This window comes from Telopea speciosissima, chromosome 1 (assembly GCF_018873765.1).
Source record: "Telopea speciosissima isolate NSW1024214 ecotype Mountain lineage chromosome 1, Tspe_v1, whole genome shotgun sequence".
NCBI classification, from domain to species: domain Eukaryota; kingdom Viridiplantae; phylum Streptophyta; class Magnoliopsida; order Proteales; family Proteaceae; genus Telopea; species Telopea speciosissima.
Window position 1 is genome coordinate 37,050,568 of NC_057916.1, and position 59,859 is coordinate 37,110,426.

Below are 59,859 nucleotides of genomic sequence, written 5' to 3' on the forward strand. Positions count from 1 at the left end.
AACTTATTTTTGCCAGGAATTTGTCTAAGTATTTTAACTCGGCGCCCTCAGCATTCTTTTCCTTGTGTATTCTGTTTTGTTTGTGGCCAAGTTGCCGAGTCGTTTCACTAGCCGAGCTTAGGAACTCGTCTCTTTTTCATCGATACCTCATGTGGTCGGCGGTTTTGGCCATGCCACGCCCGAGGTCAACGTGATCCTCGCTTTGGTTGGTTAATTTGCCTCTTCCTTCGGTCCGATTGGAGAGGCTATCATATAAGCGGACGCGTGGCCGAATATCCTTCCTGGCCGAGCCTAATGCCTTAGCTTAGTTTTGTACTTTATTAGGCTCGGCCCAATAGGGATGTCGGCCCTTGAGAGGTCGGCCAGGTCTATGAGGACAGGTCTTACGACTTGGCTGCCGACCTACGAGGGTCGGTCTTTGATGTCGGCCTGGTCTATGAGGACCGGTCTTACGACTTGGCTGCCGACCTATGAGGATCGGTCTTTGATGTCGGCCTGGTCTATGAGGACCGGTCTTACGACTTGGTTGCCGACCTATGAGGATCGGTCTTTGATGTCGACTGGTCTATGAGGACCGGTCTTACGACTTAGTGCCGACCTCGAGGATCGGTCTTTGATGTCGACCTGGTCTATGAGGACCGGTCTTACGACTTGGTTGCCGACCTACCGAGGGTCAGTCTTTGAGGTCGGCCAGGTCTATGAGGACCGGTCTTACGACTTGGCTGCCGACCTACGAGGGTCGGTCTTTGATGTCGGCTTGGTCTATGAGGACCGGTCTTACGACTTGGCTGCCGACCTATGAGGATCGGTCTTTGATGTCGGCCTGGTCTATGAGGACCGGTCTTACGACTTGGCTGCCGACCTATGAGGATCGGTCTTTGATGTCGGCCTGGTCTATGAGGACCGGTCTTACGACTTGGCTGCCGACCTACGAGGGTCGGTCTTTGATGTCGGCCTGGTCTATGATGACCGGTCTTACGACTTCGACTTGGGAGCTTGCCAATACGTTAAGTGGTGGAGAAAAGACTTTATTGAATCGAATGTCGGAACTGAAGCCGAATACAAGCATGCTCAATTATTGAAAAAACTTCTTCAAATTTTCCGAGTTCCAAGGTCTCGGTACCTTCTTGCCCCCCGGAGTCTGCAAGCGATATGTGCCAGGGCGAATTTGCTTGGAGACTATGTACAGGCCTTCCCAATTTGGTGCTAATTTTCCTTGTTGCCTCGGCTAGGATGCGCTGAGTTTTCTGAGAACAAGGTCCCCTTGACGAAAATGCCGCTCTTTGACTCTTGAATCATAGTAGCTCGCCGTCTTCTGTTGGTACGCCGCGTTCCGGAGTAGGGCATTTTCTCAGACTTCATCGAGGAAGTCAAGATTGGCTCTCAGCCCATCTTCATAGGTTTTCTCATCGAAGTTGAGCACTCGGTACGATGAGGCCATAACTTCAATCGGTGCGAGGGCTTCGGTCCCATAAGCGAGGCGAAATGGACTCTCCCCGGTTGGAGTTCTTACAGTCGTCCGATATGCCCATAGGACGCTTGGGAGTTCTTCCACCCATCTCCCCTTGGCCTCATCCAACCTTCTCTTAATGCCGGCGAGTAATGTTCAGTTGGACACTTCTACTTGTCCATTTACTTGTGGATGAGCTACCGAGATGGGTCGGAAGTCAATGTGGAAGTGCTCGCAGAACTCTCGGAAGGCCGGGTTGTTGAACTACGCGCCATTATCAGTGATGAGAACTTTTGGTAGCCCGAACCGGTAGATGACCTTATCTCGGAAAAATTTCTCCATGTTCTTCTCAGTGATGGTGGCAAGGGGCTCGGCCTCGACCCACTTGGTGAAGTAATCGATCGCTACTACTATGTATTTTCTGTTTCCCGATGCCGGGGTGAAATCTCCGAGAATGTCCATTCCCCACATAGCGAATGGGATTGGGCTCAGCATTGAGGTTAACCGTTTGCTGGTTGGCTTGGGATTGGCGCGAACAGTCGACACTTCTCACACGTCTTCACGTATCTCATGGCCTCTTCTTGCATTCTTGGCCAATAGAATCCTTGCCGAAGTATCTTGTATGCAAGAGCTCGGCCGCCCATGTGACTCCCGCATATTCCCTCATGCACCTCGGCTAATGCATACTCGGCCCCCTTCGGTCCCAGACATCGGAGGAGAGGGGCCGAGATTGCTCTTTTGTAGAGTACTCCGTCGATCATCGAGTACTTGGAGGCTCGGATCTTGACCTTCCTTGCTTCATCTCGGTTCCCCGGGAGCAGGTCATTCTCCAAGTAGTTGACAATGGGGTACAACTAGGTCGGCCCGTCCTCTTCAATGTGCTTTACGCTTTCTTCTTGTAAGGAGGGCTTCTCCAATATTTCTATGTATACTGACCGGCTCAGGTATTGGAGGTCGGCCTCGGCCAACCTGGATAAGGAGTCAGCCGCGGCATTCTCTTTTCTCGGTATTCTAGTCATCTCAAAGTGCTCGAGCTCGGAGATCAGATCTCGGGCTCGGCCCAGGTATGCTATCATCCTTTCTTCTTTCGCCTCGTAGTCTCCGTTGACCTGGTTGACCACTAGTTGGGAGTCTCCTCGCACCTTCAACCGCTTTATGCCCATAGCTTTGCTGACTCGAAGTCCAGCTAGAAGGGCTTCATACTCAGCCTCGTTGTTCGAGGCGGGAAACTTGAACCTTAGGGCATATTGGACCAGAAACCCTTCGGGGCTTACAAGTATTAGGCCGGCCCCGCTTCCTCCGGAGTTGCTTGAGCCGTCGACATTCATGGTCCAAATTGGGTCGGCAGTAGCCCCGACCTCTTCGACTGTCTTTTCTTCTCCGACCTCATGTTCGGGCCCCGTGCATTCGGCAATGAAGTCGGCAAGGGCTTGTCCTTTTATCGCCGTCCTCGGTCGATAGCTTATATCGTATTCACTCAGCTCAACCGCCCAGGAAATCAGCCGTCCCGAAACGTCGGGTTTGTGCAATATCTTCTTGAGTGGCTGGTCGGTCAGTACCGCGATCGGATGAGCTTGGAAGTATGGCCTTAGTTTCCTTGCAGCTGTGACTAGAGCGAATGCTACTTTCTCGAACCCAAAGTACCTGGTCTCGGCATCAACAAGAACGTGGCTGATATAGTATATCGGCCTTTGAGTTCGACTCTCTTCCCTGATCAACACCGCACTGACCGCTACGGGAGTGGCGGCTAAGTAGACTTGAAGCTCCTCTTTTGGTTTAGGTTGGCTGAGAAGAGGCGGGTTCTCCAAATATTTCTTCAGCTCTTCAAAAGCTTCCTGGCATTCGGACGACCAGATAAAGTCTTTTGGGTTCCGGATATTCTTTAGGGCCTTAAAAAATGGTAGGCACTTGTCACCCGATCTCGACATGAATCGCGCCAACGCCGCCACACGTCCGTTTAGCCTCTGTACTTCTCGGATCGTCCTTGGAGGACTCATCTCTTGGATGGCTCTGATTTTTGCCGGATTGGCTTCGATGCCTCTGATAGAGACCATGAAGCCGAGGAACTTTCCCGAGGTTACGCCGAATGCACACTTGGCGGGATTCAGCTTCATCTGGTTCTTCCTCAATACGCCGAAGGCTTCTTCCAGGTCGGCCAAGTGGTGCTCGGCCTTCAAACTTTTCACCAACATGTCGTCCACGTAGACTTCCACGTTCTTTCCGATCTGCCCGCGGAATATATAGTTCACGAGGCGCTGGTATGTCGCTCCGGCGTTCTTCAATCCGAACGGCATGACCTTGTAGCAGAAATTCTCTTGGTCAGTTCGGAAGGCCGTGTACGACTCGTCCTCCTCATGCATCATGATTTGGTTGTAGCCGGAGTACGCGTCCATGAAGCTCAGCATCTCGTGACCTGCCGTGGCGTCGATCAAGAGGTCGATCCGAGGTAGTGGGTATTCATCTTTTGGGCAAGCCTTGTTGAGATCGGTGTAGTCGACACACATTCTCCACTTCCCGTTCGGTTTAGGGACCATGACGACGTTAGCCAACCAGGTCGGAAATTTCTCTTCTCGGATGAATCCTGATCGGCGAAGCTTCTCCACCTCTTCTTTGATTGCGGTTTGTCGATCAAGTGCGTAGTTCCTTCTCTTCTGCCGGATTGGCTTTCGACCCGGATCCACATGGAGTCGGTGCTCAGCTATATGTCTGGGTATGCCCGACATGTCAGCGGCCGACCAGGCGAAGACATCGGCGTTCGCTTTTAAGAAAACTTCGAGCCGCCTTCTTTGATCTTCATTTAGTAGTGATCCAAGCTGGACCACCTTGGTTGGGTCATCTTCGCTGAGATGAAGTGGGGTGAGGTCTTCCACGGGTCGTCCTCTTCTCTCGATCAGCTCATCCCGCTGATCTTCGGGGAGATGCTCAGCGCACATGGCCATTCCTCGAACATTACCCTTGTTTTGCTTGATGAAAGTCGCGTAGCACTCTCGTGCCTTCTTCTGATCACCTCGGACCTCGCCGACACCGTTCTCGGTGGGGAACTTCATTTTCAAGTGAGTCGGGGAGATGATGGCTTGGAGGGCGGTCAATGAAGGACGGCCGAGTATGGCATTGAAAGCCACTACCGACCGTACCACCATGAATTTGACTTGGATCGTCGCCTGGCATGGAGCTTGCCCAATTGTGACTAGTAGATCGATCGAGCCCTTGATGGTCGCGGCCGCTCACGAGAACCCGTGAAGCGAGGTGCCTTCGGGCTTGAGCGCATCGTCGCCGAAGCCAAATTGCCGGTACGCTTCTAGTGACATAAGGTCCACGGATGCGCCGGTATCGACCAATACACGGTGGACGGGCCTGTTCGCAATTTCTACCTGCACCACTAAAGCATCGTCATGAGGTAAACTTATACCTTCGAGGTCGGCTTCGGTGAAGGAGATCGTCACCGCCGGCTTGAGTTTCTTGGCGGGCATCTCGGCTACTCCGATGAAGCGAGCGTTTGCCTTAGCCTTTCGAGTACTCTCTTGCCCGGGCCCTCCAAGGATAGTGTATATGGGGGCTCCCTTGTCATTGCTCGGCCCGGATCCGTCCTCCTTCTTCTTGGCTCGGACCTTATCATCGTCTCTTTCAACTCGCCTATTTTCGGCCTTAGGCTCGGCTCTTCTTTGATCTCGGTCATCAGGCCGCCGACCTCCACGATCTTCTCGGCCTCCTTTGACATATCGCTTCAAGTGGCCCGCTTTTATCAGCTCTTCGATTTCTCTTTTCAGCTGATAACAATCTTCGGTGTCGTGACCGGTGTCCTTGTGGAATTGGCAATATTTGTTGGGATTTCGAGATGACCCCGCTTGCATCGGTCGGGGTCGGCGGATGTACCCCCCATCTTGTATTTGCATCAGGATCTCCTTGCGAGACGCATTCAGTGGCGTGTAGTCGGGGCTCCGTGCTCGATCCGACCTGTCAGCTCGGCGATCCGTCCTTGGCCTTTTGTCTTCCCTTCTATCGTCTGTTGTCGGCCTTTTCTTGTCGATACGACCTTCGTTGCCCTTCCGGGCTTGGAGGACCTCGGCTATATTTGCGAACTCGTTGCACCTCTCCAAGAGCTCGGCCAGGTTTTTTGTCGGCTTCCGGGCCAAGTCCTTGATAAGGTCCATGTCGGCCAATCCGTTGCTCATAGCCGTATGGGCCGTGGCCTCATCCAAATCCTTGATGTCCAAGGATTCCTTGTTGAAGCGGGAGACGAATGCTTGGATCGACTCGTCGGGCCTTTGCTTCACGCTGAGGAGGTTGACCGTGGTCTTCTTATGTTTCATACTACTCTGGAAGCGAGTGACAAAGGCTCGGCAGAGTTGAGCAAAGCTTTTTATGGAATTCGACGGCAACCAGGAGAACCATGAGGTCGCCGCGCCCTTGAGGGATGCAGGGAAGGCTCGGCAAGAGACGATCTCGGTTCCCCCGTACATGGTCATCATCGCATTAAAGTAGTTGATGTGATGCGCGGGTCGGTCGTCCCGTCGTATCGGTTGAACGGGGGAGGTTTGAAACCGTTGGGTAGCGGCGCGGTCATGATCTCGGGAGGATACGGGTGACGCCCGACCAAAGAGTAGGCATTCGGGGTCCCTTGTTTCTTCAACCCCTCCACTTTCTCGGCCAAATCTCGTAGCCGCTTCTCCAGCTCGGTTTCAGGTGCTCGGCCAACCGGCTCCTCGGCCCGGGGTCGATAGGGTCGGTCGTCCCGTTGTAGTCGGCCATTCTGGTCAGCTCGGTCCTCACCATCCTTCCTTGTTCTTTTTTCTTCTTGGAAGTTGGACCCTCGGGGGCTCCCCTGTTGTTCTTCTCGGGGAGGTGAGCTCTGACGCCGGGGAGTATGACGCGATCCTTCTCCGTGTCTCGGTGCGCGCCTTTCAACCGGGTCTTTCCTTTGTTCTCGAATCTCCTCGGCGGTTCGTCCTCTCCGATCCGTCCGAAAATACCGACCTCCTTGCTCTGAGCCGGCTGGTTCAATTTCCTGCCTGTTCGCGGGCTTTGGCGATGTTCTTGTTCACCCCGCCGAGCGCCTCTACTGGGGCGCGAAGGTGGAGTCTTCTGACGAGACGGGTGTGAGGACGCAGCCCGACTCGGCTCGGCCCTACGCCGACCACCATTTTGCTGCAAGTTTCTTTCAGCGCGGACCGGAGCTGGAGGGAGCGCGGCCGGCGGCTGGCCCATCAGCCCGCCTCGGGCCATCTGGTTCATGAAGGCTCGCCGCATCTCGTTGGTGTGGAGCATCTGCAGCTGCAAATCCATAACCTGTCGATTATTTGTCGGGGCTTCTGGGTCCAAACTCTCCGGCAAGGGTGGCGGTACTGGTAGGCCATTCCCGTCCAAACTTGGCTCGGCCTGTACCCGGCTAGCCGCGGCCGTGGTTAGCGCACCTCCCCCATTCCCGCTCTCTGGAGGGGGAATGGTGCCCGTGATAGGCTGCGCACCACCTGCCCTAGGGGGTCTTCTGTTTATCCCCTGCCGAGAGGCTTCGGGGGGCGGTGATCGCCTCGTCTGCACAACGGGTTGCGGCTCCTCCGTACGGGAAGTAGAGCCATGCTGTCCTGACCTCGTGTGCACCATTATTATTGCTCTGGGAATTGGCAGAAATGACGATGCTTGCTGATGTCGTTCCCACAGACGGCGCCAAATCTGTTGCGTGTGAAAACCTCCGGTGCTTGGTTCGCCCGTGGATGAACCTGCAAAAACCAAGCAATGAGCGCAAGAGGGCCGGTGTGGCTCCGGCCTAGGACTCTCCGATGCTCAAGTCAGGTCTCCGACGCGACAACGTAACTGTGTAGTAGAAAGCAAGATGAGGAATAGTGCTCCATACCTGGGTATTTATAGAGTAAGGAGGAGATGAGACGGTTGGAAGAGTCCTAGTATGGTAGGAGTCCTTCTTTCGGAAGGTTCTCTCGCGTAGAGCGGAGTGGAGAGTTATTTTCGGGGTCGGGCTCTTATTAAGGTAAGAGTCCATGTAGAGTGCGATTCCGTGATGCGCTAGGATCGTGGCTCGGTCCTTATCCCGTGATTCTCGGGATGTGCTGACGTGGCCCGGAGATCCCCGGTGGGGTGCTATGGGAGCTTCAATGGAGGAGGGCTCGGCCTACGAGGTCGGCCCATGGGGTCGACAATGGAGGTCGGCCCGGGAGGTTGGTCTCGGCCATGAGCTCGGCTAGGAGTCTATGGCTGACCCGTACAATCTCGGCCTCAGCCACCGGCTAGCTCGCTCCACTCAGGCTTTGTCAGGTGACTTATCGGAGATGGGGTCGGCCCAATTTCCTGCTCGGCCCAACTCTGTTCTCGGACTGAGGTCGGGTCGGCCACGTGGCAGCCTCCGATAGGTGGGATGTTTTATGCCTCATCAGTAGGCACATAACACATTGTAATTAATTAAGATCATGTTTTTTCTATGCGGGGAGAGTTGATCGAGTTAGTTGGTTTGGTTATGCATGCCTCCTACATGTACTGGTCAAGAGTGTTCAAGCTGCCTTCTGTCATTCCGCATCAGTTGAAATCACCTGATGAATGCTTTCGATCTTGTGGAGATCGAGGATATGATATATAGGAACAAATCATGATCGCTATATTCCTAAAGACTTGATTTGACTATCGACTGTGTTGCTTGTCCTAACAACAAAATCAAAACTCATAAAAAAACCATCTATGTGAATCATTTATTAATTGATCTCGCTTTGAGATGTTAAAACCGTTTAGTAAACAGTTTGATTTCAATTTCTACCCGTCATATCTTGACTTACTAGATAGGGGGGAAGCGCACACGCAAACGAGACCCAACGTACCGATTAACACCCTTAGTTTTAGGGAAGGATTGGGTGTCGCATGTTGAGGGCTCATGCTACATTGTTCTCCAATCTCCATGGCTTTGGTGGTGGTTGGGTTTTCTAAAAGGAGATAGAAATTGGTAAAATCAAATAATTCTTTTTGGGAGAAAGAATGCTAACTGGTACTATGTTTGAACGTGTATATGCGCTTAAACACGGTGCAACACTAAAAGACCGACACTACTCCTGATCCTTTTCCTCTGAGCGTGTACCTACGCCCAAACGCAACACGTTCCTTTTCCCATTCTTTTTTATATTATTAAATAATTTTCCTCTTTCATGACTTGATAAACTAAGGCCATTTTAATAACTACTTAAAAGAGATGCGATTATATCATAGTATCCTAGTACTAATAATTTAATAAGCACTGTGAGTGTTGCTAAGGTTGAATCTGACAAAGAGTTGTATCATTTGATAAACATAAATAAAAAATGGATCGTCAGAAACAAAATAAATAAATTGTGGACCATCAGATTTGATTTCTTACCCAATGAATGGAAAAAGTGTGGGAAATAATCCGTAGTCTTAATAATAGGTATCATCGACATGGGGCCCATAAACTTAAAGTAGGAGAGAAAATAATGAACAAAAAAACCCATGAGATGGAAATTGCATTCCAATGTCATGAGAAAGTTTTCCTTATATCTATCTATCCAATGGTCAAAATTGTCACATCATCTCATCTAAATGTATCAATTTGATATTAGAACGAAAAACAGTTATGCTAGAACTTGGAACCAACCTGTATCATTACAAAATGGGTTGGCCTTCAGAGCTGGTTTTAGGATCGATTACTAATATATGGAATGGGATAGTTCGAGGATGGGTTTCTCAATGGGTGTAGAACCCAAAACCCAATAAAGAACTTGTTAAAACCTGAACTACTAGAACCCCTTTAACATGCCTAAATTACTTGTTTATTATTAATTACTATTTAAATAGTTATAATTTATAGAAAAAATTTTGTTGTAAACATGATTGGTTGCAATAAGATCATAACATTACTTTTTCACCCCTTCTCTTATTGATAGAAATTATTTTAGTGAAGATAAGTTGAAAGTGACTTATTGTTATGTGATTTTTAAAAGCTCCATTGTCCATGTGAAGTGACGAGATTTTTATGTATTAAATAACTTTTAAGAATAAAACACTGGGTAAAAACACAAAAGTAAGGGTACAACTTCTTAGAATCTTAGTTCACCTATTTGTTGGCAAGGAGATGCACCCTAACTTAAATAAGAATTGTGTTATAATTACAAAGAAAAATTAAGAGTTATCAATTCCTTTTTTCTTTGTTATTACTAAATACTAATGAGGATTGATTCGTTAAGTTATTTTTAAGATTTCAAGTTCAACTCACTCTCAATTAGGGTTTCATACTTCCATATCATTATCATTTTGAAGCTCAAACTTTGAACTGAAGAAGATCGAAGAGCGAGAGACTAAACTACAAACACATTCATCTCAATTTTCGGCTTAGTTAGGTGTTTGTATGTTTAAGAATTGATGTTTTGAATATTTTATGCTTTAGAAAATATATTTAATTTTTTATATGTTGACTATTTGAGACTTTGACTGTCTAGAATCATTAAGGAACCAGAACCAAATGATATTATTAAATGTGATCGGATCCTAATTTGGAATCGTTTAGTAAATATTAGCCCCTTTGGGTCAGAACCAATAAGAAACTCTGCATGGAATCGGTAAGAAACTGGCCATTTGACACCCTTAATCTAATCCCATGACAAAAGAATTTTTTTTTCCGGTAACACCATGAAAAAGAATTAGTGATCACCCCTAATATCTTTATCTTGTTTTGATTAACTTTTGATTAAAAAAATGGGAAAAAAGATCTCTACTTGGTGGTGTTTTCTATGCCCTCTCACAAGACACCGTGAGAATGACACCTCTTCCCCCTAGGTAGATACCCAGACGTACTCACCCATTGGCTAAATGCTTATGTAGAGACCATACCACCAAATAAAGATCACTTGCCTAAAAACAAAACAATTTTAAAAGAGAGAGAATGACATGATATAACACGTGAGTCATGAGTAATGAGGTGTCAACGTGTGACTTGCTAGTATAATAAATAATAAATTATAAAGATAAATTAAATGACCTTTTCAACTATTCCATGTCGAATCAGATCCTGTCTTCCTCACTTTGATGTTGGCACCTCATTTATCTTTTCATTAAAGTATGGAGAAAGTTTTTGTACACGGTCGTATAAACCGTGTATGTGAGAGGGTAGGAGTTTCAAGGCAGTAATTAATGGGTGGATATTTATGCCTTTTTCAATTTTTTGTGAGAGACTCTCTCTTACACAACCGTGTACAAAACCTTTCCCCTTAAAATATTAATAAAAGAAAAAATGGTCGTGTTTAGTGGGGGAGTTTGACCCCTATGCATATAGAGTCAATGAGAGTGCTTTTTGAGATCATGGGGTGACGCAGTCATTTCACCCCCTTTGGGTCTGATCATGATAAATACCGTCCCTAACAGAGAATCTTTCTTCAAAAAAATAGAAAAGAAAAAAGAAACGGTACTAAAAGATTGGGTTCCCAGCTGGGACCCAAGTGTTGGAATTTATTTGTAAGAAGAAAAAAAGTTCTCATTAGTGGTGTATCATGCACACTTAAATCCGGAGGGAGGTAAAATGACTGTCCCACCCCCATGAAAAGTGAAAACCCCATGTCCAGGGACCACACCCTCAGAGAGAACTTTTTTTTTTTTTTTTATAAACCCCAAAGAGAACATCAGCCTTTGTTGTAATTATTTAGTCTTTAGGAAGGAAGGAATGAGAGAGAGAGAGAGAGAGAGAGAGAGAGCAACATTCCATTCCTTATTTTCCATCCAAGATTCCAGAACAAGTGAAACTTCCGTGAAGCCTACCTATAGTTACTCACCAGTTTCCCATATACTTCCATTCACAATCTCTCTTTCTCTCCTGGAGTTCGGTCTCTTGATATATATATATATATCTTCGTTCACATTCTCTCTGTTTCTCTGCTTTTTTTCCTGCTACTGCTACTCCTCCTCTTCTTGTTGGGCGAGATGGGTAACAACTTGCAATGTGGGAATGGGGGAAAGAACAAGAAGAAGATCAAAGGATCTGTTGTGTTGATGAAGAAGAATGTCTTGGATTTTAACGACTTGCACTCCTCAGTACTCGACCGAGTTCATGAGTTCTTGGGAAAAGGAGTTTCATTGCAACTCATCAGTGCTGTTCATGGCGACCCAGGTCAGTCACTTCTTCCTTTCTATTCCCCATTCCCTTTTCTTCTCTTCATTTCCAAATTTCTTTCTTCGTTAATTACCATAAGTGAGTGAACTGAAATCCCATAACTCTGGTTTTCTTCCTTTTCCTTTTCTTTCCCTTTCGATTGTTTTATTCTGTTCCTTTGAGTTTGAGTTTGAGATTGAGATTGAGATTGAGATTGAGATTGAGATTGCATGAAACCCAATTAGTGGGAGTTTAGATTTTTTCATTTTTTCATTTTTTCACTTGTTTTGGGTACTGAAACGAAATTAAAGCCCGTCATCCATGGCCGCGTATGATCGGAGATCAGAGTAGTTCAGATTAATTCAAGTGGTTCTTTAACTGCTCAAGCTTTAGGGTTTGCGAGGTTTGAGCAGTTCACAGGAAATCTTCGGGGGTTTTTGTTTTTGCTTATCTGAGGGGATTAATCTCCCAATTGATTCATTAATGGCTTCAAGGAAAGAGTGTTCTTCTTGCACCTCAAGGAAAGAATCAAAGTCTCAAACAAAGAAAAGAACCTGATGGCTCCACTTCCCAAAAATACAAAAAGGGTTCTTGTTCTCTGTACCGCAGCATAGGCTGCGTCCAGACATATGGGCCTGCCACTCAGGGGGCAGGGCGGTCATTGCACCCACCCTCATGTCTAGGCACTGCCTGCACCCCAACACTCGAAAAGGGCTCATGTTTTCTGTGCCACAGCACAGACTACGCCCAGACACATGGGCCTAGAGTTCACATCGTCTGCGGTTCCCTGATCGGTGCGGTTCCCTAGTGCCTCTCACAAGAGGGGGTGGGACCCACCCATGACTTTGACCCAGTAGTCTACCCGGGTGGGGCCCACCCTCCTCTTGTGAGAGGCACTAGGGAACCGCACATGAAAAAAATTCCATGGGCCTACCACTCAGGGGGCAAGGTGGTCATTGCACCCACCCTCATGTGTTTGGGCAGAACATTCTCCCAAAAACTAGGAAATGTGAAAGAATATGTCCATGAGGTAGCAGCTCAAGTGGGACCCACATGTTTGCCACATAAGCACCATCATGTCTGATGTGGCAAAAAAAGTTAAAAGGCCTGGGAAGTAGTATGTGCTACATTTTTAGAAGTGAGTGGCAGCACGATTTTATAACTCAGTTATCGTATCAACGTATCAGTACTAAATTGATACGGATCAACCGATACAATTAAAAAAATGGTGTTTCTATCAAAAGTGTTTTTGGGATTTTCAATCCATCCTATACATCCTGATACATACTATATCGGATACCGTGTTTTATATAGTGGGGTTGGTCATCATGGTTTTACGTATTGGTATCGTTATTGGTATCGTATCGAGTAATACAATGATATTGGTGAAACTGTACGGACAATGAATTAAAATGTTAAAATAAAAAACCCATTTTTAAGGAAAATCAGAGATAAACTTGTTCAATACGACTGGGCTGATCGAAAATAATATCGTATCAATATTATATCGATTTTGAAGGTGACCGATAACCAATTATTTAATACCGTGCACTAAAACCATAGTATGGTGGTCATTGTCACGAGTGCGGCTTAACATATAAAGAAAGACCTGACAGATAAGTAGAGGCCGTAGGGTTTCCACGTGAATGTATTAATTATGGATGGTCTAGAGACCGAGTTAGGCTCAGATATTGGGCCCATAGAATAGGGGCTAAGGGCCCAAGAGGCAAAGCAAGGTGGGGAGAGATATGAATCGTTATCCCCTCCCGTTACTGCATGATGCAATAATACATAGGCGATTGCAGAGGTCATGTGCATCATGTGGGATCCGCTGTGCCACATGGCCTTTACAGCTCTGCACAATGCAGTACTGCACCGTGCAGTAACAGGAGAGGATAAAAATTCGGGGAGATATGGTCAGTATTCTGCATAAGTAAGAATGGCAAAAGTTTTCGTGCATGGCGGTGTATGGTGCACTACTGTGCTTTCAACCGTTGGATGGAGATGAAGAACCGTGTATTGTACACGGTAATGTTCATCCAACGGTTGAAAGCACGACCGTGCACATGCACGGTCATATATGAAAACTCTCCCCATTAAGAATAGACTTCATTAGAAGATAGAGGCCACCAAGTAGAATTAATTAATTACTACAGAAAAAATAACATTGACAGATCCCTTTCAGGGTATTATTGATAATGAAAATGACAAGGACAAAATTGCTTTTTTTGAAAGTTCAGTTCTTCATTTACCTCCTTTCTTTCCTCCTTAAAGCAAAACATGAAAAAAAATATATATATTTTGTTTCTTTTTCCATTTGTTTCTCTGCAAGTTAGGTGGCTTATCTCACTGATCTGGGCAATCATGAACCTTTTGTTTTAGATTATTTCATTATCAACTTTTGGAAGCTTTAAAACAAAGAAGGTGGTCCCTCATTTTGTTTTTTTTTTTTTTGATAGGTAGGGTGGGGATGTAGGATGTGAACCAGGAGACTTGAACTCAAGACCTCCTGGTAGCAATGGGCCTTTACACACCACCAGCTACCAAGTGCACTAGGCGACCTGCCACAGGTGGTCCCTAATTGATGTTCAGGTCACCTAAATTGAACCATCATGGCTAGGGGGGGGGGGGGGTGAAGAAAATGAAAACAAATCAATACTAAAGTGGAAGATTTTTGTTACTATTACCTAATATGATGGTGTAATTAACTCTAAAGCATAAAAAAATTGAGTGTTAAATTTCACTTTAATTTGCAATTAAAGTCTTTTGATTTGAAAAATAAAATAAAATTTACTTTGAAAAGTATATTTACCAAAGGAAAAAGTTTTTCATAATCTCTTCATCCACTGTAATGTGGCCTCATGATTGAACTCCTGGAAAGTGATTTCCACCATTAAACTCCTGCCCTCTATTGTATATGGTTGAATGGTATGTGTCTAATGGGGTCCACTATAGTGTATGGGCACTAGATTGGGCCAGCCTAGTATGGGATAGGTTAAAGGGCTTGATTTAACGCGTTCCATCAACTTCGGAGCTTTTGGTGTATTGGTCAAGTACCTAACATTTGGTATCAGAGCTGGGCACCAGGTCAAGGGTTTGAGTCACGAAAATGGCAACCTAGGAGAAGGGCTACCTGGAGTAGAGTGAAAGCCGTCAAGAAAGGGCTACCTGCCGCCAGGCAAAAACCTTGGAGCAGAGTAAAGCCGCTTGGAGAGGACTACCTGTCGTCAGAGTGAAAGCTACCTAGAGTGAGAGCCGCCGAGGATGACTACTGCAGAAACGTGGTGGTCTGTTATGTGCCTAATGGGGTCCATTATAGTGTATGGGCACTAGATTGGGCCAGCCTAGTATGGGATAGGTTAAAGGGCTTGATTTAACGCGTTCCATCAACTTCGGAGCTTTTGGTGTATTGGTCAAGTACCTAACATTGAACCTCCTCTTCTCCACTCCACTCCAAGGGTCAGGTGTGGTGGCTTAAGAGATTATCTCCTCACCATGGGTGAAGGGAAACTCAGTCCTTTTACCACATATGGAATGAGTTTTTCTGTAAGTTACACTGATCATGAATACAAAACTTTCTTTTTTCGCTTTCAAAAGTGATTTTACTTCCCTTCACTTACCTTTACTTGAAACTAAATGAAGGCTGTGTTAGGCTACTACATGGAGTGAAAGCATTTGCATCAGTAGAATTCTAATTCTCATAAACAGAAATAAGTTCAGTTCACATCCTGAGTCAATAGAAAACTCAATCCCAGTACATTACATTGCAGATAAGGAGATGCGGGGAAAGGTTGGAGCACCAGCATTCTTAGAGCAATGGATCACAAAAATTACCCCATTAACTGCTAGAGTATCTACTTACAAGGTCACATTCCACTGGGATATTGAAACCATGGGAATACCTGGAGCTTTCATCATCAAGAACATGCACCACAGTGAGTTCTACCTCAAGACTGTCACACTTGAAGACGTTCCGGGGAAGGGTCGTGTCCACTTTGTCTGCAATTCTTGGGTTTACCCAACTAAGCGTTACAAATATGATCGTGTTTTCTTCGCTAACCAGGTAATTATTGTATTGAATTATTGGATTAGAATGTCCTTTGATGACTTGCAGTTGATAGTTAGGGGGGACATATTTTGATGCCAACTTGTTGAAGACCAAGAGTAGACATGGAATCAAAACATCTAATTTTGGTATTCCACAGCATTTGAAGGCAGATGGACTCATCATGTCTTGAGCCATGACTCATGACTGGTTTTTATATAAAGATTAGAAATGAAATCAAGTTTTCAACTACAGTTGGCCCTCTTATAATCAATATTTCATTTAACAAATGATTTCTTATAGTAAATGATGTTTTGAGTAACCCAATTGGTTTTTAAATTCATAACAGTAAAATGTTGTCTAAAAAGTTATTCCACTTGGAACTGAAATTTGGCATTTGAGCTACCTTTTCAGAAGATTTCAGCCTCCTTTTACCTGCCATGAAGCAGGTAAGGAGAATCATTCCTTAACATCCATGTAGGAAAACCAGGTCCCTAAGTTATAACCCAATGATCTGTTCCAATAAATAAAAATGTCTTCACCTCTTCTATAAATGATAAAGTGGTCTCATTTAAGTTGGAACCAAACACATTATTAGTAATTCCCAGAACTACTAGTGCTATTAGCGAAAGTTGCAGTAGTAGGTGTTGAAGAGTAATGTTCTTCCCCTTCTCCCCCCCATCAGTCTCTTTCCTTTAAATCTCAACAATTTGCACATTTAAAATGCCTCTTCATTTATTTTCTAGTGACAGGAAATTGTATACAGCAAGTATCAGCTATTTTGCAAACAGTCCTTTGCTTGAATGAATTTATAACCAAGAAAAGAATTTCACCCAATATTGTAACTTCCAATCTTTTAGTCTCATAGCCTAAATCTGCATTAGCTTACAGAATGAATGAAAGGAGAGAAGCTTCATAATATTAGCTCATTACACAGAACCTCAACAGTTATTCAAAATTTTATTTCATGGGCTTAGGTGTTAAGAAACATGAGACAGCTTTTTTTTTTTTAAAAAATTTAACAACTTAAGTTAGCTTGAGGGGATTAATGTGTATGATTTTTGTTACAGACCTTCCTACCAAGAGATACACCAGAGCCTCTATGTAAGTACAGGGAAGACGAGCTTGTGAATCTAAGAGGAGATGGGACAGAAGAGCTCAAGGAATGGGATCGAGTCTATGACTATGCTTTCTATAACGATCTGGGGGATCCTGACAAGGGACACAAATATGCACGCCCTATTCTTGGAGGTTCAACTGAATACCCTTACCCACGCAGGGGAAGAACAGGTCGAAAACCTACAAAGACAGGTTCATGATCCGCTAATTATCCTTTTGTCATCATTCTGTACCAAGTCTGGATTAATCAGAAACATGTTCAAATACCTTCATAAGCCTTTGTTTGATAGGAAACTTGAGATTTCTTTTTCCTATATTTCCTGGCCATTTCAGCTTGTATCTCACTAACATAATGTTATATTTGAACAGATCCTAACTCTGAGACCAGAATACCACTGTTACTGAGTCTGAACATTTACATTCCAAGAGATGAACGGTTTGGTCACTTGAAGTTGTCAGATTTCCTTGCATATGCTTTGAAAGCCTTAGTTCAGTTTCTCCTCCCAGAGCTAAAAGCTTTCTGTGATAGCACTCCTAATGAGTTTGACACCTTTCAAGATGTATTAGACCTCTATGAGGGAGGGATCCAACTCCCTAATGGCCCAACACTAGACAAAGTTAAGGACGCAATCCCCTTGGAGCTTCTAAAGGAACTCTTTCGCTCAGATGGTGAAAGACTCCTCAAATTCCCTACTCCGCAAGTGATCAAAGGTATGCATTATCATGCACAATCTGTTCACACCATTCATATCTAGTAGAATTTGAGCATTCTATGTGCAACACTGCATGATAATTCACAACGGCAAGTATCAATGTGCTGCTATATATACTGCTTGTGATTTTGAAATCTCTGTTTCAGATTTAATAGCTCTTTAAAAAAGTAGATAAAAATGGTGAGCAAAAAAGGATTAAAAAAGGCAAATCCTTGACCAAAAATTTGTGATAATAATGCAGAGGATAAGTTTGCTTGGAGAACAGATGAAGAGTTCGCACGAGAAATGCTTGCTGGAGTGAACCCTGTTTGCATATGCCGTCTTGAAGTAAACTCATTGCTTCTACTAATTTTAACAAATTATCTTCTATTTCTGTTCAGTTCTCTTCAAGATTGATGTCTTGTTAATATGCAGGAGTTTCCCCCTACCAGCAAACTGGATCCCAATGTATATGGCAACCAGAATAGTTCAATAACTAAAGATCATATTGAGGAGAAGTTAAATGGTCTAACAATAGACGAGGTCAATCCATGTTTCACTCTTACAATTTTCTAGCCAAGAAGCTTTTAACAAAAGAATATCTAATACAATGGTTTTTGTGTAGGCCATTAAGAAGAACAAGCTCTTCATACTGAACCATCATGATACATTGATGCCATACCTGAGACGTATAAACACCACTTCCACGAAGACTTATGCAACCAGAACACTCCTATTCTTGAAAGACGATGGAACATTGAAGCCACTGGCAATTGAGCTGAGTCTACCACATCCAGATGGTGACCAACATGGTGTAATTAGTGAGGTCTTCACTCCTGCTGAACAAGGTGTTGAAGCCTCAGTATGGCAGCTAGCTAAAGCTTATGCAGCGGTGAATGACTCCGGTGTTCACCAGCTCATCAGTCACTGGTATGCCTATGTGATAGAATGCTTAGAATGCTTTATACTAGGGAAATTGGTGGTAAGACTCTGACTCAACTGTTTTAAGGTATGATTTTGTTATTTGGATTCCAGGTTACATACCCATGCAGTGATGGAGCCATTTGTCATTGCGATAAATAGACAATTGAGTGTGCTTCATCCGATCCATAAGCTTTTGCAGCCTCACTTTCGGGATACCATGAACATAAATGCCTTGGCTCGGCAAATCCTCATCAATGCTGGTGGAGTGGTGGAGCATACAGTTTTCCCAGCAAAATTTGCAATGGAAATGTCTGCTGTGGTTTACAAGAGCTGGGTTCTCACCGAGCAGGCACTGCCTGCAGATCTCATGAAAAGGTAAAGTTCATAGACATTAAAACATGAAATCCTAAAAGTTCTGCACCATACTGAAAATAGAGATTATCATTTGCCTCGTATAGGGGGATGGCAGTTCCAGACTCAAACAGTCCTCATGGCCTCCGCCTGTTGATCAAGGACTACCCTTATGCTGTTGATGGCCTTGAAATCTGGTCAGCCATTGAAGCGTGGGTCCATGAATACTGCTCTTTCTACTACCCCAAGGATGAGATGATCCGAAGCGACTTTGAACTCCAATCCTGGTGGGCCGAGCTCCGTGATGTAGGCCATGGTGACAAAAAGGATGAGCCGTGGTGGCCCAAGATGCAGACGGTTGCTGAGCTAACGCAGACATGCACCATCATCATATGGATAGCTTCAGCTCTCCATGCAGCTGTTAATTTTGGCCAATACCCATATGCAGGTTACCTCCCGAACCGCCCAACCATAAGCCGTCGCTTCATGCCTGAACCAGGTTCTCCAGAGTATGCTGAGCTTGAACAGAACCCTGACACAGTATTCTTGAAAACAATTACAAGCCAGCTCCAAACCCTCCTAGGTATATCCCTTATTGAGATTTTGTCCAGGCATTCTTCTGATGAGGTCTATCTTGGGCAGAGAGACACTCCTGAGTGGACATCAGATGCAGCACCACTGCAAGCTTTTGAGAGATTTGGGAAGAAGCTTGTACAGATTGAAAATAGGATCATAGAGATGAATAATGACATAAAGTGGAGCAATAGAGTAGGGCCTGTCAAGATGCCATATACCTTGCTCTATCCAGACACTTCCAATTATACTAGTATTGGCGGGCTAACTGGGAGAGGAATACCCAATAGTGTTTCAATCTAAAGCTGTATGAGGTGTTATAGTTCCAAAGTAGTTGGTCTTTCAGCAACTAGGATTTCTTAGTTGAGTGGTAGAGTGGATCTGTGTATGTCACATGGTAAAAAGTATTACAGGTATATATTTTATACACAAGCTGTAAATCTATGTGAGTCTTCTAAATTCTGATCCCATATAGTTTTCATATCACCAAACAAATATTCATGGTGTCATCATTGACATGCAGGTCATGACAACAATCTAGAAAACCAACTAAAGTGACCTCCAGCCCATTTTGCATCCTACATGGTAGGAATATTGTCCTGTAAGAAAATCATTATCACTCCCATATAACTTGATATTATTGTTCAGAATTCCCTTTCCAGCCAAACTTTCTGCAGTTCCATATCTCTGACTAGATGCAGAATCATATATTTTCCCAAGAAACAGGCGTATCATGAAGCCAAGTATTATCAACTTAATGTTTAATCCCAAACTGATGAATTTTTATTTTTATAGACGAACTGATGACATATGCACCCCATCAAAATTTCCTGAATTAGACAAATGATGGAGGACCAAGTGGTGAGTACAGCTGCCATCCAAAGAATATCTCAAAACTGAAACAAACAAATTCTCCATCTATTCTCACTATTAACCCACCAATATCACTAGAAAAAGGAAGCGGATTGGCATTACCCATCAAGATCACAGAGGCAGGCTCCTTCTACAGTACATATTTATGAAACTTTAACTAATCAATCGTCCATAACAAAAGCAAGAACATAATAGGCATAATGTCGCTCTCTTTTTTGCTTATTTTTTATTCTCAAATGTTCCCAGCTTGGCAAGTGATTCTTAAAGAAAGAAGTTCTTCCCTCAACTCATTCATATCTTACTCCAGTTAGGGATTCTCAGTCTCTCTTATGCTTGGGTGTTCGAAGTCGGAGGGAGAGTGAGGCAGGGGAAGGAAAAACTGAAAAAACCTTTTGAGTTAAACTGCTGAAATTTCATAAATCCAATATTTATTTCAGGATTTCAAGTTTACAATACCATATGCAGAAAAATAATGCAAGCATCCTTCCCAATTATTCAGTAGTAGCACTAATTACCTATTGAATTACAAGGGCTGAAATTTCATAAATCTGATATCTATTTGAAGGTTTCAAGTTTACATTACCATATGCAGAAAAATAATGCAACCATCCTTCCCAGTTGTTTCAGCACTAATTAATTACCTATTGAATTACAAGGGAAGCCAACTTCTGTTCAATATTCTCTTTGGCTTGTCTATCAAATGGGTCTTCACCAACATACAGATCTAAAAGTGACCGACACAAGAGCTTGCTCTGGATGCTTCCAACTTCTTTTCCATCAACTGTAGAAGGAAAGAAAAAAAAAATGTCCAAGTTTCAGATTGCTAAAATATAATAGATATGAAAGATCATGTAGACACTAAAAAATGATACTGATGATTTAACCCAGGCAAAACCATGAACTGTGAAAACAGACCATCTGTATTTTTTTGTCAAGGCCTAAGCGATCCAAGGCGTTGGAGGGCCACCTAAGCACTTAGGTGAGAAGGCGTCCACCTACGAACCCTAGCACCCTAATATATATATATATTTTATTATGTATCCATTATATCTAGGATAACAATAATATAATTATGCTTATAGCATTATAGCAACAACAATAAAGATTGAATTTATGCATTAATTTGCCATTATACCTAGCAACATCATTACAGCATTACAACTAGTCAACAACAACATTATGCTAGAAGCAACATTATTTAAAGAGAAAAAATATAAGTACACAAGAGAAGGAGAACAAGAGAAGAGAACTGGTGAAGTTCGATTTCTTTCTTAATTTATTTATTTGTTTTTGGATACTAAATGATCCCATGCTTCTCACCTATACATAAACTTGTACAAGCCAATAAATTCAGAAGCAACATTATTTAGAAGAAAAAAAAAGTAAGTAAAAAATAATTGACAGCTCAAGGACCTAGGCATCCCAAGGTGACGCCCAGAGTCCCAAGGCATCTACCTTTTTAAGTTAGAATAAGGCGGGCGACCGCTCTACCCTTGGAAACCTGCCCGGATGCCTTGGCAACGTCTTGACAACTATGCAAATGAATAGCCAATTTTATTTTCTATCATATGACATGAAACTACAGAAGTGTTGCTGGGACACTAGGAAAGAAAGGATTATCTAAACCATGTTTTGTCATTTTTTGAGAACATTTAAATGTGTCAATTAAAGCACTTCCAGTGTTAGCATAAAACCCAACCAAACCTAATTCAACCACTTGGGTCAGCTATTACATCAACCACTCTATCTATGCATGTATAGTGTTGGGATAATCAATATCATCCTAGTTCATTTGATTGAATACTTTGTCAATGAAAGTGGGAAGCATAGTTGTCAAGGCAGTGGAGGGATGCCTAAGCGCTTAGATGACAAGGCGCCCAAGTGTTATTTTTTTTATTTCCCCTCTTTTCTAACATTATTTAGTTAATGCAGCTCTAGATAGAAGAAGGATCCTACTAGAGGCCAAGCAACAAGATCTAAAAGGGGGCTGCTGGTTCGAATGGGCAGAATTAGGGTTTTAGGTCAATTTCTAGGGTGGTTGTGACTGAATTATGAATGAGTTTTGATGGTTGGTTGAGGCTGTAATTGAACTAGGGTTTAGGGAATTCAAATAAAAATAAAAGGGGGGCTGTTGGGTAGGCTGTAGAGGATTAGGAGAAGAAGGGAATTGCAGAAAATTAAAATACTCACTGGATTGAGCAATAGAGAAGGATAGAACCACCTTCAATGGAGATCCTCCCAGCCGTCATGGCATAAGGAGTCGTAGGAGATCCACCTACCCTTTCCACCTTGACAGAACCACAAGGATATACACTCTCAAAGAGCAGCAACAACAACAAAGCAACAATACGATTTTTGTAAACTCATACACTCGTGGGGGAGCCTCCCATGATTTAACTTTTATAATAAAAGGTCATAGGCCAAATCCTAATACAATTTAAACTCTTCCCTCACTTAATTCATGGAGGGGGGGACCTAATTAAAACAACTTAAAATTTTAAAAGGTTAAAAGACCTATTTACCCCTAATAACTTAAAACAAAAGACACTTAATTAAATTACTTAAATTGAACCAATTTTATACAACCAATTTGAACCGGTTTAAATAAAAAAACATAAAAATAAACTAAGTATTGGGCTAATCCCGTATGCAATCTATGTACCCCTAGTTTAGGCCCATTAAAGTGGCCTATTACATAAAAAACCCTTGGGATCAAAGGCCCAACATTTATATATAGATATATATCCCAACCCGAGACTTATTTCTAAAGAAATAAGTCCATTTTGATGATGAATCTGCATCAACTCTCCCCAGCTTGAAAAAATTCGTCCTCGAATTTTGCAGTGATGAGGGGAAAACAACATATGAGTAGCAGCTTTAACCATTCCCAAACAAAACTCTGGTGGGGCAGGAACATTAGGAATATAGTCTTCAAGGTGTGGAGCTTTCTCTTCGAAGAACCATGGTGGCATAACAAACTCTATATGCTCTACCTCTGAATCAGCACCAACTGTGAATGCCCTATCCATAGAATTGTCAGTGTTAGCAACATTCTCATCTAATACTTGAGACACAAGCTCCACCTCTTCAAGAACAGCATCTTGAATATCATTGATCTCCTGTGGAATATTCTCAACCACCTCTTCATCTTCTGCTGTTTCAGCTTTGTCTACTTTGACTTCTTCTACGTAGATCTCCTCAGTAGAATCTTCCACATGTTGACCTTTCATCTTTGAATCGTCAAGCACTATCTCTTCCTTATCATCACAACTCACTGTGAGCACATCAGCTTTATCTTCAACTGCCTTTGCCAATGAAAATTTGCTTTCTCTATACCTGTTTGCCTTATGATCTCTATACCCTTCTCTGTCTTCTCTGTAATTCTTGTGATCTCTAGGTCCATCTCTGTGACCTCTGTATCCATATCTGGGATTCCCATCTCTGTCAGGGGTGACTCTCTGTTCTTCTAATCGTTGCAATCTATCCATGATGGCTTCAGCTGTAGCCCTCTGGGCTTCAGTTGCCGTCCTTTGTTCAGCAACAAGCTTCTGGAACATCTCGAGCATTGCAGCTATGGTGTCAGCCATGAGCTCTGATACCACTTAATGTAGCTCTAGATAGGAGAAGGATCTTACTAGAGGCCAAGCAACAGGATCTAAAAGGGGGCTGCTAGTTCGAATGGGCAGAATTAGGATTTTAGATAAATTTCTAGGGTTTAGGGTAGGGTAATGAGAATATAGTTTATATGATAAAAGTAGGCAGGCTTTAGGGAATTTAATGAGCTAGGTTTGGTTAGATTTGAATAAGAACTTAAATTTCAGAAAATTTAGGATTAGGGTTTCGGGTTTTGGATTTTAGAATTTAGGTTAAAATTAGGGTTTTTAATGGGAGTTTAGGGCTAGGGTTGGGATCGAGTTTCCCAAACAGGGAGGGGGATGTTCGATCCAAATATGGTGGGGTTCTGATGGTAGAATAGGTCTGAACAGGTTTTAGGCTGTTTTAGGTTTAATGGAGGTTAATGGGGAATTAGGGTTTAGATGGTTGGATAGGGCTGAGATGAATATCGAGTGGAGGGGATGATGTAAAGGGGCTGTGACTGAATTATGAATGAGTTTTGATGGTTGGTTGAGGCTGTAATTGAACTAAGGTTTAGGGAATTCAAATAAAAATAAAAGGGGGGCTATAGGGTAGGCTGTAGAAGATTAGGAGAAGAAGGGAATTGCAAAAAATTAAAATATTTACTGGATTGAGCAATGGAGAAGGATAGAACCACCTTCAATGGAGATCCTCCCAGCCGTCACGATGTAAGGAGTCGTAGGAGATCCACCTACCCTTTCCACCTTGATAGAACCACAAAGATATACACTCTCAAAGGGCACCAGCAACAACAAGGCAGCAATACTATTTTTTTAAACTCATAAACTTTTGGGGGAGCCTCCCATGATTTAACTTTTATAATAAAAGGCCATAGGCCAAATCCTAATACAATTTAAACTCTTCCCTCACTTAAATCGTGGAGGGCGGGGACCTAATTAAAACAACTTAAAATTTTAAAAGGTTAAAAGACCTATTTACCCCTAATAACTTAAAACAAAAGACACTTAATTAAATCACTTACATTGAACCAATTGGATACAACCAATTTGAACCGGTTCAATTAAAAAAACATAAAAGTAAACTAAAGTATTAGGCTCATCCTGTATGCAACCTATGTACCCCTAGTTTAGGCCCATTAAAGTGGCCTATTACATAGAAAACTCTTGTGATCAAAGGCCCAACATATATATATATATCCCAACCCTAGACTTATTTGTAAAGAAATAAGCCCATTTCGATGATGAATCTGCATCATTAGCATGTTACAATATATACCTTATATCATCAAAAATAAAAGTTCAAAACCAGAGAATGAGAATGATGTGACTTGTCATTAATGACAGAGGTCTACTCTATTTATAATAAGAATTACAACCCAAGGGGTAAAACAGATAAAATAGGGGAAAATAATAAAACCCTAAATAACCTAAGGTAAAGAGATAATATTCCAATCCCACGATTCTCTACACTCCCCCTCAAGTTGGTGCAAATATATCAAACATGCCCAACTTGGAGACTAGTGGGTGGACCACTTTACAATTCAAGCCCTTGGCGAAGGCATCAGCAAGTTGATTATCAGAACTAACAAATGGAATGCAGATGATTCCTTGTTCAGCTTCTCTTTGATGAAGTGTTTGTTAATCTCAACATGTTTTGTCATGTCATCCTAGACAGGATTGTGAGTAATACAAATGGCATCCTTGTTGTCATGGTAGAGGCACATAGGATCTTCAAAGACAATACCCAAATCACTCAACAATCCCTTGAGCATTATGAGTTCACAGATTCCTTGAGCCATAGCACGGAATTTGGCTACCGCACTGGAGCGAGAGGCCACAGACTGCTTCTTGCTACGCCAAGTGACAAGATTCCCTCCAAGAAAGGAACAATAACCAGAGGTGGATCGCCTATCATCAATGGATCCAGCCCAATCTTTTTTTTGTTTTTTAGTAAGAGATCCAGCCCAATCGGCATCTATGAACATTTCCAATCTTAGGTTCTCGTTGGTAGAGAAGAAAATTCCTTTCCCAAGGGCAGATTTTAAATACCTTAGTATATGATGCACTGCCTTAAGATGAGATGTCCTGGGATCATGGAGAAATCGACTAACGATGCCCATAGGCAATATCAGGTCTAGTGTGTGACAGGTAAATCAGCCTTCCAATAAGTCTATGGTATTGCCCTCGGTCAATAGGGTCACCCATGTCACTACACATCTGTTGGTTAACCTCAATAGGAGAATCTGCAAGCTTGCAACCCGACATACCAGTTTCCTAGAGAAGGTCCAAAACATAATTTCGTTGGGAGATGAAGATGCCCTTATCGGACCTTGCAACTTCTATTCCAAGAAAATATCGAAGGGATCCCAGATCCTTAGTTTCAAATTTCTTTGCTAGGAGAGACTTCAGATGAGAGATTTCATCATTGTTATTCCCCCGTGTTCACTATATCGTCGACATAAACGATTTGGGCTGTAATCTGAGTTCCATCTCTTTTCACAAACAAGGAATGGTCCACTTGACTCTGGCTATAACCACTACATGGCCTTCAGAAAACGACAGAACTAGGCTCTAGGGGACTGCTTAAGACCGTATAGGGACCTTTTTAGCTTGTAAACATGACAAGTAGTAGATGGGAATGAAAAACCAGGTGGCGGGTCCATGTAGACTGCTTCTTCAAGATCCCCATTCAGGATGGCATTTTTGGCATCCAACTGTTGCAGATCCCAACCCAAATTGGCAGCACAGGAGGGTAAAGCTCTCACCGAATTCAACTTTGCTACAAGAACAAAGGTTTCTTGGTATTCGATCTCATAGGTTTAGGTGAAGCCTTTTGCAACCAAATGTATGTTGTATCTTTCAACAGTGCCATCTGCTTTATGCTTGATCGTAAATACCCATTTGCATCCCACCAACTTCTTCCCTTCAAGGTGAGGAACAAGTTCCCAGGTACAGTTTTTATCCAAAGCCTGCATTTCTTGTAAAATGGCAGCCTTCCATTTTGGATCTTTGATATCATGTTTGGTTTCTCGGAACACGGTTCCGTGTTGGAATCCAAGAATCTACTGGAGTCCATTTTTATGTGTAAATTTAGAATCCACTAGAATTCACCCCTAGGAATGAATTCTGAAATGAATCCTGAAATGAATCCAGGTTTCATGACCTTGGTATTTAAAGAGTGGATTCTAGTGGATTCTAACTATCGAAACTAACCCTAGTCTCTCTTGCGTTCCTCTCTCACAAAAACCCTTCTCTAAGCTCTTGGCGCACATCTGCAACTGCTCTGCGACTCCATTGCAAGGCAAATCGATCGTGAAAGAAGCTCCTTCTCTGGTGGTGAAACAACTCTTCCTTCTCCGGCTCAAGCTCAACTTTCGGAGAACCTTTTGTTTTTGGCACGGTGGTTTCCTTTGTTCTTTAAGGCTGCGTTATCGCAAGAGTCTAAGGAAGAGAAGAGGATTTTTACCTGCAACTCTCCATCAGATTTTGCGACCTCGAGCTACCGCCTTACAGTTACTCGAACGAAGGGAAAAGAGAAGCAACACAAGCCTCGGCTGTAGTGATAGAGATCTGCTATCGTCTGCACTTGTTCAATGCAAGCACGTAATCTCCTTTCTTCTTCTTCTTCCGAACAAGACTCCATCATAAGGCGTCCTTTTTAATTTTTCCATCATATTTTAAACCCTAGCTTCGATTCATTGGAAAAAATCTAATATAGGGTTTTAAAAAATCAAAAGGGAGTGCAATCTGTTGCTCAACTCCTCTATCGGAGCCCTAAAACTGAATTCTCAGCTTCAATCGTAAATTAGTACTCAGTGGTGATGTTCATACTTGTATGGATGTGGTTATCTCCTTCCTGAGCACAGCCGGTTGTGTTTTTGTTGATCTGGTGCTTGCTTATAAGAGTTTAATTGAAATGGCTCGGCTGTAGAAATGCAATATTTGCTTTGCTGGTTTATGTATTGATTCATCTCTGATTGCTTTGCTGGGTTTTGTGTCGAATCATCTCTTTCTGCTCATTGTCTCTGTCCCACGACCGTTTCAACTCAGACTTCAATTAGTACATTTTTATCAATATTTTTTAGTAGCCCCTCCATCTCCGTCAAAGTCCTCCTTTGTTTCAGCCTTTGAGGATTTAAAAGGAGGAATGCTCTTTGTTTGAGGATGAAAAAGGAAGCAGTCGATGCAACAATCTGATAGGCAGAAGATGCACTTATTTGGTGTTCATTATTTTTTGTGGTAGGAATGAGTCCTAACATATCAAGCCACAAGGCTCTAGTAGGAAGGGAGTTGTTGCAACCTCTTTTAGGTCCTAGTAACAACCAAAACAAGGGAAGTAGAAGCAATTCTCAAGAAGGTAGCAGCAAGCCAGATCTCTCCTCCATCGAATACCATAATAGCCAATACAACCCAAGGAGCAATTAGATCTAAAACTCTTTACCTGACTCTAGGTATTGGAATCACAACCCAAGCAGTTCACTCAACAAAGAGATAATGACTAGCATCCAACAATGGAAGCTAGTAACAGAATAATATAGTAGCAAGCAGTTCACTTAGGCCTGAATCTAGGTATTTGGAATCACAATTCAAGCAGTTCACTTAGGCCGCAGCCTTGGGGAAGAATGAAATTTTCAACTCAACAACTGATTACAACTTATGTATAACTCTATATTTAGAGAAGAGAACTAAAGATTCCTATTAGATCTAAAACTCATTACCAGTGTCATATACTCTGTATTACATGGACTGGATAATGGGAAACCAAATTGATCTGGTTGCTATGCTGTTATCTTTATCTCTCCATAGGATACAAATAATGATAGGCTTAACAATGTCCACTTGGATTGCATCAAGTAGACTTGTAGTTGCAGTATTTGAATTTTAACCATTCTGACATTTTCCTGGACATATTAGTCACTTTCTATAATATGACCTTAGTTGCAGAATTTGTTAAGACAGTACATATGAACAATCTCACATACTCTTTAGGGGTGGGTGACTGTGTGAGTTTGTGAGTGTGTGTAGGGGCAGCAAGTGGGTGAGTTTGTGAGCGTGTGTAGGGGCAGCAAGTTGTCTTGGCCTCAACTTCAATTGTTTTGCCAATTCTTGCTTCTGGGTCTTCATGTTTCACCTCCTTCTTCCATGTCTTCTTCAAAGAGAGGGAGAGAAACAGAGACAAGATTTTATTTATATACAAGACATACACCATTTTGAATAATGTAATCTTTCAGCCTGTCTATTATCATTGTTGACTTGAATCTCTAGTTCACACGGTAAAAAGGAGCTTCCCCCGCTGGAACACCTACTCAATCACCATCCTTTAGCTTTTGATTTCGACCTTTCATTTCCGAAAAGAGAAAGGGGCTTCTCCATACCGACGGCAGAGGGTTCCGCCCTGAAAGTCCTTCTCAAGGGATACGGGACTTAATGCCATTCCTACTTTCACTGCATCCGCCTCCGCCTCAGACGCGTCACTTTCTGTCACACCCCGTGCCTCTCTCTTTTAGGTTCCCCAATGGTTTGAAATGCTATTATGGAAATCTTTTTCACAAACAACGATTACTGGGTTCCTTTATGCCAAGCATTCCTCCAGTACTGTAGCAATAGGACAACATTTCTATGAGTGCTTTGGCTTTGTAAGAATACAATGTGAACATTGTGTTCTGTTTCTATCTCTTGTTTTCTTTTTTATTTTATTAACAAGAACACAAAGTAAGGTCTATGTTGGTGTTGATAATCTCAGCCATAGGGAATGAATTAAAAAAATTACTTTGAATATATAAGGAACAAGGGAGAGTTTAAAGGACTTGGGAAGATTGAACTCTGGTTTGGAGATCCATGGACAGAATGAACTTTATTTTTTATTAGCACTTTTTGTTCTTGCTTATATTGTTCTTGAAATTGACACCACATTGTAGTGACCTATTTGTAAATGATTTCTTTTTCATTAGCACCCCCATTGATGTTATGTTTGTAGTTCAAAGAGGTTTGGATTTCATTTGAATCTGTTTCATTAGAGTTGGGTTACTTGTCAACTTTAAACTCTGCTTGTTGGGTCTTTAGCTCAAATTGGTAGAGCACTTGGAACATGCACATGTCTCAAGCATGTTCTAAGGGGATGGTGATTCAAATCCACCAAAATCATTTTTGGATAGTCATGGATATAGATTTTTTACCACATGTATGTCCTTAAATTTTGGGAAAGATTATTTCTTTTGAGAATTTTAATCCAATTTTTTGATTATCTTATTTTTTATAAAGTCCATATTAAATGTATGCATATGTTGTATTTGTTCAGACAAAATTCAAGTAAAATCCAACTAACAGACTCAGGGTAACCAAACAGTTTTTCATATGGATTCAGGATGAATCCAACTGACAGACTCAGGGTAACCAAACAATTTTACAGATGGATTCAGAAGGATTCTATCTGACAGACTCAGGGTAACCAAACAGTTTCTTTTCTCAACTACGAATCCACATGAACCAGATTCGTATGAAGCTGATCCAAAATCAGAATCCGACTCCTCCGACACCTCCAATCAAACACGCTATGATGGCTTCTTTCCAATCCTATGGAATTGACACAGAAGACGAGGAAGAAACAAAAAGCCAATAGGAAGGTGATAAAGAATTGTAAAAGACAGAGTGGGAAATGGGATGTCGTGTGTCGGAACAAACACCTTGTCTAAGGGCAATAGGACGGTCATAATGTAGAGCAGGATCTGACACATTATCAGAAGTAGGAATAATATTACCTGATGGTGAGGGCGAATCTGGTGATTGCATCGCATTGGGCAATGGTTGGTCGTTTATGGTCCCTTTTTCCCTTTAATCTGTGTCGAGCTTAAGTTATCACGTCCGGATTAGGAACAAGGTAGACCGAATTCTCCCCCTTACCACTGTTAGTAGTAGGCTCAAAGGAAGCTCCCCCTGAATTGGTAAACTATCAATGACCAAGGGAGCAACAGGTGCAGAAGACAGCATTTCCTCAAGACTCTCCCCTTGAAGAGGTGACGTAAAGTAGGGTTCCGACTCATGAAAGGTGACATCCATGGTAACATTGAGACGGCGAGAGGGAGGGTGATAACACTTATAACTCTTCTGGGAGGCCAAATAACCAAGGAAAATACACTGAAGAGCACAAGGATCAAACTTAGCGGGTAGGGGAGGAATTGTGGGCAAAACAAACACACCCAAATATTTTGGGAGGAAGGGTGGAGGCAATAGAAGGGAACAGAAGAAAGGAAAGAGGTGTCTTAAAATTGAGGACACTCGAGGGAACCCTATTAATAAGGTAGGCTGCGGTAAGGACAACATCGTCCCAAAAATGTTTCAAGACACCCGTAATAAACATCAAGGCACGGGTAACATCCAAGAGGTGACGATTTTTTCTGTTCAGGGATGCCATTTTGTTCAGGTGCCCAGACACATGAAGTTTGGGAGAGGATCCCATGAGAAGAAAGATATTCCTGGAAACCATGATCAAAATATTCCAAACCATTATTGCTACAAAGAACTCTAATTTAGCATTAAATTGAGTCCGAAGCATGGCATGGAAGGACCGAAAGTAGGAGAAAGCATCAGATTTATGGTTTAACAGATAAACCCATGTGAGACATGTGCAATTATCAATAAAGGTAATAAACCAACGAAAACCATTACGATCAACGGTCCAAGAGGGACCCCAAATATCAAAATGAATAACTAAAAAAGGAACATCACTATGAGTATCACTAATAGAATAAGAGTTTCTAGTGTGTTTAGCAAATTCACATGCATCACCTTGATTTCTGGTGTCTCCTTGGTCGCCTAGGCGATGCCTTGCGGCCTTGTTGGTGTCACCTTGGTTTTTACCCCCTTCCATCGTCTTGGTTCGCCTAGGCGCCTTAACAACTTTGTTTTGTATGCAGAGCAAAGCGAAAAGCTTTTTAAGGCAAGATGGGAAATCTTGTCCAAAGAAGTAGGCAACATGGGCAAACTGCATATTTGGGATATGTTCAAGACTAAGAATATATTTGATGTAGTATCACTTGGTTGGTTGGACCATCACGATAGGATTTGGAGACCCTAATAGGAGTCTTGTTATTTTTCCTTTAAATACTTGCATGTAACCCAACAATGAGCATAGTGAATTGAATAGAAGTTTTTTAATTTACTCTTTGAGAGTGTGTGATTGTGTGATCTCTTTTCCCTTCCCCTGCAATTATTCTCTTCTCCTAACCGACCCTCCACCAATTTGGTATCAGAGCCGAAGGATCCATCACCTTCCCCATCCATCTCTCTCCTTCCCTAACCTCTTTTTCCCATTACGGTTCTGCCGTATATACCAGCAGTTAATAAAAAATAAATCGACTCTGTTCAAAACAGAGCAGCCGAATCAACACCCCAAGATCCCCCCCTGCATTATCAGCACCAGCCCCATCCCTTCCCTCTCCAGCTGAAACCCTCCCTTTGATTCCAGCTGTTAAACTACCCATCCATTCTCTAAAAAGAAACCTAACCAATGTCTACTGAAACCTACTCCCACCCCTCCCTTCGACATTCACTGAACCTGACCATTCCCAGAGACAAACCCCTTCGATCACCCTCTCTTTTTTTCCAGACCTTCAGTCGATTCCCTTCCCCCAGCCCTCGTGTTCCGCCAGAAACCCAAAAAAAATGGGAAGCGAGAAGAGAAGAAGAGAACCAGAAGCAGCAGAAAAAAAAAATCGAGAAGAGAAGAATCGAAGCAGAAAAAGGAAAAAAAAAAGAGTTACATACCTGGTTTGAAGCTCCCAGCCGCGAGTCGTACCCATCCTCCTTGGTCAGCTCCCTCACAGCTCTCCTTGTTGACTTCGGACACTGCCATCGCAACTCTCACCTTTGCAGAGTTTGAAGACAACTACAACTTCTTCCAACACAATAAATCTCTTTTTAACTCCCTAATCTTCCAAAATTACCCCTGTTTTTCTCTCTTATCTCATTTTATTCTTTATTTCTTTTTCTCATAGTTATCGAGGCGTCCAGGCTCCTTTGTCACCTTGGGCACCTAGGCGGGCGCCTTGCCGCCTTGATTTTAGACCCTCTCCAATGCCACGGTCGCCTTGCCGCCTTGATAACTATGCTTTTTCTTGTTCCACAATTACCCCCTTACTCTCCTTTGTTATATCGTTGCTTTATTCTTTTTTTTTCCAGAATTGCCACTCTTTATTTATTTGTTCTCTGTTTATTGTCTCCATTAACAGTACTCATCTTTTAGCTAATTCCTTTTAAGTCCTATTCTTTTATTACTTCCAATATTACAGCACTGCTCTATTAGGAAGTTTCATCTATTTACTATTTTTCCATTCAACCTTTGTCTTTGAGTGTTTTCTTGTTTAGCTTAACCATGGTAGCCAACGGTGAAATTCTTCAACAATTTAATTTTTTTAAGGCTGAAACCGATGCAAAATTTGATACTCTCACTACCGTTGTCAATTCCATTAAGACAATGATGGAATCTATGCAGGCTTCTATTGATCAACTGAAAGCTTCCGATAAAGGGAAGAGTCCCATGCTAGTTGGGGATTCTTCCAACTCCGTCGCACAGGATCCGCCTCTTGATGCACCGCCACTCCCACCACCACCAAAGCATACACCCCCACCTTATGGAGTTGATCGTTATGATAATTATGGAGCTGAACGAGAAGCAAAGTTGGATGTCCTTGATTTTTATGGGTATAATAATCCAGAACAGCATCTTGATTGCATTCACAGTTTGGAGATGGTACAATTTGACTGGGGCCAGGAAAGTTTTATTTGTAGAGGCTAAACTAAAAGGCACAGCTCGAGTTTGGTGGATCAAGCAACAACAACAAAATCGGACCTGTGGCATTGGTTTAGTTACTACTTAGGCTGAAATGCATGAAGTCATGAACAAAATATTCTTGCCTATTGACTACAAGCAATGCATGCACCTCAGGTTTGCACAGTTGAAACAGGTAAACCTAACAACTAAGGAGTTTGGTGTCGGATTCTATTATTACGCCACTCAATCTAATTTTAAGTGGTATTAGTGGCACAGTTCCGCAATGATTTGTACCCTCAGATCAGTGCTGCACTAGCATCCAGTCGACTGCCTACAATGGAAGATGCAATACAAGTTGCATATCAGGTAAAAGAAAATCTGAAACGACCTTACACTCGAAGGAATTTTCCAGACACTTTTCCTAGGGGTAATAGTTACAATCAACATCAGTTTTACCCCAAGAAAAGTTATTCAGCAAACCATGGGCTACTAATTCATCTATGGCATCTTCACGGCCTAATCAACCATATTCTCCACCTTGGCGTGATTCTGACAGGGCATCTTCAAGAGTCACGACCTACCCGACCATATTCTCCGCCTCTGCATGGTTTTGACAACTCTTCTATAATGCCAAAGATTGCCATTCAATGTTTTACATGCAATGAATACGGACATGTCATTGTTCAGTGTCCCAACCCTTTGGTGGCTTATATTGATAAGGATCATTTTATCCCTTATGTTCCAGAAGAACAACTTGGAGTTGAGACAGTCGATTTACCACCAGAGCGTGCACCAGTTGAAGTCAATGACAATAATAGTGATGAGGAGCAACATCCTTGTTATGTTCTTCGTCCTGTTCTAACCACTCACAAAGTCACTGAGGATAAAGATTGGGGTCGCAGCAATATCTTTCAGGCCTGTGTGAAGTGCAACGATCAGTTATGTAGTTTCTTGATTGATGGAAATAGTTGTACTAATGTCATCTCTGAAGAAGCTGTTCGTAAACTGGGATTGTAGACAAAGCCACATCCAACTCCTGACAAAGTTGCATGGGTGAACAACACTAATCTCAAGGTTACAGATACGCGGTTACTCACCCACTCTATTGGAGAATTTGTGGATACAGTACAGTGTGACGTCCTACCTCTGAAGGTTTGTCATATTCTTCTTGGTCGACCGTGGTTGTTTAATAAGAAGATACAACATTGTGGATATGAGAATACGTAGACTCCTTTAAGCACCGCTACAATGTAATGTAGAAGAGGTTCAGCTAAGAACCACTCTACAGTAGGATCGATAAACCCACAAACCAAAATAGCAGTAGAGGGCAGAATTAGAAAGTAATTGATTCTGAGCAAACCAGCTGTGAGAACAGTCTCCAAGTCTTGATCGAATGTTAGCCTTGATGTGGTGAAGATGTGCTCTAAATTTGGTCCAATTCTGGTGGTTAGAATAGGAGATCTGAGTTGGTCTTGAAAATAGAAAGTTAACTCAAAATAGAAGGTAGGTGATGTAGATCCAAGCCTCCTCGAGTTGAAGAAGCCACCCTAAGCATAGGGTCATAGTAGGAGCCGTAGTATAATACTTGGTTTATTTCAGCCTTAGATTAGTTCTATACTTAGTTTTATTTTTGTGTTTTTAATTGAACCGGTTCAAATTAGTTGCATCCAATTGGTTCAATTTAAGTTGGTCTAATTTAAGTGAAGTGTTCCTATTAGCTAGTAGGATCTTATTTTCTATTGGTTAATTAGGAATCTTAGCTATTTAAAGTGTTTTAAGTTGTTAGGGTAAATAGGTCTTTTTATTTTAAGTGTTTTATTAGTCTCACACTCCTTCCACGATTTTGGAAGAGAGAAAGAATTTAGTTTGTATTAGGATTTGGCCCTTAGGCCTTTATTAAGAGAAAACATGGGAGGCTCCCCCACAGAATTCAGTTTTAAAAAAATATTTCGTTCGATGCTGCCATTGTTGCTGCTAGTTATCTCCTTTGAGAGTGAGTCTTGTGAGTCATATCAAGACAACCTTGTGAGTCATATCAAGGTGAAGGGTAGGTGGATCTCCTAAGACTCCTTGCATCTGTTCATGAACGGGAGGTCTTCTTCAATCAACTTTCAAGCTACTGCTGCTGCTGATTTTCATCCTAGTAAGTTATTTACTGTTTCAGCATTCTCCCATCTTCTTCTTAATCCTCCCACCTAACCCTAATCGATATCCATTAAACCCTATCTTCCATAATTCTGTCCAGCTTTATTCCTCCATCCAACCTCAACCAAATTTCAGTCACAGCTCCCTTATACCTTTTCTTCCACTCGACCCTAGTTGCAGGCTCAATATCACACATAAACCCTAATTCCCCCTTGTCACTGTAAAACCCCAAAACCCTAAATCTTCCATCCTGCCCTAGCCTGCCACCCAAACCTCATCAAACTACAACCGAATCTCTCTCTCCCTACCATTAACACTCGACCAAAATCCCCTGCCTGAATTCCCATCCCAAACCCTAATTCCACCTATTTTCCTATTTCTCAAAACCCGAAACTCTAACCCTAATTTCTGAAATTTGAATTTTTATTCAAACCTTGTTCAAACCTACACTATTAGCTTCTCCTAGACCTGCCTATTAAAATCATATAAGATTTTACCCATTCTCATGAACCTAACCTTAGAATTGTCCTAATTTACATCAATTCTGCCCCATCGAGTTAGCCATTCAGCAGGTCCTGGTTATCTGGCTCCTAGTAGGTCTCCTACCTATCTAGGACTACATTAGTAGGTGCGGTAGATCAATTCAGCCAGCAGTGGGGGCTGAAACTTGGATCGAGTGGAGGTCTGGTTGGGGGAAGGCTCTGCAGCAAGTGTGATGTAACCCGATGGAGGGTGGTGGAATTATGAAGGTGTACTGAAAATAAAAGGTTTATGGTTATAGAAGGTTCCAGCCAAAGGGGTGGTGCAGAAAGGGGAATCGAGTGGAGTGGATGGTGGGGCAGAATAATGTTCAATAACCCAGGGAGGAGGGATAAGGAGTTAGCCTTGATTGTTGGTGTGGTTGCAGCCTTCAAGAGGGAACTCCAGTACTTGCAGTAATCTAGCAACAGTAGCAGCACCAGGGAATTTCGATTGGAGATGGAGAGAATTGGGAAGGCAGGGGGGATTGATGGATTAGGCTCTCTCAGCCAGGCTCCTTCAGCTCTTCAAGTCACAACCAATTGGACATGAGAATATTCATTCCATTCAAGCAAAATTTCATTCATCAACTAAATCGTGGGGATGGCTATATCAGCCTTGCAAAAAAATAGAACAAATACTTGCCTCCCAAGAAAAGACAGAAATAGAAACTAACTTATTGACTCAATCTTAAGAATTAAAAACTACTCTAATTAACTAGAACTGAAATAAAAATAGAAACATAATAAAATCTTCTAAATCTTCTTAAGTCTTCAAATCTCCTTGTGAAACGTACTTGGATGACTTAATTGTTTCAGCCGAAATCTCCAGCCTGTGGTCTCCATCAGTTCAACTTATTAGCTGTAGAAGAATGACGAAATTACCCTTCACTTAAGGACTTGAATAACTAATACTTAAAAGACTAATCTGCTCCCACAATTTTCAAGGAATATTTTCACCAAGCCAAAAATAAGGGGTTGTGACATTGTTCACGTGAACAGTGTTTTGGCCTCTTCTTCTTCAGGTTTTGTCTACATCACAAAACCATGAAGTTTCTTCCCGCTAAGGATCTCCCTGACATTAAACTCAAGTAGGTAGCGGGTTCATTCCTCCTCCAGTGTGTTGCTTCATATGGCCTTCTTGGTCCTTTTCCAAATTCGACGGAGTCGAGTTCTTTTTAGAGGAGGAGAATTGATGTAGTATCACTTGGCTGGTTGGACCAACATGATAGGATTTGGAGACCCAAATCCAACAGAACTGGCCCAATGGTTTTTAGTCCAACAAGGATTGGAATTAGTTATTTTACTAGGTTATTTATTTAAGTCTTTTATTTGTTTTAGAGTTTGAGTTTCATATTGCAAGTTGTTATTTCAGTTTCATATTCTAACTAGGAGTCTTGTTATTTTTCCTTTAAATACTTGCATGTAACCCAACAATAGGCATAGTGGATTGAATAGAAATTTTTTAGTTTACTCTTTGAGAATGTGTGATTGTGTAATCTCTTTTCCCTTCCCCTACAATTATTCTGTTCTCCTAACCAGCCCTCCACCAGTATTCCAACCGAGAACAATCCTTTTTTCTACATCATCATCTTGAACTAATGAATAACACCAATTTGATATAAGGTCTAGGCGTGGTGTGTGTGATTGTATGTTTAGTGTGTGCATGGACATGTTCGTGAACAATTTGAGGCTTTGGGCAGTGTGGTCCAAATTTATGCCATTCACCTCTTCCTCATCAATCAATAAAACTAAAAGTGAACCAGGAAACATAGGAGTTGAAATAATTGAAGCATACAGGGGAGAAGAGTATCAATGGGTTAATTAGAATAAGAAGAAAGAGAAAATTTTCTTACTCTTAGTGCAAAGTACATGACCCCTTTCCCTTGAAAGTTCTATAACAGATCCCTTTGGTATCTTATATTCATCTTTAAACTGGGAAGTGAACCTGCAACCGAAATGACTCTTAGATTACATGTATCTACAAGGCTAAAGCAGACAATCGAGATTCGAGAGATATAAGCACATAGTGAAGAGACAAGAATATTTCCTGACTATATTAAGATGGACTAGGTTTGGTTGAGTGAAGTTGTATTAAGATGTGATACAATTTAAAACGGCCATGTGATAGGAAATAAAATTCCAAAAACTTACAATTCATTATATACAAAATGTGCATAAGATAAGCAATTTAGCTGCATGAAATAAATTGATATACCAACGTAAGGGGGAATTATATCAAAGTAAATGAAATAACCGTACCTGGTCATGGTTGTGTCATGCAAAACTCAAGCAATCTAAGCATTTAAAAATAAAAGTGGCCAGCTATCAGTCAAAACATATGGTTGAGAGAGCTTATAAAAAAGGAATACCTCTTAAGCAGTTCTTGATTATCTGATCCGCCAAACTTTTGCAGCCTACTTCCTACAGATTCCTCAAAAGCACTACGTACAGAACTGATGCTCAATCTGCCATACACTATTTGAAGTCTGACAGTCATACATATATCCTTTTCTAGTACATCTTCCTGGAATTCTTTGTTTTCCTTCAGCGCGGGAACAGAGAGCTTCCCATATTTCTCACTCAACAAGTTCTTTATGTCATTTTCATCAGCATAAACACCTGTCAAAATGCACCACTTTCCTTATGACTGAAATTCAGAGAGTAATGTGTTGTTCTTACTTCCAAAATGAAAAACTGCCCAAAAATTTGTCTTCAAGAAGGTATTGAAGCTTTGCACAGTAAGTAGATTACTTCAATTACGTCAAATTTCACATAATCATTATCTATAGACCAAGAGATACCAATAAGAATGAACAAAAATAAGTATCCAGGCTAAGTAGAAATATGTAAAGTGGCACCCAAACAACAAAGCCATTAATATATTCTTTTTGCTTACATAATTACCAAGTTACATTCTTCACAATTTTAGCAAGAAAATACACTCTCTACACTCTTTTAAGATGCATCACTTATCCTGTTTATATTTGGATGGAACCACTGGATGACTTGAGCAACAATTCGGTGTTCAAATAGACTGCAAGAGGGAACATCGATGTAGAAAGTATAGATAGACAACAGATGCCAATGATGGTCAAGGAGAACTCTGGATGGATCATCTAGACTGCAAAAAGGAACATTGAAGCAGAAATTATGGATAGAGAACAGATGCCAATGATGGTCAAGGAGAACTCCGAATGGATCATCTTCTGTAGGTGGGAATGGCGGCCATGCGGTAAAAGAAGAATGGGCAACTTTATCTACTCTTTATAAGCTAATTCTAACAAGCTAAAAAACCCTGATAACTGGATGATGGCATGAAAACATGAAGAGCCAAAGCAGATGGTTAACCTAGATGGGTAAAGATGGATGTAGAATACCAACCAAAACAAAAAACGGAGGGGATGTAAAATAGGTCTTTGGAAACAACCCTACATTATCATTTTGAGAGCAAATATGCACTTGTGATGGCAGAGACCTATAAGTACAAGATTTTTAGTAATATTAGTTAAATTTCAGATCCAAAATACTTCCTTAATTGGCGCAATGTGCAATGTATAATTGATAATCTAAGCACCAAAGCAACAAAGAAGCAGTAAACTTGAAAGAAAAATTAAGTGTTATACCGAAAGCGTATACATCGATGTTCTTCAGCCCCAAAACACTTTTTTTCCTCAACCCAATCCCAAGCAATCGACGAGTGTCGTTCAAAATGGAGGGGAAAGATGCGCCGGTCCTGGGTTCCATGGCTGCGGAGGAATTATCGGCTAAAGAGAGAGAACCCCACATTGGAGAAGAACAATTGGATCGGAAATTCGAAAAGATGGAATTGAGTGCGCTTTGGAGAAGAGGGTCCCTCTGGTTTGTAAATTTATGGGTAATGGAAAGGCCAAGACCGATCCCAACACCGAATGCGGCTGCGGCGGAGAAGGAAGAAGGAGAAGAAGAGTCAAGAGAGCTGTGGGGGCGCTTCGATGGCTGAGAAAACCAGAAAGGGAAGCGAAGAGAGCCCATCATTGATCCTTCTTTTTCGGGATACACCAGTTTACAGATTGGACTCCCGGAGGTTTCGGTGTTGAACTGCTTGATTTGGCTGAGAGACCGTGAGGCCCATTCCGTCACAACTCACAAGTGCATCTCTGAATGACTGAATCTCTCTTTCATTGCACCATTACTAAACATAAAGCACCTCCTTTTTTGATTGCTTTCAATACCATTATCTCATTTATGTTTTTTCACCAACAAAGTCGGAGCATAATTTCTAAGGAAATTCATATTAGTACCTCTCTAGTCTCTACCCATGGTTTGAAGTTTCAGAATCGTATCGCCCGATATCGTTCCCAATACTGTATCAGTGATGGTACGGACTAGGATTAAAATGGTTATCCTATTTTTAAATGAGAATCAGGAGTAAATTTGTCAAGTTTAGTCGATCTGTGTCGACATGATCTGATGCCGTATCAGTTTCCAGGTTGATTGATAGCTGTTCTGATACCATGCACTAAAATCATGTCTCTACCGACAATGTAACCAATTCTCACACTCAAAAAGGATTTTAGGTATGATTTCTTTGGTAGTCTACAGTGATCAGTTATTGGTACTGCATTTTTTTATGAGATTATTGATATTGCATTAATATTTTATAGATATGCTACTATGGTAAGATAATATAAATAAAAGGGTTTTTAACAAATGCCCCCTGAAAATGCTTATTTGTCTAAATGCAGCCCTATAACTTTTTAAATTGCAAACTCTTCTCTACTTTCAAAATAGTGTAGTACTTTAGTCCAGTCCGTTAATTTGGAACGTTAGATGTTAGTTTCAGGGAATCTAATGACCAAAATGCTCTTCCAATAAAAATCCACCGAAATTAAAGAATAAAATGACCAAATTACCATCATCTTCCCCAAATAGTTTAGGGTTTGAAACTGAAATTTTTTTCCCAAATCGGTTAGGGTTTGAACCCATCTGGAAAGCAAGAGATCAGATTAAGGAATTTTGAGTTGTAAAGATCTAAAGATGTTAATGGCCTAGCTAGTATCATGAGATGTGAATCCGATTGAAATACTCTGTATTTATCATCATGGGCACATTTGGGAATGTTAAATTTTTTTTTTTAATTAATGCAGAAAAAGAAGGAAGCTCGTCCAGAAAAATTGTTCCCATTGTTGTGCCAGTTGCCGTTGCAGGAGTGACGATTCTTTTCTCTGTTCTCATGTATTGTTTGCTAATCCGAAAGAAAAAGAAGAACCTGTCAAAGGAGAATGGTAGAAGCTTAACTTTGGCCCTTTTTTCTATCTCTCTCTCTCTTAAAAAGCTCTCGATCTACTTGATTATCCAAAATCACTCTTGGTTCTACTTTTGGCTTGTGCACAGGTGAGAACACAATTAAAACTGTGGAGTCATTACAATTTGATTTCGGTATGGTCCTTGCAGCCACGGAAAATTCGCCAATGTCAATAAGATTGGGGAAGAGGGATTTGGTGGTGTTCACAAGGTAAGAAAAAAGTTACAAACATGTAGTAGTAAATGAACTAGAATTCTGGTATGTCAAGTTTTATTTTGCCATAGAATAGAAAATCTGAACTGATTATTCATGAATGTGGAATGATTGAAGGTAGTTTTCATTTAATCATGATGTTGAATAAAAAATTCCTTAATCTGATCTTTTGCTTTCAGATGGGTTCAAACCCTAACCATTGGGGGGAAAATTTTTCAGTTTCAAACCCTAAACTATTTGGGGAAGATGTGGGCAATTTGATCATTTTATTCTTTAATTTTGGTGGGTTTTTATTAGAAGGGTTTTTTGGTCATTGAATTCCCTGAAATTAACGTCTAATGTCCCAAATTAACGGACTGGATTAAAGTGCTACACTATTTTGAAAGTAGGGGGAGTTTGCAATTAAAAAAATTATAGGGGTGCATTTGGACAAATGGGCATTTTTAGGGGGCATTTATTAAAAACCTTAAATAAAAAGGATAAAGGAAAAGGGTTCCATCACATAAGAAATTTTTTGTCATTCCCACCGTTTTTTCTAATCATGTGGACTAATGATTTAGCCAAAGTTCTAACACTCGGGTTTCGACAAGGTCTCGACCAACCAAAAATCGAGTTCATCTCGGTTTCGACCATATCTCGATCAAAACCTGGGATTTTTTCCCATTGATGGCGAAACCAAGGTTTCGACTTCAAAACAAGGTTTTTTATGTCTGATTTTTTGCATGTTGCCTATTTTTCATATTTTAAATACAATCCATGAATTATATTCACCAAAAAATCACTGAAGATGATACTTGTGGTTATTGACCCAAGTTTACTAACGTACATGCTGATACGATACAAACACTAAAATGGTATTATAAATTTATTATTAGTTCACATAATTATAAAGTACTTGAACCCTGAATAATAAATTGAATCCAAATACAACATTAAGATGCCCCTCTTCAATTCCATGCAGAGTTTCTTGGTGGATTTTACAAAGCCGTTCCTTAGAATGGACAATGTATGTATCCCATGATATGTTATGGGACTGATATGTTATGGGACTAATTGGTTTCATAGTCCATTACTGCCCAATGATAAGTCCCATCGTCAACTTGTCCAAGATATCCCAATCTAGGAATCCATGACCAAGTTTGCTCTGATACCAAATTGGTGAATTGATGCGGAACTCGAGTCAAAAAAGCCTATTGGGTTCACTAAGGGCCCACCCAAATATCAAATACCAAGCTACAAGGTAACGATGGTAAATCTGTAATAAATTGAACTTATTAAGGGGAGTGGCAAGGCTGTAATTAAACGAACAGGGGAGGGTCACTTGATAGACTAAGACAAGGACATTAGGAAATTAATTAGTATTTATTATATATGGTTAAACTTGGAAGTGAATCAAAAGGAAGGGTAGGGAGTAATAAATGAGAGGAGGGGTAAAATGGACAGTGAGAGGCTAAAGATAAAAGAAGTGAAATCGTACTTCGTGAGGGGGTGGTTTATCATCTTCTACCTCTACGGCTCTACCTTTAGTGCAAACCAGAGGCGGAAAAAAGTGACTCTACGAAGGAGAGAACTCCTTCAAATACTCTCGGTTAGACCTGAAATTTTTGGACAAGGTTGGTAATCCTCGGCCCTATGAACCCCAAACAACCAACCTTCGAGTAGGGAAGCTGGAGATTGAAAATAAACTACTGCAATCAAACCTAGCTGAGGTTGTAGGTCAGATATGATCTTCAAAATAAAACTCACACCACACACAAGCTTTCAATTTCAGACTTGGCAGTTTGAATCGCCCCTAAGAGAGGAACTTTGTTGCAAAATCTAAAGTAGAAAAGAGAATAGGAAAGGAAGATCAATCCCAATCTTGTGGAGCTATTAGCACCGCTAAAACAGGGGATGGGGACTGAGTTTAAGATACTCAAATAGGAAAGGAACAGGAAGAAGAGAAAGGAAAGAGGAAGGAGAAGAGAAAGTCTCACTAGGAAGGTAAGAGAGAGGGGGTACAAAGCACGACCAATGATAAGTCCCATATGGTTCGACCAAGTTTCGACCTAAACCTGGATCGAAACTAGCGAAACCTGGTCGATTTTATAGATTTTTAAAAATACCTTCCAATCTCGTCTCAGAACTGGTTGAAACAGAGACAACTCGATGGTTTTGACCGGTTTCGATCGAGTTTTGATTCCATGGATTTAGCAAGTTGATCATTGAATAAATATGATAGGGAGTGTAACTAAGTTGGACGAAGCCGCTATTTGAAAAACCTAGGTCCCTAAGGCTTAGCCTTTGTCTAAGGATTAGACTGGGATTATCTCAGCCTAGACCCTCAGCCTTATCGAGCTCAAGGGCAGTAAGGGTTTGGCCCTATTTTTGTAATTTACATGTTAATTCTATATAATAATTTAGAAACAAATTTAACTTAAATATTTAATACATCAGATTATTGATGTATATTAAATATAAATTATGATACCTAATTCATGGCATTTATCTTGCTAACATAATATTATAAATTTATTTGACATCATGTATACATGGCAGGGGGTGAATTGGGCTCAACCCAAGGCCTTACCCAAGCCTGGCCTAACTTGACCCTTGGCATAGAAATCTCAACCCTATCTCAGCCCAGCCTGGACCATCAAATTTTTTGATATTTCTAGATCCCCTATATGACATATTGGATCGCCATATTAATTTAAAACTTTGTCCATGATGGTGTGGATATGTTCACTAAAATTTGAACGTGAATCAAATTACCATATGCATTATGGAATGTTTTTTGGGAACAAACATGTTGGAACCCGACTCCCTCAAAGATAAACCTTAAAAGGGTCAAACGTGTTTTTTGATAGAGAACCAAAAACAGAAAATTAACTAAACAAGAAGGTAGATATATTGTCTTTTACATCAAAAGTCATGCTTATTACGACCGGCAAAGATGGCAAGATCATTTGCTACCGTAATATAAGATCTATCCTTCTTCACAATATGTGTATTCAAAAGGAAGTGAATAATACCCCACAAAAAAATTAAAGATTTCCCGTGGTCATTTATAAATATCTCGATCTAGCCACCAAACCAAGTCCTCACAATTAGTCCAGATGTCGAGATTGACGTCAGCCCATCCTCCTAATTGTTTTAAACCTGTGAGCAATCCCCTTGCTTCGGCCTTTTTTGTTGTCCATTTATATTCAAGTCCGTACAAGCAAGAATTTTTTTAATAATAAAATGCAATACAAGCCCAGCCTGCGCCACCATATTCCGCGATGAAACTACCAACACAAATTAAAGTAATGGAATCAGGTGTGCAAGCCTAAGGTAGTCTGTTAGTGATAGGTGTAAATCTACGGTAGTTGACAAAGGAGAATGGGTGGAAAAAAGAAGAAGACCCTGTTCTGAGATCCATCAATTAATATTGCACATAATGGTATATGAATTAGGTGAATAGTGAGAGGAAATACATCTGTCCCTAGCACATCAAAGGAAGTAGCAAGTGCTAGGGAGGATGGATAGAAAAAATCTTTTATCAAAGAAAAGAGAAGGATTTAGAAAGAGCAGATTATTCGACAGATCAAACAGAGAGTAAGCATAGAGGTATTCTGTTCTCAATCCTAAAAGTCCTACTGCCCAGATTCTCTTAGAAAATGAACAAGATAAGAGTAAATGCCAGTTAGTATCCCGTTCAATCTCATAGAAAACACATAAATTCTCCAGATCAATAAAATGGCTAAGTGTATCCCTAATTGCAAGACCCTTATTCAATAGTTTTCACAAGAAAACCTTAAATCTAGGATGGATTTCAATTTTCGAAGAGAATTCCCATACTATCAGATAGAGGGTTCAAAATTAGAATTATTTACAAAAAAACTCAAAACATAGGGTAGCCATCACCTTGGTTGGTAGAATTTTATTTTTTTGCATATAGACAAAATAGAAAGTCGTTATAAAGGGTGGTGACCAAAGGAATTTTGTTGATTAAAGAGGAGATTCTTGGAGGAAACATTGCAAAAATCAGGGAGGAGTTTCAACTTCGAATGATCATCAAATCAGAAATATTATAAAAATACAGGACTTTCATAATAGATCCAGTAAAGAGATGTGGCCACAAGAAAAGCCATGAGTCTTCTGTTACGTACTTTTATTTTAGTAATTAGGATATTTTTAATAATTAAGATTTTAGTTATTATTAGTTATTTATGTATAATTAATGGGAGGGAGTTAAAAGATAATTGAGGTTGTGTTGTACGTGGGTGGTTTTGTGGAGGAGTTGTAGGATTTATAACTACTTGTTATTAAACCTATTTACTAGATAACATATAAAGTGAATGGATATGAATTGGATCCCTAAAAGTTCTCTATTGAGAAAGAAGCATGACATCCTCCGTAAAGTCAAGAGGATCGACTTCCTCCTAATTAAATTAAACTCATCCCCTATTTTTTCTCTCTTCTTTTTCTTCCTATTATTTCTCTTTTATTTTATTTTAGATTATTTGTGCACTTATCATTTGGTATCAGAGCCAACAAATTACTCACACTATGGAGCAAATTTTCATCAAGATCCGAGATATTCAAGCAAGAAATTTGGCTTTACTAGATGAAATCATTAAAAAGATGTCTGAAAAATTTGACTCCATATTGCCAATTGAAACCACTATAACAGTGCACCCAGAACAACCAACAAAGAAGAAGAAGTAGATGATGAAGAAAAAGAAAGTGAAGAAGAAGAAGAAAAAGAAGAAGAAGAAGAAGATGAAGAAGGAGAAGGTGAAGAAGAAGAAGAACCTCAAGCAATGCAATTCATGCACCGCTTCCTTCAAGGTGATAACATTCCCTTCAATGAGATCGACGAGCCATGAGATAACCAATCATGATTCATTCATTTGAATTTTTTCTATTACGATATGGGATCCTGGCGGACGCTTCCTCAATTTCACTCTCCTTGAGGACAAGGACGATTCAAAGAGGGATGGAATGTTACATACTTTTATTTTAGTAATTAGGATATTTTTAATAATCAAGATTTTAGTTATTATTAGTTATTTATATATAATTAATGGGAGGGAGTTAAAAGATAATTGGGATTGTATTGTACGTGAGTGGTTTTGTGGAGGAGTTGTAGGATTTATAACTACTTGTTATTAAGCCTATTTAATAGGTAGCATATGAAGTAAATGAATATGAATTGAATCCCTAAAAGTTCTTTATTAAGAATGAAGCATGACTTCCTCTGTAAAGTCAAGAGGATTGGCTTCCTCCTAATTAAACCAAACTCATCCCCTATTTTCTCTCTCTCCCTATTATTTCTCTTTTTTTTTCTTATTTTATTTTAAATTATCCGTGCACTTATCATTCCCATATAGAGATCGAAGTTCTAGTATCAACTCTCCAATAGATCATCTAACGCAAATAGAGGATAATGTGGGATATACTCTTCTAAATCCAAGAACCCCTCTTTAGGATAAATTTTTTACTAATATGACTCGATTGCGGAAAGTATTTGGCCTTACGAATCATACTCAATAAGCTATTAGGATTAGTAATAACTCTCCAGCCAAGCCTCAATAATAAAAACTCATTATGAATATAACTCAGTCTAAAACCTAAACCCCCTGATTTTTTTGGTTCACATAGAAGACCTTGAAATTAAAGAGAATTTTTTCCCATTCATGGAGTCTCCTCTCCATAAGTGAGCAGAATTAGAATCTAACATAGAACAAATAGATTTAGGAAATAAAAGACAAATCATTAATTAAAAAAGTAAATAGATTTAGGAAACAAAAAAACAAGTCATTAAAAAGTGGGCATTGAACCAAGAACATATTTGATTAAAACAGATCTGTCCGCTTGAGTCAAAAGAAAAGTTTTCCAATTGCTAAGTTTACTTTGAATTTTAGACAGAATATTATGAAGGTAATGTGATTAAGCCAGAGTTGGTAATAAAGGAGAACCAAGATAAGTAGATAAGGATGTCATCTCATTCATACCTAATTGTCTACAAATTTGAGATTTCAAGCCTGGAAGAATACTTTTACTAAAAAGCAATTCACTTTGGTGCGATTAATATGCAAAAGATGAATGCATCATTAGCAAATAAAAGATGAGTGACTTCAGGGGAAGATCTAGCAATCTTGATGCCCTTAAAAAAATGTAAATCCCTATAAATAGAAAGTAAATGGAAAAGACCCTCCATCGCCAAAATAAAAATATATGGGTTAAGAGGGCAACCCTAACGTATCCCTCTAGATGGTTCAGAAAAAAATCAAAAACCCCACCCTAAAGTTTAATAGAATAAGAAACAGAAGAAATCAAGTAGCTAATAATATCTCACCATTGAGAGGAGAAACCTGAATACTAAAAAATGGCACGAATAAACCCCAATTCCAATCTACCATATAAAAAGGCAAAACTTGTTCATACGGCCTGCGTTTAGAGGCTGGATGGTAGAGACCAGACCAATATTAGATAGCGGTGCATCTATGTTGCACATCGGGGTAAGGACCAGGCTATGTTGGCTTTCTCAAGTTTAGTAGATGTAAGAATAAAATTCAAGTATTACAAGCACATCAATCCATAATTGCACGTGGCAACTAAGATGTGGTCAGAACGTGGGCACAAATGCACGGCTCTACAACAACTCAGCATTATCCCAATTAAATAGGATCGGTTACATGGATCTTTACCCTCCTCCAATCAACTCTATTCGAGGTCATACTTGATGCAAGGCACAAAACTCTAGTACACCCAAAAAACCACCGGTGATGTGTCTGGGTGTGTACCTGCGCCCAAACACAGCCCAACGCAAAAAGACCGGCATTGCCCCCTGAAAAGGGAAAAAAGACCAGAGAAAGTGCTGGTCTTTTTGCGCTGGACTGTGTCTAGGCGTAGATACACGCCCAGGCACAACAGTGGTTAGTGTTACTTTTCCCATAAAAAAGCTAGCTAGTTTAATAGGGCCGGAAGGAAATCTATAGGCCCAATAACCTAGAAATGGGGCTAGGATGAGTCAAGCTGATAGTTGTCAAACTAGTTATGCTTCTATGTTTTTGAACTCAAGATGGTAACCCCTGGTACCCACACGAGTTGAGGTGCCCACAAGATAGGCCGGAGTGGGCTGGGTTGCTCAGGCAAGCCCAAGCTCCATCTTGCATTGTGGAAGTCAATAGTCCAGACTGACATGGGCGTATGCTATTTGCAAGCCCAGCCCACTGATTAAATTGTAAGTCCAAGTGTAGCTTAATAGGCCTAGCTTCACAAATTGTTTTTAAACTAACCTCACTCTCCACTATTGTATGAAGATCTGAACTCTGAAATACCTTACTTTTGGAGGTTGAGGAAAACTCGATTCTTGAACTAGTTAAAATTTTACTTGCTAGAAATTTTTTTTTTCCAATTTTATAAATAAAATTAAGGGTCAGCGTCCTTTGTGGGGGAGTATGGCCCCTGCACGTGCGGGGGCCAATGAGAACGTCCATGTTAGCATATGGAGTGGGATTTCTACCTTTCATGGGGGTGGGATAGTCATTTCGTACATTCTCCCCACAAAGAACTTTTCATCTAAAATTAATTAGAAAATATCCAATAAAGTCTTACAGTTGTTTGGCTTTGTAAAGGCACTATTGAACAAAGCCTTACTAAGAAGATTTTCATGTGAAATATTTTACTCCTAATTAAAGTATTAAACTGAAAAAATTTATAAACCCAAAATAAAAAAACGATAAGTGAAACCAACATAAAATTTTCCACCATGTTCTTGTTACAATGTTACCTACGCAGAAACAAGTAATGGAAAAACAAAGTTTAGAGTAAAAATCTAATAACTATTTGGCTTTGAAAAGACATTCTTGCAAAAGCCTTGGTGAAGAAGATTTTTATGTGGTAGATTTTACAACTAATTAAGGGAAGCACCTCTTGGTGTGGTAGTAAAGGTTACTACATTGTGACTAAGTGTTCATGGGTTCGAGTCTGAGTAAGCAGGGGTAAGGTTACGTACATTATGACCATTCCCAAACCCCGCAATGGTGGGATCCTTGTGCATTGGAGGATGGATTAACATACTGTTATTACCCACTGGCCTTTGATAGGAATTGACCCCTCCCCCCCTAAAAAAAAAGTTAAGATGAAAATTTTATAAACCCAAAATCCAAAAAATAAGTGAATCCAACATAAAACTTTTCATGTTCTTGTTACCAAAAAGAAAGAAAAAAAAAATTATAAACCTAGAATCCAAAAAATAAGTGAACCCAACATAAAACTTTCCATGTTCATGTTACCCATGGAGAAACAAGCAATGGAAAAACAAATTTTAGAGTAAAATATTATTTTTAGGGCATTTTACATGGAAAATGATGGAGCCTTTATTTTTTTTTCCTTCATGATGAGAGGAAAAAAAAAAACCATTGTTTTCAGTGTTTTAGAATGTAACAATTCCAAACAAAAACTATTTATAGGTCCTAACCAGAGAAAGTGAAGATATGTGTTTTTTCATCAAACACATCATTTTTGGTGAAATTTCATGCCATTTGGTCAGATTTCAGCTAGAAAATAAAATGTTGAATTGAAAATAGCCTAATAATTTCAAAGAGGGACAATAAGAAAATGTCATAATCAAGTAGACTCAACCAAATATTTTCTTTTGTCCTACCATATAATTTCTTTTGTTTTTTGGTGAATTGAAAAAAAACCTAACGCCAAAGAGTGGGTTTAAGTTGTTTTTTTTTTTTTCACTATTCAATTTTAATTACGTAGTAATCATATCTGATCTATCGAATAAGTTAATAATTGAATAATGATCGATTAAAAATATAAAAATTCATTTTTTCCTACTTTAGAAGAAATAAAAATAAAAATATTATATTATAATAATTTGGATGCAATTAAGTGCATGGACCATCCCTCTATTAGGAAATTTAGTGCACATTGTAGCTTAAAATTGGACTGGACTGGACTAGACTGCATGGTCAAAACAAGACTCGATCATAAATCAAGTTTCCATTTAGATTAAGATTAAGAAATAAAAGTTATAATATTCTATTATAATAATTATTTGTTTACCAAAAAAAATTTGTATACATACACAAACATTTATGCAACGTGATAGTTGTTTATTATTTTTTTTTGGTAGATAACAGGGCTATTCATTCATGCGTGCCCAACGTCAATAGAAAAACAGGATACATGAAGAGATACGAAAAAAAGGATAGGTAGCATGACAAACAGGTAGTTTGGGTAGACAAAACCCAGAACCACAGAGCGAAAAGCGACCCGGTCTCGCATGCCAAAGACTGAGCCATCCAGAGAAGGGGATGGTTGAAAGCCATTTCCCCATGAAAAAAGCTGTCGACACAGCAACCGATAAGCGCATGCACTTTCGTGCCAATAGAAAGGACCCCATAAGTGCCGAAAAGATCAGCGCCATCATGCCCACACGAGCCGGCACAGTACCGCACCGAAAGGAGCCTTCGGTGAACGGTGATAAGGCCACCAGATCTGCACGCGGAAGGGGCAACGGAGTCCGCCATATCCATGGCGACACCAACGCCAGAACCGGCGTAACCTGCAAAACAACAAACAAAAAAAGAAAAAGAAAAGGGGAGGGGACATAGGCTGGGAAAAAGGGAAGGTGGAGGGGACATTGGCTAGCAAAAGGGGAGGGGGCCGGGAGGGGGTAGTGGTGATGGGAGAGAGGAAGGGGGTAGTGGTGATGGGAGAGAAGAAGGGGGTAGTGGCGATAAGAGTGGAGGGGGGGGGGGGGCGTGGCAGTGAGAGCGTGAAATGGGCAAGGGGCGTCGGTGAGAGCGATGGAGGTGGCGATGGGGTGGGTGGGGGTGAAAGAGGTGGTGGTAAGGGCGGTGTGGAGGATCGGCGACGGCGGCGGCGGCGGCAGCGGCTTCGGCATCGTCGTCGACGACACCCAGGGTCATGGTTGGTGGATTGAAATTGACTTCGCAAGGAGGAGACATGCCACTAGGGTGGAGAGAGCACGTGATAGTTGTTTATATGCATGCACAAATGTATAATTAATTTGATACTTTAAAATATAAGTTTTCGTTTAGATTAAGATCCGCTAATGTTACATCAATTAAGGGCTCTCACTCACAGAGATTAGGATATTTGTAACGTTACATCAAGATGCCTCACATGTGAGTCACTTGACCTTGACAAAGTTATGGGTTTCTCTTATTTAACATCTATCATCTACAAAATATTAGTATGTACGGATTCTTGATTTATATTTCATGTGCTATACTTTATAAGAGAGTGTCCCAGTGCATGAGGATCCCGTTACTGCAGATTCTGACTTACCCCGCTTAACCTTGACAAAGTTATGGGTCTCAATCACTTATATAACATCATCATCTACAATTAAAATTTCAGTACGGACTCCGGATTTTTAATCCATGTAGTATATCAATATGAAAGAAATAAAAAAGAACTCAATATGGTGAGATATAATTAGCCTAAGCGAATTATTGTAGAATAAAGTTTATGACACCGTCTCTACCATTAAGGGACTCTAAGGTGAACTAAAAAAACTGCCATAACTTCACTGTCGAAAGGCATTATAGAACAAAAAGATGAAGAAGTAAACATGTTGATTCATGACAGATGATTTAATGACGATGCTATATGATAGAGGATTCACACCCATTTCATTGCTCAAATTTTAGATTAAAGATATCGATTCACCAAAGTTTCTTACCCAAAAGAGAATGTCTCATTATAATAGTATCTAAGGCTTTTGAATATATATATATTTGTTGAAAATGTAAATTTATTCTTATTTGTTTTAAACTAATTAAAATTTGACCGGTGTGATGGATGTGTAATCCTTTATCATATAGACCCAACCAAACATCCTATGTGACAAGGAACAACAACAACCCCTCAGCCTTATCCCAACTAAAAGATGTCAACTAAACGGATCCTTTCAAACACACACACACACACAAAAAATAAAAAGGGTCGCACACTTTTGTCCACATCCACATGTTCTCAAACAAAGCTGGTGAGATTATGGTTCTACCAATAATCTTTTAGGTTTTTTAATTTTTTTTAAACTATTAGGTTTGTAACCTTCTTCTTTTTTTTTTTCCCCCCTAGTAATTTTAATAAACCATAAATCCCCCACTACAAAATTAAAAAAAAAAAAATTTGTCCAACCAAGTTGCATTCTTCATGGACTTTGAAAACATCCACAATTGAATAATAATGTTTGTTTTTTGGACTATATCTATTTACTCGTACGAGTATGTAAGTTTTAAATGAAGATAAGATATGATTTAAAAGATTGAGATCTTATATGGTAGCTATAGTTTTTTGGTTTATACTTGTTCAAATATGATGTGGGATGATATTGATTAGGAATAAAAGAATATTGTATGCACAAAGTTTCATCAAATTATTATCATTCTCATCACGTTTGAAATGTAATTCTTTACCCATGATTCTAGCCATTTTGAATTATATCTTTCAATTTTTTTCTGTAAACATCATCATCTTAGTATTAACCAAATTTCGAAAAAGACATCATATCAAGAAAATGGGTTTATAAACGTTTTGATATATATTTTAAGGGAAGCAGTTTTCTGTACGGGAGAGTGGCCAACGCCAGCACTCCCATGTGTCTATCTCTCTCCTCCTTAAAACAAGGGGGGCAGAGGTGTCTTTTCACATGAAGAGGAGAGAGATAGACTCATGAGAGTGCTGGCATAGGCCACACTCTCGGACAGAGAACTTTTTCCCATATTTTAAAATACAATTGACATAATTTAACATTCGGGCATACCTAGCTAGACAGAGAAAGTACATAATAGTCTAAAGAATACACCTACGGCATTGCATCAACAGATCTAAAGACATTAATATTTGTTATTGGTGAAGCCAAATCTCAGCCCAAAAAAGTGTTGTGATGATTCTTCGGCGGGCCGTTTCGCCTTCAAAATGTGCCAGAATGGCCAAAAAATGCATACATAAACGCTAATTTCTGTAGAGCTCGTCGAGATCTTCGATTTGATATGTATTTTGTCCTATGTTGGTTCAGGTCCGAACCAACCGGGTGGGTCTCTAGGGGCAATTTTATATTTTCTGGGTTAGGGTTTTCCTATATATTGTAGTTATCTCTTTGAGAGATGGGAGAGTGAGGGTTTGTAATTGCTTCACAGAAATAGTGGATTCATTTTATCGCTCGGCCGAGGAGGATGTAGCCTTCCTTCTTGGAGGTGAACCATGTAAATCTTGTCTTGTGTGCTTGATTTCTCTTTCTCATTGCATTTCTTCTGCAAAATCGCCATTCTGCTGCATTGTTTTTCTAACAATATTATCTTAAGGGACCGACCAGCTTTCACATTTCCATCAGCAGAATCCATAAGAATAAAAATCTAAAGACATTACTATTATAAACATTTTGATGTGTTCTAAATTAGAAACATCATTTTGTACTGGATTTAGTTTGTTTGTTACCTAGATATTGATCGCACCTATTAAAATTTTATGAAATCAACATTTTCATGGTTAGAGATAGAGTTAATTAACCATTTTTAAATGAATAGTCTTCATTTTCAGGTTTAGACTTATTCTAGTCTACTAGTGGTCCTGTGAGACAATGTGACTGTGAACCTGCAAAGAAATTTCATTGAAGCAGACAAAGTTAAAACAAGTATTCAACTTCTTTCAATGTTTTAGGTCCGGAATACTAAAAATGAGATGTTCCTTCTCTTTTGTTGAATGATAGTTTAGTTTTTGTACTATCGAAGCCCGTGGCCACAGGTGTTGCAGAAGACTACTACATTCTCAATGGTAGGAAAGCAATTGCTTCAATTGTCTAAAGGGAGGAGAACTACATATATACTGATTTAATGAGGAAAGGGGAATGCTCTTTACTATGTGAACACTTTCTTTGGCTTATATTGAGTTTGACTATTGGTAATGGCATGCTTTAGGCTCATTGGAATTGAAATGGACTTGATTCTTCTTGTCTGAATCAAATCTGAACTAATCTTTACAAACTATATATGAAACATATTATATTTTTATGATTTGCTTGATTGTAACCTTGCATGGTGTGCTTTCATTAATGATCAGTTTTGCATAAATGGAATCATAGAAGAGTTAAGGGGCTGTGATGGCTACAAATGCTACAAACCAAAGTGGTGACAAAGCATTCATACATAGAGCTTGGCTGGGGAATACTGTAAAAACTTAATTAGATATCCTCACTAAGTGAAAGAGAAGAAAAGAAATTTAAACCAATATTTTATTTTTGGATGCACTTAACCTAAAAGATTAACCACAAGAAAAGAAATTTAACCAATGTTTTCAAATGCCAAAGCTTGTAGGCAACTCTTCTGTACATGGGTGTGACCTAAGGTTTTTGGCTGCACAACTTCAACACCATATGGTACCCTTAAGTTTTCTTGAGACACCAAGCTGATAGAGTGCTTCTTTAATTTGTCATCTCATCATCTTACACTATGGTAAAAAACATAGGTAGATATGTAAGATTTCTAAGCAAAACCCTATTCCAACTCAATTTTTCTAAGCTTAAGAGACAATAGACAACATCCGTTCCCATAATCTTTGGAATTTAGATACAAGAATCCAAAATAAAATATTTCACAATCCCCCCTCCCAAAAAAAAAAAGAAAAAAAAAACTATGGCTATCACTGGGGGGTGGGTGGGTTGAATCAGTGACCCTAAATTTCTTCAAATTCAAATCTACACTGATACTAGTTGATGCTATTGACAATGTGCTTTTTTCGCTAAAAGATCGTGTGTATTAAAAGAGAAAAAATATATACATACAGTTTGGAAATTCCAGGAAACAAAAACAGGAGCTGCTTGGCCCAACCCCCTCCTACGGTAAGACCCTCAGAGAGGGAGCAAAAAAAAATTACAAGTTAACACCCCCACCGAAACCTTGGTCTTCCTTGAGCATCTACTCTGAATTCTTCAACCGAGACTAGAAATGAGTCAATGGGAGAAGAAACTTTGAATTTTGCAGCTAATTTAGCAAGAAAATCTGCCACTGGATTCGCTTCACGAAAACAATGTGTTATTTTCCTTTTGATGTCCTCAAGAAAGCCTTGAATCGTTGACCACTGCTGCCATATGAACCACGGAACCAACAACTTGGATGCCATGATTACAATCGCCACTGAATCACATTTGATCCAAATCTTGGAAAGGTGGAGCTCTCTGGTTGTTCCAAATCCAATACTAGAGCATTGAACTCAGCTACAAAGTTGGACGAGACACCAAAGAAAGCTCTAAATGAAGATACTATCTTGGCATTGAAGTCCCTATTGATTCTACTAGCACTTGCCTTTCCAGGGTTGCCTATAGAGCAACCATCAATATTGATTTTAAACTAGCTAGGCTGAGGCAGGCACCAAAACCTGCTTACCCTGGGGAATGAGAATCATCAGCCTTTTAAAGCACATCTCAACTACTGAAGATACCCGCCCTTTAAAATTTAGGGCTAAGTCTCTAAGATCTCTCAATACCATGATGAAACCTCTCTAGGATTACTTTGTGAGCCATTGAATTGTCTTGAGTTTCTTAATTTTAAGCCATATGAAGTAAGGGATCAAGATAAAACCTGCATTTCAGGCATCCCTAAGCCCTAAGAGACTTGACTTTTGAAGTCACCACTTGCCCATCTATAAAATGCTATCAAATTGCACATTCCAAACTGCTCCAAGAGATTCCGTAAAAGCTTTTCAGGATGAACTTTGTGAAGTGACAGCCAATAAATAGATGTCGAAATGATTCTTCTTGAAGAAAGCATAACACACACTTCGAAAGCAAAAAAATACACCCTTCCCACTCTTCTTAATGAAGGCACAACTCACACTTCGAAAGCAAAAAATACACGCTTCTCCTTGACCTTATCATCGGAAGGAAATTTCCCATGAAACAATTTCCACTCGAAAATTGACTGGCGAGGAAGGAGGTGTGACTTCCAAATCAGCTTAGCACACCCCACCTTGGGTTTAGCACTTCTAATAGCCTCCCACGTAGATTTCAAAGTAAATTTATCCAAAGAGGAAGAGACCCACTACACACATCTGTAAGGTGGCCGCCTGGAATGGGAATAGATCTTGCTGCCTTTACAATCCCCTTCAAAAAAGTAAACCTCACAAAGGGGAACTCCCATCGACCATCAGAGATAAATTCTGTAACCATAGAAGCGTGACATTGAAGCATAGAGGAATGTAAGTGTGAGTACCACGGTCCTCGGATGAGGGTTCCTCAGCCTTATAGCGACAGGGTTTGGCCTTTTGATGGATAACAACGTACCATTTCGATACATCATATGGGGGTTTGGGATTATGCTTCATAAAAAATGGAGTCGCCAACTAGGATTAGGGCCTAGGACCTAATGGGTGTAGCCCTATCCAGTTCCAGTATGAGGGAAAAGGGCTACGTGATTCCATATGGTCTGGTCAGAGATTGGGTAAGGAGTCAGGTCACAAGCGTGGGAAGGTATTAGCATCCCATCTTGCCCCGTAATAACCAATCTTTCTATTATAAATACTAGATGTCGAATATTCTCTCTTTATGATATATTCAAAAAATGACTACATAACCATGTATTCTACTGATATATACACTATTTACACTAACACGAAAAACACAGAAGGCTACATTGAGCCAAAATAAAATGCAATGATTATACCTTTATATGATGATTTCCCGACGGTTGATAATCCCCTGGCTCAAGTGGAGACGGATGGTTGAATCGTCACTGTTTCCTTGGACAGAATGATGGCTTATAAAAGGGGATTTCGCTATCCATACATGAACGAAATAACAACTATAGAAACAAGGAAGTTTTTGTTACCCGTATATAGATGGAGTAATGACCCACACTAAAATACAGACACTCAAATGTCGGGTGGGGTAATCAAAGGATCTACCCCCTAATTTGGGAAGAAACACTCAAAATGGCTTTAAAAGAGGGCAGAAAGGATGGAAAAACAAAGTAAGACACCCTCCCTCACCCTATTTCTCCATGAATATGAGGGAGGGAGACCCTCCTATTTATAGGGGTACCCTACCAAGCACGACGCCGTGGATGACGTCACAAAGGTGACATTTGTCCTTTCTCATGGCGTCGTGTGGATTTTACGTGGCACCGTGGAAGGTTTTCCATGATACCGTGGTAACCTAACACGGCGCCACATTCTGGATGTGACATCACCAAGGCAATTTTGGTTCCAAATGGGCTTTTTTGGGTCTTTTTGGGCCTGTTTGGGCTTCTTTGGGTTTTTTTAAGGGTCCTGGTTGCGACATCTCCCATCCGTGTCCCGTTGTTATCATTGCCAATGGTGGTGACAAAATTTCAGTGTCCACAGTTTTTTCCTCTTTGGCCGTGGCCTGTGCCAATAGCCACAGGACAAAGACAAAAGAACAACTAATTTTGTCACCAAGAGCATGTATTGCTGACGCTTTGCTCAAAGGCGGCAGAGTTGCAAAATAAACGGTTAATCATGATACTTTCAATAAATTCAAAAGAAATTCGGTAAAACTGGGCTTATTAAAATCATGTAAGGGTGATGTGGCAACGCTAAACCAAAAGTCCAACATTTGAGGGTGATGTGGCACTACTCAACCAAAATCAAAAATTTGAGGGTGATGTGGCACCGCTCGATTGAAAATCAAACATTTGAGGGTGATGTGGCACCACTCGACCAAAAACAAAATTTTGAGGGTGATGTGACAACGCTCGACCAATTAGAGGATGATGTGGCACCACTCGACCAAAAATACTTTTTTGAGGGTGATGAGGCACCGCTCGACCAAAAATCCAACCTTTTGAGGGTGAAGTGGCACCACTTGACCAAAAACAAATTTTTTAGAGTGATGTGGCACTGCTAGACCAAAAATCCGATATTTTGAGGGTGATGTGGCACCACTCGACCAAAAATAAAATTTTGAGGGTGATGTGGTACCGCTCGACCGAAAATAAAACATTTGTTTATATATATATAACGTGTCTGGAAGAGCTTTACCTTTTTTGCAGAAACAACAAGTCCTGCCGTTTAACAATCTTGAGAAATATGGTAAGGTGCTTCCAGTGTTTTTCAATGGAATTGGAATATACTAAAACGTCATCTATATAGACAATCATAAATTCAGAATATGGATTGAAATTCTGGTTCATAATATTTTGGAATTCAGAAGGAGCATTTTTCAAACCAAACGACATCAGATTCCACTCATATTGTCCGATAGGAACAACGAAAGCGGTTTTGTACTTATCCTGTTTTGCTATTTGAATCTACCAATATCTAGATTTCATATCAAGTTTAGAAAATATAAATGAAGCATGTAATCTATTCAAAATATCTCTTTTATTGGGTAGAGGGTATCGTATCCATTTTAAAACTTTATTTAACGGCTTATAATTTATTACTAAGCGAGGGGCTCCCCTCTCAATTTTAGCATGATTTTCTACATAAAAGGCGGTACAGATCTAGGGAGATTTACTAGGTCTTATAAGACCTTTAGTAAAAAGATCCACAATTTCCTTCTGACAAATCTCACACTGGGATGTAGGCATCTGAGCAGCCCTTGCCTTGGTTGGAATCATACGGTCGGAAAAGCCTTCTTCGTAGGGGAGTGTAACTATGTGAGATTTCCGATTCCAAAAGGCATTGGGGATGTCAGCACAGACTTCTAATTCAAGCTTTTGCTGGCAGGCCTTGATGGAAGTTTGAAGTTGAGAAGTTTCAATTTTCTCTTTTATCATTTTTTGTTGTATTTCTGAATGGAGGGAGTTTATAAATTTTTCCTTATACTTTATTCGAGTTTGTAAAGTATTTATTGTATGTTCTTTAGGTTTATCAGTAAAGGATAAAGTTATTCTATGCTTATTTATAGTTGTATGTATCCCTTCACGATTTACAGAGAAGGGGTATATCATTTGTAAGAATGGGGTTCCAAGGAGGACCATGGACGATAATTCTTTTATCATAATGAATGGAGTTTCTATGCAGATCCCTTGATAACATATGATCGTATTGGATAACTTATAATTAACATTCATTTTGGAACCACTAGTAGTTGTCATTTTCTGCGTGGTTTTTTCAAAATATTGTAAAGGTACTAGACCTTCTTTTAGGCAATTCAAATCTGCACCAAAGTCTACTAGCATAAGAGCACTAAAGGAATATTGTTTATGGACTACTATATCAATGATGATATACCACCTTT

General features: G+C 40.4%; 2 protein-coding genes and 1 long non-coding RNA gene across 3 annotated transcripts; 2 read left to right on the plus strand and 1 right to left on the minus strand.

Annotated features, from left to right (window-relative positions):
* Positions 1-11,338: 11,338 nt before the first annotated feature.
* LOC122668787 (probable linoleate 9S-lipoxygenase 5) lies at positions 11,339-19,703 on the plus strand. The gene is made up of 9 exons (XM_043865322.1): positions 11,339-11,558; positions 15,311-15,603; positions 16,656-16,896; positions 17,074-17,415; positions 17,659-17,744; positions 17,832-17,939; positions 18,022-18,326; positions 18,432-18,695; positions 18,779-19,703. Exons 1-9 carry the CDS (start codon positions 11,372-11,374, stop codon positions 19,545-19,547), a joined length of 2,595 nt encoding a protein of 864 aa, XP_043721257.1. The 5' UTR covers positions 11,339-11,371; the 3' UTR covers positions 19,548-19,703.
* A 952-nt stretch (positions 19,704-20,655) lies between these two features.
* LOC122648670 (fatty-acid-binding protein 1) lies at positions 20,656-40,258 on the minus strand. The gene is made up of 4 exons (XM_043841888.1): positions 39,772-40,258; positions 38,518-38,767; positions 38,002-38,093; positions 20,656-20,898 (listed from the first exon to the last, which is right to left on the minus strand). Exons 1-4 carry the CDS (start codon positions 40,160-40,162, stop codon positions 20,759-20,761), a joined length of 873 nt encoding a protein of 290 aa, XP_043697823.1. The 5' UTR covers positions 40,163-40,258; the 3' UTR covers positions 20,656-20,758.
* Positions 33,465-47,667, plus strand: LOC122648671. Its single transcript, XR_006331115.1, has 3 exons — positions 33,465-33,675; positions 37,333-37,342; positions 47,656-47,667. It is a non-coding gene; the product is annotated as an uncharacterized LOC122648671 (long non-coding RNA).
* The last annotated feature ends 12,192 nt before the right edge of the window (positions 47,668-59,859 follow it).

Coding starts and splice junctions, on each gene's coding strand:
- LOC122668787 (XM_043865322.1), top strand. CDS start 11,372: ATGGGTAACAACTTGCAATGTGGGAATGGGGGAAAGAACAAGAAGAAG. Junction 17,416..17,658: donor TACTCCGCAAGTGATCAAAG/GTATGCATTATC, acceptor ATAATAATGCAG/AGGATAAGTTTGCTTGGAGA. Junction 17,940..18,021: donor ATGGTCTAACAATAGACGAG/GTCAATCCATGT, acceptor GTTTTTGTGTAG/GCCATTAAGAAGAACAAGCT.
- LOC122648670 (XM_043841888.1), bottom strand. CDS start 40,162: ATGATGGGCTCTCTTCGCTTCCCTTTCTGGTTTTCTCAGCCATCGAAG. Junction 38,768..39,771: donor CATCGATGTATACGCTTTCG/GTATAACACTTA, acceptor GCATTTTGACAG/GTGTTTATGCTGATGAAAAT. Junction 38,094..38,517: donor AATCAAGAACTGCTTAAGAG/GTATTCCTTTTT, acceptor TTTCGGTTGCAG/GTTCACTTCCCAGTTTAAAG.